Consider the following 70,508-nt stretch of genomic DNA (forward strand, 5'->3'; position numbering starts at 1 on the left):
TTTATAGGGTGTACATATTACATCTTTGAATCCAATTAATAATTGATACAGCTTNGAATTCAATTAAAATTATTTAGGAGTTATTTTTTGTTTGAACGTGTGCAATTGAAAAAAAAAAAGAAAGAAATGCTATCCATACACTATATATAAGTGTTATACATGGCCTTACTGTGGTCTATATTAATCCACTTGTCTTATCAATTTTATTTAACTAAAACAATCTGACGATAAAAGTTCTATTTATATACTCCTTATTTATAGGGTGTACATATTACATCTTTGAATCCAATTAATAATTGATACAGCTTCTTTGGAGTTTTAGTTAAATAAAATTGATAAGACAAGTGGATTAATATAGACCACAGTAAGGCCATGTATAACACTTATATATAGTGTATGGATAGCATTTCTTTCTTTTTTTTTTTCAATTGCACACGTTCAAACAAAAAATAACTCCTAAATAATTTTAATTGAATTCTATTAAAATTTGTTGTCAAGCAAAGTGTTAACGAAAAGTTCAAGTACAAAGCTATCAGATAGGCGTATAGTACGCTTATGCTCAAACTTAACCCCGTCAAGAGTGCATTTGTTTCACCAAAAATGAAGAGGGATGAAGTAGTTTTTAGGAAAAACTTCAAAAACTCCCCCTGTGGTTTCATGCATTCTCACTTTCATACCCTGTGGTTTAAAACGTATCAATTTGCCCCCATGTGGTTTCATTTTTCTCTTTTTGTTATCAATTTTATTATTATTTTTTTCTTAAATCAGTGACAAAATTAAAATTAAATGATACTAAAGTGAATATTCAATAAACATAGATGGTTATCTGAAGTTTTTTGTATATAATTTAACGAAATATTAACGAAAAAGCTTCTGAAAAGATAAAAACGAAACCACAGGGGGGCAAATTGATACGTTTTAAACCACAGGGTACTAAAGTGAGAATGTATGAAACCACAGGGGGGGTTTTTGAAGTTTTTCCTAGTTTTTAACTATAAATACTTATTTTGGTTCATTATAACTTTATCTTCGATCGAGACTCAAAATTTTCAAAATACCATAATTGATTTTGACTTACCTCAGAGTAAAGTCAATTATGAAGAAAAAGTGTAAAATAATAATAAATATCAATTTATCTCTCAGCTTTACGCTATTCACTTTCTTCCAAACAGATAACATATTTAAAAAATTTTAGCACACGTTTGGTTCAAAATTGAAGCAAAATTGGAATAGAAATAAGAAAAAACCGAAATAGAAAACGGAATAATAAAAGCTTCTAGTTATTTGGTTCATAAGAGGAACCGGAATCAAAATCAAAATCATATTTAAATTAAAATTCAAAAAATAAATTTTAATTAAAATACAGATTTACTATTCAAATTCATAATTAAAATTTGGACCAAAAGTATGAACTTAAAGTTTAAATTTATAATTCAAATTCAAATTTGAAGTCAAATTTTAAATTTACAACAAAATTTAACTTATACTAGATTTTAAATTTAAACTATTAAATCCATAATTCAAATTCAAATAATAGTTAGTGAAAAAAAAATTCTTTTCTCAATTTCTTCGAAAATGAGAATTGATTCTGACCTCCCTAGTAGGAATCATTTGGAGGGATTCAATTCCCTCGGAATGGAAATTGGAATTTCAATTTAACAAACCAAAGGTCAACAATAAAAATAAATTATTTTTATTTTTATTTCAAATCTCAAATCCTTCAAATCAAATATACTATTGGTTCCCCAACTATATAATAAATAAAAAAATAATTTTTATTTAAATTTTAGTTTATGGGAAAGTCTATTTCAATTTTAATTTCACCTCCCATTAAAGATTGTCCGAAAACGACATTGAAGCGGGTCTCGTACTTGTTTTGGATTAGACCGTTAATGGGCTCAACCCGGCCCAATATTTCCATCCTTCAACTCGCACGTTTGTGTCCCGAACCGCGTTCAAACTCCGTCTAATGCGATCCCACCTCTATATAAACGCCTTAACCCTGCGCCTACGGCGACTCGTTTCTTTCGCTCTAGGGTTTCTCTCGCGACCAACGAAAGGTAACGGTTCCAACACTCCTCGCCCTCTCTCTCTCTCTCCTTGGGTTAGGGTTTAGATAGTTTATCGTTGTTCTTTCTCTTTCCCTATTTCGGTTCTATGTGATCGTCTTCGATCGCGTCGTGTTGATAATATCCATCTCCTTATCTTGTTTTCCGATAATTAGGGTTCCAGGAGAGGTTCTTTGCCCTGATTCGGAAAGATGAGGCCGGTATTTTGTGGGAATTTGGACTATGATACTCGTCAGTCGGAGCTGGATCGGCTTTTCTCCAGATACGGGAGGATCGATCGCATTGACATGAAATCTGGTATTAAACTTTTGCCTTTTTCTTTCGCCTGCCTTCAAAAGGAGTTGATTTGGTTATGTAGTTGCTACTCTTATAAATTTGTTTAATTCGAGGGTTTGCCAAGAAGGGCTTTGTAAGTAAAATGTATGATCTGGGTTTATGTCTATTGAAAACCCAGTAATGGGCATACTATATATGGTGTGTTGTCGGAGTAGTCACGTCTAATTTAGAAGTCTTTATATACGTGTTGAAGAATGGAAAAGTGCTCATCTTGTTGCTGGAAAGAACCAATTTTTTGCATTGTAAGATGCTCTTGATGGGTTTGTATTGCTTGTAGCAATGTTAACTGGAGTTCTGAGTCCTCCTTGAACAATGTTCTATACAAATTACGAGTTAATTTTTCTAGTTCCAGCAGAAGGTAGAGCTTTTCCCTGAAATATCTCTGGGTGCATCTTGAAGAAGTTGTTTTAATTATTTTATGTTATATCAGGAAGTTTTGTTCTTTCAGAAGTTTTGCTCCTCGATGTAGTTTGATGTATTTTATTGTCCATGATAAAATACATTCACTTTCTCTCGTAAGAGCTGAAAGTTTGTACATTTATCTCCGGATGGTTGGATTCAATTATGGATTAGTTTAAGAGACGTGGGCTCTGAAATCGCCTGGTTGCATTTGATGAATACGTTTTATTTTTTTGGGTTGTAACTGTGACTTTTCTGTGGATTGATGGTGTCTAGCTTTAAGTGGTGGGAAGAAAATTGGCAATGCTTCTATGCTGCCACTGATATATGTTGCAGTCATCAGACGTTTGTGGATCTGTGAAAGCCGGTGCTTACATGTTGATTCCTTATTTTCTCCTATCAATTACAGTATATGATTTGGTAGTTGTCTGGTGCACCACTAGAATACTAGTGCTGTTTTCTTGTAAAACATGAGTGTGAAACATATACTAGACTTACTAGTGAACTCTTAGTACTCTCGCAGTCATATAAGTATGTCTCATCTTCGTATTATTTGAAGGCTTTCTTAGTTTTAGAGATGGACCTATAATTTATTTGCGAAAGTGTCCATATTTAAATATTTACTATGACGCAGGAACTACAACTTCACACCTTCTGCCTAGAAGGAAACTTTCCTGCCAGCACGTCAGCTCCTTCCAATTAATGCTGTGCATTCTTCATTTCCTTCACATGATCATCAATTTCTCATCCCTGCACTGTTCACAGTTGCCATTGCCTCAGCATGATTAATGAGGATTTGAGTCAACATGCCATGCCCACCGGTCTCATCATGCCATGACCTTCTCAACCATGCCTTGCCCACCGGTATCACCATGCCATGGCCATCGCTATCACACTGTCATGCCCATGAATATCACCATGCCATGCCATGCCAACCGATATTACCATGCCATGCCATGCCAACTGATATCACCATGCCATGCCACCGTGCTCTTGCTCTATTTATGGTGAAGCATGCTAAGCAAATATCATCTTGTATGGATTTAACTTCTATACCACCATGCTTAGTTACCATCATGAGGACTACCTTATGAATTATGTTCATCACTTCTACTGATGCATGCAGGTGTAGTACTTTTCTACTGATACATTCTTATCAGGAATAATGCAAACCCTGTATGGCGACATATTAATGGAAATGAAAAATATATGGATCATTTGTGTTGTGCGTTCTTCCAAGTCTTGTTATCATTCTTTGCAGGGTTTGCTTTTGTTTACTTTGAAGATGAACGTGATGCCGAGGATGCCATACGGCATCTTGATGATACACCTTTTGGTCCGGGTAGGAGGAGGCTTTCCGTGGAGTGGTCTAAGGTAATTTCTGCCTTTGTTTTTAGTCTTATCAGAATGACACACATTTATTAACAATTTTTTTATGTGTTTTTTCAACTTCTACTGAGTGTTTGATGCTATCAACTAATTTTGTAGATATTTTGCTTTCCAATTTGTACCTCCACCACTACTTTGTTCCCTTTTAATTGGTTCTATTGTTTTCTTTTCTATAGCAAGGAGAAAGAGGATCGCGTAGGGATGGCTCAAGATCAGTGGGAAACATGAGGCCGACCAAAACTCTGTTTGTCATTAATTTTGACCCAATCCGTACAAGAGTTCGGGATATTGAAAAACATTTTGAACCTTATGGGAAGATTTCAAATGTCCGAATAAGGAGGAACTTTGCGTTTGTGCAGTTTGAGACCCAAGAGGAAGCCACAAAAGCTCTTGAATGCACTAATATGAGGTTTCCTTGTTTCCATACTCTTCCGAAGTAGCTTTTCTGCATATAACTTTACACCTAAAAATTGACTGACCTGCTTCCATATTTTTGGAAACAACTTTCTGCTGATTATATTGCACATAAAATCTGAATTTTGTACTGTTTCCTTTTGTTTTCTTTTAATAGATTTTATGCAGTATGTTTATCTTGCTGAATACATTTATGGTGAATTGGGTTGCAGATGTCATTTTACATTTTAGTTGACCTATCTCTTTTGTTGAGGATGTTTAGGCTTAAGTTACTTTATTTAGCTTTGTGACTCTTAGTCCTAGGAAATTCAACTGAATTTAAGAATATTTATACACTAATTGCTACTCTGTGGATTCAGGTATCACTCATTATTATTTTTCTGTCCTATAGGTCTTTCTCTTTCGTTTCCATGTATTGTTGTGGTTGCTCCAATATTCACTAGAATAAATTTATGGAAGCTGTTTATCTTCTTTAGGCCTCTGACTTCTGTGTTCAATTCCCTCTCTCATCCTTATGGTGCAAGCATGTTTCCTTAATCCTCTTTGCAGCAAGATATTAGATCGGGTGGTGTCAGTCGAATACGCCTTTAGGGACGACGATGAAAGAGGCGACAGGTTTGACAGCCCAAGAAGAGGCGGCTATGGCAGGCGCGGTGATAGTCCTTATCGCCGGTCTCTTAGTCCAGTGTACCGCAGGGACCGCCCAAGCCCTGATTATGGTCGCCCAAGGAGCCCTGCATACGATCGGTACACTGGGCCCTCCTACGATCGGAGCAGAAGTCCTGACTATGGTCACTATCGAAGGTCAGTTTATAGCTAACAGTGCACTTTGTTCAATGATTATTTAATCATTATATCTGTTGGAGCCTATGCAATCGCTTTGTTCGATTAGTTGTTTCAACTAATTGCCTGCAGGAATGTAGCATAGAAAGCCAATAAAATATCAAGCCTGAAGGAATACTTTGTACTTTTTCAGAACTTGGTTAAATTCTGCTTGTCTGATTGCTTCTTGTGGGATGATACTAGTTTAATTCACCCTTGTTTTTTTTCTTTGGCTACAGCCGGTCTCCGGTCCGAAGATCCAGGACTTAGAAGCTCTTCAGGAGGATGTCCAATGACTATGATGAGCGGACTCTATTATCTCAGTTTGTAACCTATAACTAGCCTTAGATTTAAGTATGCTACGAAAAGGCTTTAGCGATAGTTAAGTAGCCTTGTTACTGTGAGCGTAGTTTATTTCAATCTTGGACATGTCATATCTCGACTAGTTTTTCACTGTTTGACTTCTAGACCTTCTGTTTGACATTGTTGAATGGTTTAAGATTAGCGGATTATGCCCTGTAGGGGGAATGCACATATGATGAATCACACTTGATTTAATTTCCTACGTCTCGACCCCGCTTTGTGAGACACAAAATGAAACTATTGTTATCTATGTATTCAATCGGGTAGCTTTTATTTTGTCAGCTGGGAGGATTCTGCAAGTGGGACAGACTCTGTAGTTGGTTGAGAACCTTGAACAGCTGCTTGGTTGATCGGTTCGTACATTGGACACTTCTTTTCGAGCTTTGCGGAGGTTGAATATTGAGGAATTTGCAGGGGTACGTACGAGTACGACATACCTTGCTAGTTCATAAATTCCTGCTAATTAGAATGGAAGGGAAGAGTCTAATAAATTCGTAGGGAGACAGGATGAAAGCGAGCTGCTATGCGCGCTGCTGCTCTGATGCAAGCCTCAGACAAGCTCTACTATTTTGGTCTGGTGGGTTTTTCTTTGGTTGAGTTTTATAAATTTTAATGAGTAATTGTAGAATGCTTTTAGAAGTAGACGGGGAAGCGGATATTCGTGTTGTTTCTGGTGATAGGGTATTTGAATTAACATTCAGTACTATTAAACACGATTTAGGCTTTTTGTGTTTTCTAGAACTCAAATTTTATAATGTTTTGATGTTATTCACCTACTATATGATTTGTTTTAAATTATAAAGAAGCATAAAAATTATGAGAATTCGAGACCAGCTAATATTTGGTAGATGATAGTTTAGTGAAATTGAGCTTTTATCAAGTTAAAATGTAACGTAGATCGTGTGTTTAATGTGGTTGACCGCCAATTTTGATGCCCGTTACTGAGAGATTGTGTTTAATGTGGTTGACCGTCGATTCTAAGGCTCATTACTGAAAATATACGGAAAAACAAACGTTTCATGTTTTTTTTTTTTTTTTTACTTTGACTTAATTTTTTAAGTTAAAAGGTATGTTATTTTGAATTATAAAATTATTTGATTTTACTTTTTTTTAATTTTAAAAGATTTGAGTAGCCGGATCAAAATGGTTTATAATTTGAATAAATTTTGTACCTTTTTACTTAATTCTTGTACTAAAAACTTTACTTGTGAGATAAGATAGATAAAGTGGTAAAGCGAAGCCAGAATAAAAATGCAAAGGAGATAAGTCAGAATAGGAATGCAAAGGAGATGGATCTGGGAGGGGCTTCCCCCACCACCAGCTTCATTTCTTGTTGGGGCAGAGCGATTTGTCTCCTTCGGGACGGATCGGGACGGGGATAGATTTTTGACGAATTTTTAACGGATCCAAATATATTCATTTCTTGTCGGGGCGGGTCGCGCCCCATTCGGGACGGATCGAGACGGGGCAGATTTTTGGTGGGGCCGGCCCCGTTCGCAACGGATCGGGGGTGGGGGCAGATTTTTGAAAATTTTTTACGAATCAAGAAGGATTGAAGGAAGAATAAGAATTCCCGCCTCCCGCTCCATTTACTTTGGCAGATCCGGATGAATCCATTTGCATCCCTAAGCCAGAACAGGTGCTCCAGCTTTCTTCTGAAAGAGCTTACAAAGGCATGGGAGGCAACTCCGTATGCAGGCGCCCAAAAAATAGCCAACAAAACAAATTTGATCCAAAGTAAATGCATTCCGGATTCCGGATGGTCTATGATGATCATAGTCACAATTATAGTCAGAATTGTGTGAAAGCATATTATTATTATTACAATATTATTACTGTTGTAAAATAGCAACACGCATGGGAGATCGCCTCACGATCGACGACGGAACATACGTAGAGGACGCGGCCGAATAATCAGTTTGTGGCGATGGCCTTGGCGAGGCAGTCGTGGGCGTCGGCCATGATGGCGGGGCTGAGGCGCAGCATGAGCACGCAGAACTCGGCCTCCCCGAGGGCGCCGTCGCCGTCCAAGTCGCCTTCCCGCACCATGGCCTCCGCCTCCTCCGCCGTCATCCCCTCCAATCCCAGCACCTCCCGGGCCCTCCGCCGCAGGCTCTCCGCCGTTATCACCCCCCGCCCCTCCTCCGCCAGCACCCGGAACCCCGCCCGCAGCTCCTGCATGAACTCCTCCGCGTCCAGCCGCTCCGCCATCACCGCCATCAGGTCCTCGTACTCTCCCTCTCCCTCTCCCTCCCCCTCCCTCGTCTCCGTCTCCGTCCCCGCCGCTGCCTCAATTCTCTCCTCCTCCATATCTACTACCGAATTTTTTTTTGGTTGGGGTGGGGGGGGAGAAAGTTGTGCGTCAATACAATAGTACGTACTGCTTGCGCTTCTTCTTTCTACTAATAGAGCTCGCTAGAAAGGTAGGTCAATGTCAAAACTTAATTTGGAATAATAATAACAAATATATATACAAATGAATTTAGGTAAAATGCCCCCTGTACCATTCCAATATGAACATGCAATAGATGAGCAGCGTGATGAATTTTATTAGAGCCGCATCCTAGCCAAAAAATAATAAATTTTTTTTTAAAAAAAGAATAATACACCAGTTATATAACATCTTAATTATTATATATCGCGCGTCATCAACCACAACACTCCTACATCATTATTTTGATCAACTGAGTACATGTACGATTTGATTACAGTAATATATATAAAATTAATGAGTGCAGTTAAGCCTCTCGTGCATAATTTTGAGATATTAGTACAGGGACCACCAATGGTTTGTACCGAACGCGGGGTCCCTCTCACCAGGCGTGGACGTGCGGACCGCGTCCACGGGGACGGAGTTGGGAATAGACTATTAATTATATAAAATTACAATTAATTAATCTATTTTATAAAATTTAAATCTTAATATTGAAAATAAAGAGAACAAGATTAGATCGATAGGTTTGTGATAAATAAAATAAGTATTTTTATTGAGTTAAAAGTAGGTTTGCATTTTAATTTAATTAAAAATAAATATAGAATTAAATATAGACCTTATTTAGCAAAAATAAAATATACCCTTAGTTTACGTCGGAATCTTCAGAGTTAGTGTAAAAGAATCTATGGAGGACGGGTTGAGGGGTCACGGCAGGAGATGTCCGTTGTTAATTAATAATGGCTTGTTTTGTTTTGTTCGTTCGTTCGTAATACGAATACGAAAAAATAGCTAGATTACGTCGCGTCCTTTGAAGGAGCTTTCGGGCGATTCTCTTCATCCNAAAATATATTAATTAATTAATTATAAAAAAATAATTTAACTTTTTAATCAGTTAGTAAATTATTTTAATTAGATAGCTAGTAAAAATATTAATTAGATTATTAATAAAAATATTAACGGTTGGTCACTATAAATATTAGTTTATGGATAAACATACTAAACTATTAATAATTAATTAGCTAATTAATTATAAATAATAAATTAATTAATTACTTTATTATTTAAGTAATGAATAATAATTTAATATATTAATTACATTTGTTCCTCCTTGGATACAAGCTTGATCTAAAAAAAAGGTAGAATAGCAGTTTCATGCATATATTGAATTATACTAGTTTATTTATTTTTAAAGACTCGAAAACTACTATTCTTAAATACAAAAATTTTTATTTGAAAATAAAAGGGATACAAGAACTTATTCTCACTCTTGTTACCGAACCAAACGCGCCTCCTCTCCTGATTTTTGAGAGCCTACTATCAACTTAGGACCAGAGAGAGAGATGCGTTGAGAGAGAGAGAGAGAGAGAGAGATGCGTTAGGCACCTGTCAATGGACCGAAATCAGAATGAGTTTCAAAAATCAAAGGTTCTAGTCCGAGACATCTGACATGGTATAAATTTTTTTTTATACTGTGAGAAATTAAATGAGCTAAAATCACGAATTTTTTTAAAAAAATTTACAGAGTGATAAAATAAAAATAAGCTATAGCACGGTGGACGATTTATTTATTAAAGTTTACTCTAAACAAAAAATTACATAATTGCTTATTTCCACTTATGGAAGCTTGTGGGTTATTTTGTCCAGCTTCAGTTATTATTATGAGATTAATTATAAGGTTTGAGTTTTGGAAAAGAGTGAGTGGTCCCGCTCATGCAATAATTTGTCACCCTCACGGCCTCACCTCTCCTCCGCAAGATTCACGAGCTTAACTCTTCATAGTCCCACGTGGAAAATAAAGTTTACGAGTTAATTCATTCCTATGCACATTGCAAAAGAAAATTTCTATACGAGTACCGACTGTTCCTAGAGTAAGTGATAAAAGATTGGTGGTTGATACCTGAGATCTAAGTTCGAATTCTCGTTGATTTGTATTTTCAGCTAAATTTATTTTTAAATAAAATAAACGAAGCGGGTAGTGTATTATTTATCATCGATTCAAAAAAAAAAAAAATTTCTACACGAGTTTACGGCTACATCAATCGTGCCTACTGTACAGTGCTGTATTAATAAGATATCGCTGTCTATGCCGATAACATGACTCAGCATAATTTTTTTAAAAAAAAATTAGTGTGTATTTATTTCACAAAATTGTAAATTGTAAAAAAATCAGATACAAAAATAAAATAAGTAATTAAAATAAATTAATGCTACGAAAGTAAATATTTTATAGTATGACGATATTTTTTGTGATCCTTACATATTGACGAGATTTCTCCGAAAATCTGGATGTATATAAAATTGTACAAAATATGCGCTCGTAGCATGTCCGGCCCAGTAAGTTCGGTAACCTTCGTCACCAAATAAATTATATTTTTTTAAAATTAAATTATTAATTAAATTTAAGATTATAATGAGAATAAAGTCGTAATTTTTTTTTCTCCAAGTGTTCTTAATAGCTCAATCTCACAGAGTAGTTAAAAAAAAAAAAAAAAAAAAAAAAAAAAAAAGTTTTGCTTCTTCCTTTTGGTAAGATAGAAAGAAACCCTAAAAAGTAAATTTTTTAGGAGGAAGAAGAGATACAGGGAAAAAAATGGAGTTCTGCCCGAGTTGCACGATGATGCTGCAGATCGAGTCGGCGCGGAGCGGGCGCAGACTGCGGACTTTCTGCCCTGCCTGCCCTTACGTCTGCACCTTCGAAAACAAGGTCGCCTCTTGTCTGCCCCTTCTTATCATCATCATTTTTATTTTTTATTTTTTATTTTTTATTTTTTATTTTTTTGCAAAATCTGTTTTTTTTTTTTTTTTCCGAATTTTGGATTAGTGTTTTATTTTTAGTTTGTGCAAATTTTGTGTGTGTGTTTTTTTGGGTGGCTTCAGTTGATCAAGAAACAGCGGTTGGTGAGGAAGGAGATGGAGCCGATTTTCAGCGGCGATTCCGCCATGAAATATGCTCCCAAAACTTCAGGTAAAATCTATTATTAGGGTTTGGTTTGTTGGCTTCGATTTGGACTATCACATTTATCAAATTTCGGTATAAATTGCGCGTGATCTTATTTGCACAATGGGGTTTGTCATTGTAAATGAATATTAGATAGTGTTTGTTAATGTAAATCTTACTAAATTGCATTGAGCAGATGCTGTCGAAGTTTTCGGAGATGTTATTGGTTAGAAAAAGCCATTATATATTCAATTTTCACATAGAGCAAAACAAATTTATTTGTTTCTACTCTTTGGAATTGAAGATGGAGTAATTCCAGAGTAGATAACAGTGCTTTTAGGGGCGTGGTTCTTGTTGTTTGTTTCTGTAATGCAACAATGCTTAAAAGAAAGAATTGTAAACTATGATGCGTGTTATTAAGCTACCGCGATACAACAATGATCGTTAACAAACAGGGGACTGCCATGCATCAGCGCCATTTCTTCGTGCTTTTTCTCCTTTTTCTCGATGATTAATGTCCGCATTTAGATTGCACTTGATGTGATGTTTAAGGTACATGCTTATTCGTTACTTGTTTTTGGCCGTTCTTGCGAACTCAAATATTCCACTGTTGCTGGTCAGAGGAGTAGATGTGCTTATTTAGACACATTTCAAGATCATTACGAGTTCAATTGTTATAATCTTCGAAACCAACTTTAACGTGGCCAATGGATTATCTTAAACTGTTATTTAGTTCCCGATGTTGAATTATTTGAATCATATCAAATTGTGTCAGAACACTGTTCCATGTAATAGTTCTCGGCTGCGAAGGTATATTCCCTGATTGATTTCTCGTCTTCTTCTCTCGTGCAGCAACGTGTCCGAGATGCCATCATGGAGAAGCGTATTTCAGACAGATGCAAATCCGATCTGCCGATGAGCCGATGACGACTTTTTACCAGTGCTGCAACGAAAATTGCCATTTCGAATGGCGAGACGATTGAACTCTTTTGACTCCACCGCCTTTCTCAAGTTGCTTGATGAAATTCTTGACAGTGAATCTGTACGGCGAGAACTGTGTTAACCTTTTAGCATTGAGAAATTATGACTGGAAACCTAACATTTTAGTGTTTCTGAAATATTAGCTGGTGGTGTGATGAGGTTTTTTGTATTGCTTTTTAGTTATTTCTGTCGGAAAAGAACAACTTTTATATAAGATCTCTTGTGCTCTTACTGTTTTGCGCATAACAGTATCCAGAAAAATCAATATGGAAAGATATTCCTTGTTTTCACGGAAATGGCACAGTTAATGGGAGGGCTTGGTGGGTTTGAATTAGTTTTATTTGCGAATTTTCAAACCTAATTTAAGAAGAGTTTCCATCTATATGAAATGATGCTTTAGTCTTGCCTAATCATGTCGCTTGCACAAATATGGCAAAGTTGTGTATGTTTCTTGCCAAAGCAGAATCTCTTGTACTTATCTTGTTAAGCCGCCTGTTATTCCTTTTGCACAGTAAATATTTGAAGTTCACTTGCTGGGTGAGATGCTCTCTTGCTGCTTATTAACTAACTTGAGGTGATAAATTGATTCAAAGTTATTCACCAATATTGAGAACTCTTTAAAAGGTATCCTTTTGAGAAAGTTTAGAAATTTTGATCTATTTATGCAAATATGTTATGGTACATTCCGAGAATATCCTAAGCACTATACCCTTTGTTTTAAAGCCCAATCAATTGTGCATTAACACTCCACCTAGTGTATTCAATTCTCGTAAAAAGATTTTTTTCTTTTTTTTCTTTTTTTTTTTTGTAAACCTTATTAGCAGTAAACTGACACACAATTACAACTAAAAAAATAATCATTTTACAAAACACATATTTAAGAGCATACAGGTAAATAACAGATTCACAGCTGTTTTGAACTCTAGAATCTTGTTCAAAGTACAAATGGAGAAGCAGATCAAAATGGAGAGACCTGGAACACAACACCTCACATAACAGCAGTTTTATGATAATAACACTATACAAGGGTAACGAGAAATTATACACACGTAGCCATTCAACACGACCTCAGGAAAACAAAAGCAGAAGCACGGAGAAGAGCAATTGAGAAAATGTTCATGGTTGAGAAAATGTTCATGGTGGTGGTTCCGCGGAACCACAAAACAACCTATTTAACAAAAGAAAATCTCGCATAATAGAGAGCTCTATCACATAATTTAATTAATCACAATGAACCATTATAAACTCACCTAGAAAACAGGTGCAAGACAATATGGAATCCACCAAGAGCCTATAAAATACAAATTGCTGCCGACATCGGAATATATTTCACCAACACGTTAGCAATAGTTACAGAGTGCAGTCCTTCCATTAAAAACCATTTAAAGAACAAATGACAACAACAACAACAACAACAAAAGATTAAAAAAATCTAAATAAAATATTTAGATTAGAGGATGATAATTATAAATTAGACATCACCCCTTCTAAGTAGCCATCTCGTTCGAGCACTCTCCAACGCCTCCTCCCGCATCCTATTTAGCTCGTTAAACAAATGCTTATACTGAGCTTCAATCGAGTCAATCTCCACCCTTAACTCGTCTTGATCCTCGTCAATTTTGGATGGCGCTGAAGAACCATTTAGCAACATTGAGCCGCTAAAATTCTCGCCCGTATGGAAAACAGGCATCCTCGTAATCTTTGAATCACCACTCAAAAAAATATTCTCCCCCGTTTTGTTCATCCCTTCTTTATCACCAGCATAATCCAAAATAGACGAGTCGACGTCGGTACCATATCCACTTACGCTTTTACAACTTCCTGCCAATTGTATCGATATATCAGATCCCTGAGAACCCTTCCGTTCTCCTTTGGTGCCAGTATAATTCGAATCATAATATATATCAGAGGTTGTTTCGCTTGGTTTCTCGTACATTATACTTTTACCAACTAAATCCACCATTGGTCTCGACAACTTTGCTCGGAGCTGAATATCTTGGTCCGATACTGTCTCATCACATTTTTCAACCAGTTCAGTCTCTTTATTTATGCTCATTGCCCCGCTTGATGAATAATCAGTTGAGGGTTTCCATTCAGGTACGAGATTCCTTATTAAATAATCTATGAAATCAGCTACAAAAACAACATCAATATCTGACAAATTAAGTACTGTCATCATTTCACGAGTTACAGATAGTGCCGTATCAGAATCCAGGTAAAAGAAAAAATGGATGTTCTTTGCTCGCCCTGAAAACAGAAAGCAGATGTAAGTAACGAGCAATCTTATAAAATTTTAAGAGGTTAACATTAATATTTGCATGCTGTCATGATATAGCAACTTGGTCCCTGAACTTTTCACTTGTAAACTTTAGTCCGCAAACTTCTTGAAACAAGGAAGTCCTTTTACAGGGGAATAAGCAAAAGAGTAATTTTTTGACAAATATGAATAGAATTGCAAATATGTAAGAAGCTAAAGGTCTAAAATGTTAAAGTGAAAAATTCAGAGACCATTAGACCAAGTAGCGACATCAGGGCAGCACAGGAAGTATACATGTAATTTATCCTTAAAATTTCAAGTACTACGCACCGCGTGACTCAAAAATACGCAAGACTAATGAGATCGAATTATCATCTTTTTTCTCCCCTTTCAAACTGAGCTCATTATTGTTGTAGACTCGTTTCAACTCCAATCCCGGCATGTATGAACTAATATTACTATTCTCTGTGCCTGTGCTAATTGGAAGAGACTTGTAATCAGAGTCTATATCCATATATAAGAAATCTGAAGGGCCATCGACCGTTTTTGGTGGAACAATAGGGTGTTCAATTGTAGCACTAGTAAATTCCTTGGTACTATTACACTGAAGAAATGGATCTTTCAGAAGATCCTTAGCAGGCAATCTCTCAGAGGCAGAAACCAAACATTGTTCAATAAAGTGCTTTACTTGAGGATCTGATACTTTAGCAAGTCCAGCAGGTTTTGTTCCCTACAAGGAACCAAGGAAGAAATTATCGATGGGGAAAAGAAAAAGAAAAGAAAAGTATACTAAATTATTATTAAATTTGGCCAAAATATAATAGACTTACAGAAGTGACTTTCTTATAAATTTGAGCTGCATTTGTACATTCACTATATGGATATTCGCGAGTAACCATCTCCAACATGCACATTCCAAAAGAATATATATCAACTAGTTCATTATAGTTCTCCTCATATAGTTCAGGAGCCATAAATTCAGGGGTACCTACATGTATTTTGAAGTGAAAAAACAAAGTATAAAACATCTTGACCTACTTTTTAAGACAGGGACATGAGGGAAAAAATTGAAACAAACAGAAATTGAATCAAAGTAAAGATTTCAACTTCATCAGGTTATAATTCTTCACAAGATTTTCTTTTACCACCTGCTGAATATAAATATTAGAAATTCGTTACAAAAGCTTATGAGACAATAAGGAAAAACAAGGAGTATACCCTGTATATTGAGATACACATTTTTAACCTTCAAAACAAAAGTATAACAGCACCGAAGAAAAATAAAAGAAGAAAAAAAAAAATACCAATAACACTTCGGGCAGTAGGTTGCTGCATCACTGTAGCCAGCCCAAGATCTCCAATTTTAACTTCTCCATGATTTCCATTAATAAAAATATTGTCGCATTTCAAATCTCTATGAAGTATAGGAGGATTATGGCCATGAAGGTACTCCAAACCTTGAAGGATCTGCCTTGCCCAGTTTTTTATTGCCTTCAAGTCGACATGTTTATGTTTTTTACGATATCTACAGAACTCATAACATTGAAGTAAAAACCTTATGTACATCAAACAAGCTCGGAATAAATGAAATGCAATAATTTAACTTACTGTCTTAGACTTCCCGAAGTGAATAGTTCTGTGATGATGTTAATCGTTTTCTTCTGATCATCAACCCATGAATTATAAAATTTGATTATATTCTCATGCTTGAGAGATTTCAACAGATGGACTTCAGAATATAATCTCTCAAGGTTTTCCGGTGACTGCAGCACCTCATTTATTTTGACTTGGTTCCATGCAACTTCAATACCATCAACCTCATCAAATCCCCTATACCTACATAAGAAAATAAAAAGATTAAACAGCATAGATGATCAGTAAATATTTGTAAACGAACGGAAGTAATCTTATGGATTGTTTTAAAATAAAGGCAAGACAAGGGTCTTCCGAAGATACACTGTCTTGAATGCTCCCCTTCCAATCACCTCGTTGTACTGCAAGCACCATAATTTATGTATATCAATAAAGGAAAAGGAATGTAATGGAAACTGCTATCTTTGTTTTGCATGTTTATAACTGAATTGATCCCTTTCTTATTTTGAATCTAAATATCTAAATGCTGAGAAAAATTCCCTCTTGACAGTAATATATGTAAAGAAGATGATTGCTACATCAAGAAAGAAAGCAAAAAGAGACTTCTGAGCAGAACATTAATGGCAATTCATCATATGATAATATAATGACAAAAACATAATAATAATACGCAGAAAAAAGTCGTTAAGTAAAAAAAATTTAGTCCCTGAAATTTCATCCTAGAGTTTCAGTTGTAGCAATTTAGCTCTTGATCTGTGATTGGATTCTACTTTCATTCTCAGAGTTTCAAATTTGTAATCAAGCCAACAGCGTAAAGAGAATGTCATTGATTTGCTAATTCATTCACTAATTCCTCCCCCCTTCTTTTTCCTCCTTTTTGAGGAGTAGAAGCCCATAGTTGGTTCATCAATCGAAAATCTAAGGATAGATCAAACGAAAACCTACACGGATGTATCGCCCCGTCGGATCGGTTTCCACCGTATCTGCAGCACCGCCGAAGACATCGGAATCGCTGAAGAGTCGGCTTCTGTTTGACTCCATTTACAGCAGAACACACACACAACACAGTAGAAGGTGAAATTCTCTGGCGAAAAGAAGGAGACCAAAACCAGAATCAGGAGGAGGGGCGGGAAACGCTATCTCCTAAATGTCGCGGAGCGGAGCCCGATCTCGATGCGGCGAGAATCTTCGGAGAACCCTTCGGAGGCGACGGAGAACGGATCGAGCGCGGCCGATCGCAGGAGGAATCGGCACGATCCGAGGGCCTCCGAGGAGCTCCGATCCATAACCCCGCTCCCGACCGCGCGGCGCCGGCCCCTCATTCTCCCCCGGCGCCGGTCCGTCGCAGATCGCACGATGCCGCCGCGGCCATTGTCTCTTCCTGGGGAGGCGCCAAACCCTTACCCTAGGAAGATCGAGGGGGCGTAGCCATTGGTGTGCTGAGGAGGAGGAGGAGGAGGAGGAGGAGGAGGAGGAGATGGATTCGATCGGGATAGGCAAGAAAACCCTAGAACTACCTACGGGGAGGGGAATGAAACCCTAATCGGGGCAGAAGAGAGGAGGGGATGAGGTGAGAGAGAGAGAGAGAGAGAGAGAGAGAAAATGGTGGGGAGTAAAAGAAGGAAATGTAGAACAAGTGTTCGGCGGGTGGCGCCAGGGTCCGCCTATTTTTGGTGAACTTTTCTTTTATAGTTTTTATTTACAAGGAAAATTTCCAAAAAAAGAAAAAAAAAAACCGGTTACACTATATATGCATTTAACAAATTTTTTTAAAAAATATTTTAGGCCAAACTTGTCGTGTTTTTTTTTATTTTTTATTTAGCTTAAGATGAAATTCAAACGTCTAAATAACAGTATGAGAGGATAATATCAAGAGTTCTTATTTTTTTCACAATTAACGATAGGTGTTTCATTATACTATCTTATGATTCGGAAAAACTATTACTTTATTATTCTAATTAATAACAAATTTTTATAATGTGAAAAAAAAAATATGTATATATATATATATATAGCTTCGATTCGCATAGCATAGGAATAATTAAAGTTTATCTTTAATTATGAAAAAAATAAGAAAATAATATTCTTTTGATTACTAACAATCACCAGCAAAGCTTAATTATTATTATTATTATTATTATTATTATTATTATTATATAGTTGACGTAGCTAGCAAAATTATCAAAAACTTGATAATTAGAATTAGAAATTCTAAATATAAAATTTATTTATTTTATGTTTTTAATTATTATTATATTAAGATGTCTATAATTTGTATTTATAGAAAAATGTATAGAATGCACTAGTTATATTACTGGCCTGGTGTCCCAATCAATGGATTATCTTTTTTGGATTCGCCTCGATTAATTAATAAAAATTATTATTATTATACTTTAGAAAAATATAATTAATTTATTAATGATAATATACTGTGTAAATATAATACTGTAAACTTTTTCACGCTCACAGATGTTGTTGTTATATTCCAAAAAAGAAGTCACGGTCCAAAATAGCAGCTTTTGAGAGAAAATGGCAGGAAACATGCCAGAGCAGGGCGTGTCGGTGAGTACTTGATGCTGTTGATGATGTTCACAGAATACACGTCACACTGAAACTTCTCTTCTTTTCCATCTCCTTGTTGTACGGCTAATTATGAGATTTTTATGAATTTTTTTTATAAAATAACCATCCAAAAATTTTAAATTAATAAACTAATCCTATCAAAATTTTATTTGAAAAACTAATTCTTTTTTCGCCACGTTAGATTTTTACGATAAAAACGGTGAATGATTCACCGCCTTTATATATATATAATGAAGGCGGTGATTCACCGCCTTCATTATATATATATATAAAAGCGGTGAATGATTCACTGTCTTATCTGTATTTAACTTCAGAACTTAGACAAATTTCGATAAATTTGAAATATTTTACACTAAGACGGTGAATCATTCACCGCCTACACATATATATTATGAAGGCGGTAAACCATTCACTGCCTTCATTATATATATGTGAAGGCGGTGAATGATTCACCGTTTTCATAGCAAAAATCTGACGTGGCATCTACGTGGCAAAAGGAGGGTTATTTTTTTAAATAAAATTTTGACGGAGTTATTTCTCCAATTTTAAAATTTTGGAGGGTTATTTTATAAAAAAAAAACCCAATTTTTATAGTGTTTTTTAATAATAATTTTATATTACATCTATTATCTATTATCTTACTTCTATTACTAATCCATTAAAGAAGAGTAGGGTCACCTCAAGGCCCTTAGGAGGTGACAAGTGTCCTCCTAAAACTCTTCGCTCTCTCTTTTAAAAAATTGCATGCACCCGGTCTACACAAATATAATATACATCAAATCTATTTTTTTAATTTAATAAATATAATTTACATTTTATAATAAGTTTATGTACACAATATTATAGGCCTTAAGTTCCAGCAATATGGATTTATTAGTATGATGTTAAATACAAATATAGACCCGACGTATCGAATGATTTATTCCCTACCCACTCCTCATTTATAGAAAAATTTTGCCCACACTCGGTCTATAAATATTACATATATTAATCTTAACTTTTTATAGTTCAGTCAATAAATATTACATAGATTAATTCTAACTTTTTATAATTAGGTTTATAAATATTACATATATTAATCCTAACTTTTTATAATTAGTATTATTAAATTAAAATATAATTTTATAAATGCGACCTATTTATATAAAATGTCTCTATATCAAAAATTACTAGAGTTTAAATTTTTATATCAGATTTAAAAAATAAAGTGCACAAAATTTATTTATACGCTTGGTGCATCAAATAGTATCATTTCCTTTAATGTAAATAAATATATATAGATAACCCCAACTATAATTTTTTTTAATTGAGACCCAATCAAGTTTTACTTTTTACTATAATTTTTATACTTAGTTACATTCAAATGACCAAAAGAAATTAAAAATTCTAAATCTAACGAAATTACTAATGAATTTAACAAAATTTATAAATTTTTTGATAAAATTATCTTACTTTAAAAATTAAAAGTTTAGGAAGTTTCTATACATTTTCCAAAAAATATTTTGGCAAAAAAAATGTGAGGACTCTCTCAACTATTAAGACCCTTTGCAATAGACTGTTCAAATTTAATTTTTTAATTGATTTTTATAGTTTTTTAACTTTTTATGATTAATTTTGGTTAATTAAATAAGATATTTATTAAAATTTATACAAAATTTGATCAAATATTTTTTACATATGTATTTTTACATGATATAGATTATATTTATTAAATTATATTTTAGTTTAAATGATGAAACCTTATAGAACCTTGAATGGTGAAACTCCTAACAACATTTTTTTTATGAATTTTTTAATAATATTTTCCTTATATATTTTTTTATAAAATTATTTAGTTACTTGCAAGTTCTTACAAAAAATTTTGTAGTATATAAACTAATTTACATTCTTTTTATTCCAATTATTTTTAAACTTATATAATTAAAAATTAAAAATTAAAATAATATAAATATTTTAATTTAAATTTATTATTAAAATATTTTATATCCGTAGCATCACATGAGTAATTCGCTAGTTACATTATGAACCCTCAGTTGAGGAGATGGCAACGTGGCATCATGGGAGAAAAGAGAGAGTAGGGATGCAAATGGGGCGGATCCGAGGGCAGGAGAGTTCCCCCACCTTCCGCTCCATTTCTTATCGGGGCGGGACGGATTCGGGGCAGGTTACTTTTCATTTTATTTTTGGCTCCCACTTATCGCTCCATTCGGGGCGGATCGGGGCGAGAGCCGGATTTTTGACGGATCGGGACGGATTGAAGGAAGAAAAGAGTCTCCCACCTCCCGCTCCATTTACTTGGCGGATCGGGGCGGATTCGGGGCGGGTTATATTTTTTTATATTTTTTGTTCCCACTTACCACCCCATTCGGAGCGGATCGGGGCGGAGCTCCACCAACCCGGATCCATTTGCATCCCTAAGAGGGAGACGGGGTGTGGACACAATTTTTTTTTTTTACTTTATTATTTTCATCTTATTTTTTCTTTCTTTTTCTTTATTGATTTGATAGAAAAAATTAAAATCAGTCATTTTTTTAATCCAATCTAATTCTCCTCCTTTTTATTATAAAAATTTAGAATATATATAATTTTTATAGATAATTTCCTAAATTAATAAAAATTTAGAATATATAATTTTTATATATAATTTTTTAAATAATTTAGGTTGCATGCCTGAAATATAAATTTTAAGTTTATAATATTAATCAAAAGAAAGATTTATGGAGTTTAAATTATTATTTTTTTAATAAATTTAGTGGCGAGAGTTGTATGAAGTATAATAACTAAATTTGTAAAGTTAAATGCTACATTCAAAATTTAAAATCAAAGTACTATTGAATTACTCAAATCTACATATTAAAAGATTGGGTAGAGAGAACAGAATTTTGAAAGGTTAGATAGCTAATTCAAAATGATTCATACTTCAAAAAAGTTCGATACGTTTTTGCTTTGATTTTAATATCAAATTTTAATGCCTTATTTATAATATGATAAGCGATCAACTTCACATTTAAATCTTCTAGAATATCCAAACCAATGATTAGTTGGCTTTTAATTTCAACAATTAGGCATTCTAAAATTTATTAGATAGTTTAACAGATTATTTTGTCGAATAAAATTACTAATTGAATAAAACCGATAAATGTTGAACCTTGTCTTCGTTCGGAAAAAAATAAAATATAAAAAAAATAAATTACACTTTCTGTTCTCAAAGTATAAGACATATGACACTTCAATTCTCAAACTTTAATGCGTTATAATTTTTGGGTCAAAACAAGTTTAATAATTATACATTTTAATTGATTGAAATATGATCTCCCCGCTGCGAAGCGCGGGCCCTACACTAGTAATACATTTTTACAAGAATATTATACTAAAAGCATACTGATTCACTATTTTGATCATATTTTTATATTTTTCAAAAAGATATCTAAATTATTATTATTTAATTTAAATTGAATAGCGGTAAAAGATGCGAGTAAAGTAGCGCAATCATTGTGGATTCTTAGGTGGGCAGAATACTAAATTATTATGAATTATAAGATATTCGTATTTTTACATTCGAAGATAGTCATTTGTAGTCCGTTAAAACAATATGCTAGTTCTCAGCAATCTCTCAGCCAAAGTAACTTGAACAGTTAATAACAAATTTGTCATTCTAAATATTTAATATATAATATTTTTAAAATATTACAAAAATTGTAATTTTGTTTTTTTTTCTGTTTTCTTTTTGTAAAAAGAGCAAAACAAGCTTTCCTTGAGATATTCGAATAAAAATTCACGTTTTATTCTGCTTGTAATTCCAGCCAAAAATATTTTGAATAGATTTCAACTAAAGCATGGAAATGAGTACTCATATAGGAGTCTAACAATATTGTCCTTAATTAGTTACTATTTACGCAGCCTAATAATTATATGGGTCCAAAATTTTGTGATTTTGTGATTGTTGCATGCCGAATGTCCCGACCCTTGATCCGGTCAATAATTCTCCTCGGGAAGATCGTCGGGATGCGAGACGGCTGCAGATTATGATCCTTGAAGTATGCGCCCACAGAGGATCAAGCGATTAGGCCGATGAGGGATCGAATCAGCTGGGTTCGAAAACCTCCACAGTAAATTCGCTTCGGCAGGATGAGCCGAATGGAGAGGGGAAGCCCAGAATTCGACTAAGAAACGAGCCGAATGGCCAAACAACTTGTGATCTGATCGGCAGAAAGAACCGAAGATGACTTTCTATTGAATAGCAAAAGAAAAAAGTATACAAACAGGGGAGTGATGCCCGTAGGGCAGACAGACTTCAAGTATGGGAACAGGGGAGTGATGCCCGTAGGGCAGACAGACTCCGAATATGCTAAATTATAGGAACTACTCCTAAGGAAAGCAGTAAATGCGAGAATAGAAAGATGCAGAAAAATAAAGATGGTCTTTTGTGCGCAGGGGCGAAGACCTTTTTTTCAGGGTATCGTATGCCTATTTATAGAACCGTCCTTGCGTTAGTTATTGCTTTTGCACGATCAACCACTATCTCCTGATTCGCAGGACTACCTTCGGCCGATCGGAACCACTCGTAACTGCTTGCGGTTGTTATAACTCCTCGGTCCAGTGCGGCTCGTGTGCGTCCGATGTATTCTAGATCTTCGTTTTAGCCGTGGACATGGACCCAGCGTGCCAGCTGTTCGCGCCTGACTGGCTCAACAGTGATGTAAATCAGAATTTTTCAACTTTTACAAACCATCAGAAGAAGTGGAGGAATTTTGAGGACTATAAAGCGTCGGTGGTCACGATAGATAAGAAATGGAATTAATTTTATTGTGCTCTAATTCCTCTCACGCTCCGAACAACTCCATTTCTTTATTGAAACAAATATCATAGGCCAGGGAATCGAATCTGTGTCGCGACATAATTTTAGCGAATAGGCAATTAGAGAGGGCTTGGACTCGATCGGCTCAGAATCGGGCCGAACCATTCCCTGTCGACATAATTGTTTGCGAACCGGGGCCGAACCGGAAAATTCAAACCTCCTATTCTCTCCTCGCGTGGACGCGCACGTGCGTCCTCGACCACCTTATCTGCGTCTCCCTCGTTCTCCCCCTCCTCACCCTTCGTTGCTCCCGCGACCCCGCGCTCTCCGCCATTAATGGAGCTCCGCTTAATCGATCCCCCAAACCCTCGTTTACTCTCATCGTCGTCGTCGTCGTCCCCCTCCTCCTCCCTCTTAACCTTATGGAGACGCAGAGGGCGTTCACTTCTCCTCCTTGTTAGGGCTCGGAAGCGGCGGAGCCCCCGCTCCAATGGCCTCGGGGGGGAGCCGAAGAGGGAGCTATCGCACATTCTGAGGACGGAGGCCGCCGTGTTGGGCGTGGAGAAGAGGGCCGGATCCGCCTCTTCCACGCGCCTCTGGCCCCGAGCGGTTCTCGAGGCACTCGAGAGCTCCATCTCCGATAACCGATGGGAATCCGCACTCGAGGTTAACCCTAATTCTCCTGTTTCTTTTTCTTCGTTCCCCGTTGGTAAAATTGGTTCCTTTCTGAATTTGGGGCGAGTTTTATCTCCTTGTGCGAGTATTACTTAGTATTTGAGTTGGGGATTCAATTATCCCTTCACAAATTTCTTGCAACTTACTGTATGAGACAACAGTTTAATACCATTTTAAGAGCACAGAGTGTTATAGTTGCGTTCAATGTATTAGTTCGTAATCTCTCTATCATATTACGGCCCTCTTTGAATGTCAGATACATTATTTGATATGAGAATTTTCTAGTATAATTGTAATTAAGGAGTTTGATTTTTGTTTCTTCAGAGGTCTTGCTATTCATTATTTGATAGTATAGCATATTCACGTATGAGGTGATTTATTTTATTATGAAAAGAAAACTTACAGGCCGAATATGATATTCCATTCAACATATTTGATCATACTCCTTATTTACCATATATATAAATTTTTGGAGTAAATTAAGAAAATATATTGAACAAGATATTCATGCATCCTAACAGGGCCTAAATTTGTTGACTTTGGTTTCTTTGAATTATCCAAGCATGCTTTAGCATGCCTCTAATTTTTAACACATTAACATTTGTCTATATGTGGGACTAGTTGGTCACTAGTTAATGCTTGAGTTTTGCTTCTCTTACTTATCGTAGATCTTTGGGCTGCTCCGGAAGCAGCGCTGGTATCAACCAAAATCTCGAACTTATGCGAGACTGTTGACGATGCTTGGGAAGTGCAGGCAGCCTGAGCATGCCACCTCGCTTTTCCGAGCTATGCTTTCGGAAGGTGTTAAACCAACTTTGGATGTTTACACTTCACTTGTAGGTGCGTATGGTTTCAGTGGCCTCTTGGAGGAGGCGTTTCTTACCGTTGATGAAATGAAAACCATTTCTGATTGCAAGCCCGATGAGTTCACTTTCTCGATCCTGATAAACTGCTGTTGCAAATTGCGTCGCTTTGATTACATACCCACACTACTTACTGAAATGTCTTACTTGGGTCTTGAATGCAATGTTGTTACTTACAATATTATGATAGATGGATATGGTAAAGCTGGAATGCTTGAAGATATGGAGAATTCTTTGTTTGATATGCTCGAGAATGGACGATGCTTGCCCGATATATTCACGATGAACTCTATTCTCTGGGCTTATGGAAATTATGGAACAACAGCTGAGATGGAAAAGTGGTACAATGAGTTTCAGCTAATGGGTATTGAACCCGACATCCAAACATTCAATATCATGATTAAGTCCTATGGAAAAGCCGGCATGCATGAAAAATTGAGGTTGGTTTTGCAGTACATGAAAAAACGCTTCTTTTCTCCGACTGTTATAACCTTCAATATAATTATAGAATGTTTTGGAAGAGCAGGGAATATCAAGGAGATGGAATACTATTTTAGGTTGATGAAGATTCAAGGGGTTAAGCCTAATTCAATCACTTACTGCTCGCTGGTCAGTGGATACAGTAAAGCTGGGCTTCTTGATAGAGTTCCTGCAATTATAAGGCAAACGGAGAACACTGATGTTGTTCTGGACACAGCTTTTTTCAACTGTGTAATCAATGCGTATGGTCAGGCCGGAGAGGTGAAGATAATGGGAGAAATGTTTGAGCTTATGAAGGAGAAGAAATGTAAACCTGATGATGTTACATTTGCAACAATGGTTCATGCATATAATGCTCAAGGCATGTATGAAGCCGTTAAATTGTTGGGGGAGAAGATATGCAGGACAGAAAAGGAAGCTTTGGTAAAAATTTTCTAATTCTAACTGACTCAAATAAAGGAGCTTGATCGTGCCAAACTAATCTGTTGACGTTCACATTATTACCATTTTTAATAGGTTGGTTTTTTTTATTATCCTTTGTATATATTGATTTTGCTACTAAGGACACATGGATTCTTAAAACTAAAGGATTTTTCTGATGGAGAAGTACTTGTTATATAGGCACCAGGTTGACAAGAATCCCATCACAAACTGGTCTTATGAATAAAACTCGTCTTTGCAAGTATCAACGCTGGCACTAGCACAGATATACGGCAATTTCCTCTGGTACACTCTGTAGAGGTAAGCTCTGCTTCTTCTAGCATTCTTTTGACCTCTCTCTCTCTCTCTCTCTCTCTCTCTCTTCATTGCTTGGGGCCTGTTGGCATATGCTGCTCATTTCTGATATTTTTGTTTCCTTCTTTTATTTGTGAAAATTCTTAACAATGATTACATTTGAATTGGCTCCCAGATTTCCAGGTGGGAGTGTTAGCATATCTGTGAATTTTTTTTCGCTTTAAGTAATGTTTGGGCATCTGAAATATATCATGCATGGATTATTTCCGTGCGAGATATTACAATAAAGGAAGATTGAAAAGAGGATATCGAGGAAGACGTGCTCATCCAACATCTATTCTTTTGGTAGGACTTTGTAATGATATTCTTCTCTTACACTCTTTATTTCATGCAGAGATCTTCTTGCAAACATTTTTCAGTTTCCTCCTGCTTATATCTGTTGTTTTCTCCTTTTGGATGCAGTTGTACGTTTATTAAAAATGAAGATATTAACCAAGAAGCAGGTGTTGAAAAAAGTGAATGTTGGAAATTCTCTCTGAACTTGTTGAAGGCTAGTAAGTCAATGAAGGAAAAAAAATTGATTGCGAGGGAGAACAAGCAGCAGAAACTTAATTCAGCAGTTCGATATATGTTTTCTCACTCATTGGCATTGATAAGATTCTTTGTTTTAACAGTACCTTAGGATGGTAGAGTCTCACGCCCTAATTGATGGTTCCAATCCTCCAGCTCGGCCACCATGTAAACTTTGCTCTCTCTTATAATGTGCAGGTCTTACACCTGTTTGCATTAAAAGAAAAATGATGGTTCCAATCCGGCAGTCCAATCAACTTTGAAGTCAAATGACAATACGATCAACAATTCGTTTGGTGGTCGTCCCTGCACATTCCTAAGAAACCAAATGCACTCTTGGATTCAGAATAACAGTTCTGTCCGCAGATTCTAGTTCGACAAGAATCATAATTTGAATGATTTACCTTTTTGTATGTTTTGATTGCAATTAGGGGGTGATGATGATGTGTTAAGGGAGAATGTGGTCAATGTGTGGCAACTGGCTGCTTTCTTTCTTTCTACAATTAATCCTTCTAGGGTTATTTTCTCCTTGAACTAGAGCATCATAATTTGCACATATTCGAGTAGTGTAATACCCAGCTATTAAATTGTTCAAATCGATCATGCTAGAGTTCAACGTGTTCCGTCTATTGATGTTTTTTCCTCAAATTTCGCTCATACGCATCGTCTGTGCATTCGATTAACAAATGCGAGTTGAATCATTAGCCGGTGCTGAGAAGCATGATAGATCTATATCTGCTTTGTAAGTATCCTTTGAGTAGCTGTACTTTCAAAGTGTTTCTTTTCTCCTTACTCCTTTATTCGTCTTAGAAATGTATTTGACTTGTCTGTAAACTTTTCATTTACCTGACTTGTTTAACTTTCTTATATGTTTCAATTATATTCCTACCAAACTATTGAAAAACAGACTTGATTGATGGGCTGCATTTGGTTGCCTTTTTGTAATACAAGGTTGGATTTGGCGAGAATTTATTGCTATTAGCTATACTTTATCAGTAATTCTAACACATTCCTCCTTAAATTAGTTGTAATATTATTATTATTTTTTTTTACAACGTAACTGAGGATAGAATGAAAAAAGTATTTATATTGAAATGGTTTTCTATTTTTTTGCTAAATAACACAAAAGAATTTAGTTGAACTCCAATTTAATCGAAAGAAAGAATTTTATTTTAAATTATATTCAAAAAGAATTATCTCGACTGAATTTTGTTGAATTATATTTAAATTTGGTGCTGAACGGAGTGTTCGTTAGGATGCAATTGCAAAATATGAAAAAGTTTAAAGAGTCTTGAATTTCTTGAACAAGTTCTTTTTTGCAAAAAAAAAAGTTCGCCAAAATTATTACAAAGTAAATAACAATATTGTTGTGAGTATCCGATATCTATCCATTCACACACACATTAAAAAAAAAAAAGTAAGATCAGCATATAGCTTTTCCCAACATTTTAAAATTTGGGTCTACTCTACAGTTCAATTCTTTGAACCGGATAAGTTAAAAATTTATTTTGATGTGTTCGAATCAGTGGTTCAATCAGTAAATCAGTGAACCGGTTTTGTTCTGTTCAATTAGTAAATCAGTGAACCGGTTTTGTTCTAGACAAATCAGCTGAATTTATTTATTTATTTAGGATTGATTTTTTTGTACATATTTTAGTTTCTACTATGAAAAATAAAACGTGAAAAATTGTACTTACTTAATCTGATCTAAATATTAATATTTATAATTAAATATGATAATAAATAAATAAATAAACAAATAAATAAATTAAGTATTTACGACGTCACGTCTATGTTATTGGTCCAACCTTGTTGGACCCATTTTTAAAACATTGCTTTTCCTCTCCACCGCTTTGAGCTCCTCTCAAATTTTCATGTCCTAAAGCGTGATATTTATGTACCAAGTGCTACCCCCAAGATCCATTGAATTTTATTTTCACAGTTCTCTCTCCAGATTGATAGAAGCTTAAAAGAAAAGAAGAGAAAATTGGGAAGAAGTCTTCCCCCATAAAAGAAGTTAAAAGAAAAGAAGAGAAAATTGGGAAGGAGGAAAAGGGAGAGTAGCGGAAGCGAATGGAGCGCGGGACGCGGACGCGGACGCGGGGGCAGACGGCCGACGAGGTGGCGGCGATCCTGCGCAAGTCGTGGTACCGGCTCCGGCTGTCTGCGCGGCACCCGGCGCGCGCGCCGGCGTGGGACGCCATCGTCCTCACGGCGGCCAGCCCGGAGCAGGCCGCTCTCTTCGACTGGCACCTCGCCCGCGCCCGCCGCTCCGGCCGAATCCCCCCCTCCACCGCCGCCCTCGCCGTCCCCGACCCCGACGCCGCCCGCATCGGCTCCGGCGCCGCCACCCTCCACGCCCTCTCCGCCCTCGCCCGCCACCTCCTCTCCCCCTCCCAGGTCCCCCCCTCTTCTCCCAACAATTAGGGCTCCTCCTGTCGCTACTCTCCCACGATTCTCGATTCTTCCTGTAGAAATGCAACGAATCCGCTCTGGTTAGGGTTTAGGGCTTTTTTAAGGCATGAATCTCCCTCAGGGAGAGATGCTTTAGATTTCAAGATCTTTTCTAGGGTTTGGAATGTACCGGACTCTTTCGCCTCGCTAGGTTCGGCGCGAATCTTGATTGAAAGGTGAAGGCTAGATGTAAATTCAAAAAGTTTTCTTGCATTTGGCTGATAGTAACTTCTTCTTGGCTCAATCTAGGTATGACATGTAATGCTTGCTAACTTTGATCATGTGTGTGTAGTTGTTCCCTTAAAGAAGTGGCCTTGGCGCCTTCCGCCTTTTTGTCATTATGAGAATGACAACAAAGAAATGCTTTGGGGAACTTTTACTTCTCTGGTTTCGTCCATATTGTTTATGTGAAACCCATTGTTTTGTAATTTCTTCTTTGAGTAAATATCTTTTACCTATAGCAGGTGCCAGACGATGAGAAGGGCACTTTGATAACTTCGGAAAATGGCAATTCTGATGATAACATCCTTCTCACCTCGATGTTAAGCGTAATGGCGAAGAAGCATATATTATTACTTCATGCTGGAGGAGACTCTAAGAGGGTCCCGTGGGCCAACCCGATGGGGAAAGTGTTCCTACCACTGCCGTACTTGGCGTCGGATAATCCGGATGGGCCTATTCCGTTGCTTTTCGATCATATTCTTGCAATTTCCTCTAGCGCAAGGCAAGCTTTTAAGAATGAAGGTTAATAGAGATTGATCTTTCCCTGACATCTGTAATATTAAAAATTGGTTTTTGCCTTTTAAGAACATCAATTGCTAGTGAAATTATGTGAGTTCCCTTCTCTGCATATCTAAGCTTTTAGAGGGCCGTATATGGTTTGAGTTTATCAAATCAGCGCATGCGTATAGTTTAACCATTTGATTTTAGATTATAAGCCATCTTTTCATACATCTTGCATGCTAAGTGAATCATCTAAGCGGAGTCTAATCTGTTGCTAAAATATTTATTATAACTAGCTATGAAATCTAGTTTAATTGCTTCTTTTCTTTTTTTTTTCCCTCTCAGTTTAAATTTATCTGCACTGTCAGCTGCTTTTCTGTTGATATGCTGCTTTAGTGTGAGGTTCACTAACAAGACACATTTAGTAAAGATTTAAGTTTAGTCTTTTGATATAATATTTCTGCTTTTGTTCTTTACATGTTATAGTGATTCCTTTATTTAATTTGCTGGGGCTTTTTTTGCATTTGGCCTCAAAATTTTTTTTTTTACAAATAACCCCACCAAATTTGCTGTCATAAATATCACAAAGTGTTGCATCATTAAGCAGTTAATCTTATTACAAGGTGATTTCCTTGTTCAGGTGGGATATTCATAATGACAGGAGATGTGCTGCCCTGTTTTGATGCGTCCAACATGATTCTTCCTGATGATGCTTCTTGCATTATCACAGCCCCAATCACAATGGATGTAGCGTGTAATCATGGTGTTATCATAGCAGCAGAAGATGGAATCAAGGGTGAAAATTATTCACTTTGCTTAGTTGAGAATCTTCTGCAAAAGCCAACAATGAATGAGATGCTGGAGAGCCATGCTGTTCTGCCTGATGGGAGAGCACTGCTTGATACAGGGATAATAGCAGTGAGAGGCAAAGCATGGGAAGAACTTCTTCGCCTAGCCTGTTTGTCAAGTCCGATGATAAAGGATCTTATCACTTGCAAAAAAGAGGCAAGCCACCATTATTCGGCATTGATATGCGAGCTGTAACAGTAGCAAGTATATATATTCATTATCTGTTGGCCTTTTGGCATTAGTGTCTCTAAACATTCTAAATCGTCGGTTTAGGATGCATTTTGAGTGAATAATTAGTTGATAGCTGATACCATTCTTTTGAGGAATAGGGACCTTGCTCGTATACCTAGAAATCAGGCTACTGTGCATTCTTATTTAGTTCGAGTAACTGAATCTCCTGTTCTTAAACTACGCTGCATCATGATATTCTTATTAGTTGAATTCTTTGGCATCATATGAACATTTAATCCTTTGTCAGGGAACTTATTTTTTTTTTTAAATGACTGCAGATGAGTTTATATGAAGATATGGTAGCAGCATGGGTACCTGTAAAACATGAATGGTTGAAATCTCGCCCCTTAGGAAAGCACCTTATAGATGCACTGGGAGCTCAGAAATTGTTCAGCTTCTGTTCTTGTATGTCCTATCTATATATTACCAGCTTCATATGTGTCTATGTTTGATTATTAGTTTCCAATGATTTATCCTGGAATATGAGATTAGACTCTACGTAAAATTTTAAAAAATAAAAATAAAAAATAAACTACAAAAACACTGACTTATACAACACTTTTACCTTTTTTAACTCTGCAATGGATCTATAGTAACTAGTTTTCATTAGTGTTAGTAGAGCTATGGAGCATGATTCTGACAGGTTGCAGCAGGCATAGACTGAAAAAAACAGGCATCTGCCATTGTTTATTGTTCGAGTACTCTTATGTTTTAGTGAGCATTTTTGTGTGTCTATTACCTTTGAGGGAAGTGTCTGACACTTTTGAGGTCTGTTAAATTCTCAGGTGTGTCCATTTTTATTCTCTTTGGGTTTTGGTGCAGTCCAAGCATGATTGATATCAAGTTTGAGTTGTCAATTCTTTCATTGTGCAAGTTTCATTTGTTATGAATTAATTGGAATGACTTGGGTTTGTTTTTTGTTACATCTGCATTAGGCATCCATATTTTGTATTTGGTCTTATTTTGGTAGGTCAAATTTTTGTATTTCTGATCCATATTTTTGTATTTGGTCTACATACTCCTTCTATCTACTATATCATTCTTTCTTCTACTACTTTGACCTACATCAGTTTTTGGTGACATGAGAATTTTGGTCTTATCACTTTTCATTTTATAGGGTTAGCAAGTTCATATATGATTGGACATTTAGTACTACTTTTTTACTTTGCAGATGACTTGTCATTCTTGCATTTTGGCACTTCTATCGAAGTTCTTGATCACTTAGGCGGGCCCAATTCAGGACTAGTTGGTAGGAGGCATTTGTGTTCTTTACCAGAAACCACTGTCTGCGACATTGCTGCGACAGCTGTTATTCTTTCCAGCAAAATTTCACCTGGGGTTTCGATTGGAGAGGATTCTTTGGTTTATGATTCATCACTTTCAGGGAGAATACAGATAGGTTCACAATCAATCGTTGTTGGAGTTAATATACAAGGATTGAGCCAATGTGAGCAATCTGGAAAGTTGGTTTGCTTTATCTTACCTGACCGTCATTGTCTTTGGGAAGTGCCTCTGGTAAAATCAGTGGGGAGAATTCTGATCTATTGTGGACTCCATGATAACCCAAAAGTTTCACTCGAAGAGAATGGGACATTTTGTGGCAAGCCATGGAGAAAGGTCTTATCTGATCTTAAAATTGACGAAGCCGACTTATGGGGCTCTTCGACTACTCAACAAAAGTGCCTCTGGAATGCGAAGCTATTCCCTGTTGTATCTCCTGTTGAAATGCTTAATATAGGAATGTGGCTCATGGGATCGACCTACAATAACCATAAAGAAATGCTTTCAATATGGAGAAAAGCTCACCGCGTCAGCTTGGAGGAGCTGCATCGTTCAATTAATTATCCTCAGCTTTGCATTGATTCAAGTAACCATCAAGCTGAACTTGCTGCTGGTATAGCTAAAGCTTGCATGACTTATGGTTTGCTTGGGCGTAACCTGTCGGAATTGTGTGAGGAGATCTTGCAAAATGATGCCTTTGGACTAGAAATTTGTAAGGAACTCCTTGGACTTTGTCCCAATCTTGAGAAACAGAGTGTTGGTATTCTTCCTCCAAGCCGACAATACCAGGTGCAGGTTGATCTTCTTAGAGCTTGTGGAGATGAATCGGCTGCTGTCCTGATGGAGCAGACTGTGTGGGCTGCAGTTGCTAGTGAGACTGCATCAGCAGTGAAATATGGATTTGAAGGTACACAAAATTATTAATTTCTACAATTGCTTATGAAATGTGATATAAATCTTATCGAAGATCGGATAAAATGATGCAGGGACTAAAGCCTTAAGTAATCCAGATTTGTAGCTATTGTAGTTAAGTTTGTCTGGAGTTATACCCCTCCTTTTTACGTTTTTTGAGTTGCCCTCCTTTTGTTTTCTCAAGACTTTTGTATGGGTTATTGCTAATTATTTTTTGATAAATTTTAAAATTTTATGAAGATAATGTGTTCGACTCAACTGATGGGACAAACAGTTCATCGAGTCTCCTAAGGGATCCTAATGGAAGCATTTTTCAACTGAAAAAAGCTATTGTTGAGTTGCCAGTTCGGGTTGATTTTGTCGGTGGTTGGAGTGATACCCCTCCTTGGAGCTTGGAACGTCTAGGATGCGTTCTAAATATGGCAATAACTTTGGAAGGATCCCTTCCAATTGGCACTCTGGTAGAAACAACCCAGAACTTTGGTGTTTCAATTGTGGATGATGCTTCAAACCATGTTTATATTGAAGATCCTGCATCAATTTCAGCTCCGTTGGATAAAGATGATCCATTTCGACTCGTAAAATCTGCTCTTCTTGTGACTGGTGTACTGCATCACACAATATTGTTGGAATCAGGTTTACACATTAGGACGTGGGCAAAGGTTCCCCGTGGCAGTGGTCTTGGAACTTCTAGTATACTGGCTGCTGCAGTGGTGAAGGGGCTTTTGCGTCTCATGGAAGAGGATGAGAGTAATGATAATGTTGCTAGAGTTGTTCTGGTTTTGGAGCAAATAATGGGGACAGGTGGAGGATGGCAGGATCAAATTGGAGGTCTATATCCTGGCATTAAATGTGCACAAAGTTTTCCAGGACAACCGCTGCGACTGCAAGTCATTCCTCTAGCAGCGTCGCTTCATTTGGTGCAGGAATTAGAGCAGCGCCTGCTCGTGGTTTTCACTGGCCAAGTATGTCAGCAAATTTGTCTGATTAGACAAAACAGTTGTCTTTTATTTTTGCTTATATGAATCATATAACTTCACAAAATTAAGTTCATTAATAGGACTAGCTGAAGCTCTTTTTTGTTGGCGCTGAAATTTATTGTTAGCATCTATTGTGTATTTAACTCATTTTAACATACCTGTTCTTCTTAGGTCTACAAACTTGTACTCCGTTGTGCACAATAAATTATTAACAAGGAAAACATGTCAACTTTACAAAGAGGATTTACGTTCCCTTTATATGTGTACATTCGTAACTTTTTCAAAGCAACTATAGATGCAGGCCTTGAAGTGTAAGGTTTTGGATTTTAAGTTAGTAATGCTGATCTTAGAAAATTCCTTGAGAATGAGAACTTAAATGATATTCGTGATTTCTGACAGCATATACTGTAGTTATTCGGAATAAGCTGTTATTTGATGGAACTTGGGGGAGTCTGAACTCATTTTTCCCTTTTTAAAATGATTTGTTAGGAGAAAAATATTTAAGATGCTTTTGATGTCCTGTCTTATGCAGTGGCAATTTACGCTTCAAAATGCCTTGTAATATCTAAATTCACAGCTCCAAACATAAAGCAAAATTCCGTCAGTTTAATTGTGGAATTTCCTTGACCATTGTGTTTGTACACAGGTAAGGCTTGCCAATCAAGTTTTGCAGAAGGTAGTCACACGATATCTCCGACGCGATAACCTCCTCATATCCAGCATCAAGCGTCTCGCAGCTCTTGCAAAAATAGGAAGGGAAGCCTTGATGAACAATGACCTAGATGAGCTCGGTCATATAATGTTGGAGGCATGGCGGCTACACCAGGAGCTGGATCCATACTGCAGCAACCAATTTGTGGACAAGCTATTCACTTTCGCCGACCCTTACTGCTGTGGCTACAAGCTGGTCGGTGCAGGGGGAGGCGGTTTCGCATTACTACTTGCTAAGGGCCGTCGTCATGCACGAGAACTAAAGCAAGCGCTCGAAGAGTCTGAAGATATCAATGTGAAGGTGTACAAGTGGAGCATATATTCACCCTGATGTGAATTTTGTGGGATATATTTGGTGTTGCTACTCTAGCTGTGTAATTTATAATCTTGAAATGATTTTTCGGAACTACCGTATTTATCAGAGAATGGTGGCAGCAGGTGGCAGAGGCTTTGCTAGAATTGCAGTTGAGTATTCTTCAGGCCTCTCTTTCATTCACCTATGTTTACGGCGTCAAACTGCGGTGTTCATGTTTTGTATAGACTATACCAATATGATGGCTAGTTACTATGTACGGTTAATGATATACTAAAAGCATTTCATATGATTTTTGAATTGGAGATGATTTACCGATATTGTAACATAGGAGGTTATTGTTGTATTGTACACCAAGATGCTGATTGAGAAGGATGTTAAAAAGTTTATTGTATATTCATGTCATTTTCTCAAGTGATCTCTCCACCAACAAAAACTCAGTTTGAATCTGAAGAGGTGAATTCGACTATGGCATCCACAATTCTTGGTACAACTACAAAGACCACAATGTGCCAGTCAACAAGATTTCTTCTTTTAATTCCCATTTGCGACCCTCTTCTGGGAATGTTCAGGGCCTAAATGATGAGGTAATCCACTTCCTCATTTTCTGAAAATTATTCTTTTGTAGAATGCTTTCCCATTTTGTACTGCGATTACTGTCAGAAAGCACTCAGCCTGGATAGTTTTGCGCACAAAGTTCTTATTAAAATAATATATCAAGAAACACATGCAATCAGACCAACTCACGACCTGGGTACGAGATATCGTGCAATTCTGTAGTGCATGAAATTCTTGTGCATAGGTGATCTTGTCGTTCTCGAAGGAATGATTGATTGTCAATGGTTAACTGAAGAGAGAGATTCAGCAAGTAAGATCAACCCTACTTTTCGTGGCTGTCAGATTGACCAGTGTTTAAGAATTTCTTGCGCACTTTATTGCAGTTTATAGAAATGCCATGTATCTTTTTGACGAAAACCATCAAGTTTTAACGGAATCTGTTTCAGAAATAATGTATACTGTATGCAGGATAGTCTTATGTCAAACAAAACAACATGTAAATTGAGGGATTCATATAAGAGTATAAACAAAAAATGCATAATCTGTTTTCAAATAACATATAGTTAGAGGGGCGTTCATACACGTTTCTCCTAATTTCACATGTACAAAGCGAAACACCATATCTGGTTTCAGCAAGGAGCCTCTAAATTTCATTTGTACGACATTATTTCCTGTAGATAAGATATGGGATTTTCCTGAATATCCAACAAATTAGACCTCTTGAAGGACTTTCTCTGAGTTGCTTATGTTGTTCATTTTTTCAGACTTTTCATCGTCAGTAGGATCGTCAAACTTTGCCAGTCTAGCTAAAGTTTCCACAGCATTTACGGCCCCTTCAATCCTTGATGATATTTCAATCAAAAGTGATGCTACTGTGATGAGTGGAAGAGCTTCCATTAGCGGCAATGTAGCAGTAACTGAGATGGAGTGCTTCTCATCTGATGCTGCTTCTCTTTGTGGAGAAGCTGTTCCTTGTATTAATTGACTGGGAAGTGCTTTTAAAGCACTCTGGAGATCCTGAACTGCTTCATTCATATCTGCCACTAGGAGATCTATCCCCTGAGACCTTCTCATTGCCTTGATTGAGCTTGACATATCTTTCAAGACCATTGAGCACTGTGAGCTGAGTCTCATGCACACATCACTTAGATGCTTCTTTATGGATTCAGGTGCCTGGCAAAAAATTATCAGTGTTAGAAACACTTGTGAAGCTGTGATCTTCTATGATCTTTGAGATTGAGGTGAAAGTTTTATGAGGGGCTTCTCTTAAAGGATCACTTTTTTTTATTTATTTTTTGAAAAGACAAATAGTTAAATGGTTGGATTTAATTAGTACTTGACATGAGGGACACCCAAGTGCTCCTTATGGAACAAAAAGCGGTACCGCAGGCCTAGAAACTCGTTTTAAAAGCTTTATTTTTCAAAATAGAGAAGCTATTTCAGAAGTTATGCCAAACAGGTTAGTAAACTTCCACGCTACCTGAATCTCTGAATTGATGCAGCCACTGAGGGCTTCTATGCAGTAAGCACAGTATCTCATCGCGGCTCCAACCTTCTGATACTGACTCCAGGGATGCCGAAAGCCGAAGCGGCCATGCGCCGGCTCCCATCTTGCTAAATTGGCCTGTGAATCCTCAGACGCCTTCGAGTTAAGAACGCACTTGTAGCCCTGCGACTTTTGTGAGGGCGAAGTGCTCTTTGGATCGGCAATCCGGTCCTCGGTGAAGTAATCTTCAACAGAGCCTGTTTAGTTGGATTTGAACAGAGTTGGTGAGTTAAGAATTCGGCCTTTGTTGAATCTAACACTACAAAATGTGCGTAATTTCACGATGTTGCTATTCAATTCCTGAACTCCTCATCGGAACAATTTAGTTTCTGAATTTTGTGTAAGAGGAATGAATGAACATACCCTCCAAGGAATCGGCGAGCTTTTCCATATTGCGAACGATGAGAAGGTGCAATTCTTGGCCGGCCCAAACCGGGCAAATCAAAACACAAACAAGGAGGCAGATGCAGATTCCGATGGCGATGGTCGACAAGCGCTGCTGCGCCAACGTGAGCAGCTGCTCCACACGGTACCCCGACACTGCAACCAAGCTGTAGGTGAGGATGAATATCGTCACGCCGTAGTCGAATCGCGCTTTTACCGTCGGTATGAACCGCGAAAAGGTGGCGGTGGAGGCTGAGCACATACATGTCAAACAAGGTCAGTGATTTTAATCTCAGTTGTTATACAGTAACTACTGTAGTTTAGATATCCATGTAATTAGAGTTTTGTTTAATACCTAGTAGAAAAACTGAGGCACCGAGGATAACAGGCTCCACTTTATGTCCCGATTTCGCCGCGATCCAGTGAACGCCGATGGCGAGGGCGCCGGCGCTCAATGTAGCAGTGGCTCTGTTGAATCCTTTGTACAAGCACCCACCTGCAATATAGAAAACGCTTGTTACAATGTTTTTGCTTTCTCTAACCATTTATTTAAGTGCGCGCACTCTTTCGTTCTACTATATTTTGTGAAATAAAGTAAAATGAGCATCTCTTCGTACGCATTATCTATGGATAGAATTATTGACTAGGCCCGTAATGGCTATGTACTGAATTAGTGCATGCTCCACTTTATATACACAAATATAATATATGTGGTGCAAATAGATATATATATATNATATATATATATATATATATATATATATATATATATATATATATATATATATATATATAATATGTAGTTTGTTTTGTTTTTTTAACCCCCTAAAAAGAAAAATTGTTACTTACCAACAGTGTATTCAAAGACAACAACCACAGTCATAATAGCCCACATAGCAGCTCTTCCCACACCATCATACAAAGGCCTGGTGTAGTAAAAGAGTGAAACTAGGGTTAGGGCAAGCCCTACTTTGAGCCCATGCATAACTTTCCTTGGATCATCAGCTCCTATCCTCCACACTCTCGTTGCAGTGCCCACCACCTTCATCCTCACCATCACCATGCACCCGACCAGCCACGCCGCCGCCCTCTCGAACGCTGCCGCCTCCGACTCCATCTTCGCCGTCGATCCTTCGGGGACTTTCACCCGCCATTCCAAACCACCCTGCACTTCTTTGCTCTCGGCCGCGGCCATCCCCCCACTCTCTCCGATACCGGTCGGAGGTAACGAACAGGTCGAACGGGCGTAGAGGAGTCGGACCCTATTGTATTGTTCTGGAGTAACCGGTTCGCGCTCCGCAGCGGCGGCGGCTTTCGCTAAACTGAGCTTGTTGTCTTTGCAATGGTTGGAGACTAAGTTGCGACCTTATATATATACACACATATATCTACATAGGAAGGAGAGTGGAAGTTGTAAAAAGGCGGTAATGGGCTGAGAAGGACACGTTGAATTGAGTGGAAAAAGAACCCACAACATTACTCAGCATGTTGTACCCTTTTTCGAAAAAGTAACATATATACATGCATGTTGCATATAATATGAAGGGGATTAAGTGGGTAAAGAGGAGGATATGGGATTAAACTTTTCCATGGGCATGCATGATGCATGGTGATCACCAGTTTTAGCCTCTATACAAGCAGCCTTTTTTTCAAAGCTGATGTGTCATGTGGTGATACCCCGGATTAAACAAACTATTTAGTGGGATTCAACTACATTCCTTTGGTGTGCATGCATGGGTGGCTAACACTTGTGCTTACAAAAGAGTCATCGTGTCAACCCAAAATCGAACCCAATTTGGATTTAATCCACTCTGGATTTCTTACCATTTTTGTGGTGGGGAATTGATCGATTGATGGATATGACAGAAACAATGTAAGCTGACAAAAGTACCATAGCATGGGTGCCCAAGGACATGATCTTAGCAAAAATTTGGTGCCGACAATCTTTATAGTGAGATAGATTTTTTTCATTCATCTTTTATTAGAGAATTTAAAAATTATATAAATGGCAGATAGAAAGATCTCGCGTGCGAGAATTGTTCCTATCGATTTTTTTTGAATTAATTAGGAGGGACATCATTCTTCTCTTATCTGAAATAGTTGAACATATCTTGTACCATTAGGTCTCTTCTGTGTTTTACTAATATCGTAACAGATTGTTTGATTCTTAGAAAAAGCATGAAAAATTTTTATGAAAAATTTTATTTTAGTTCTTTGCATTTTTCATATTTTTTTTAAAATAAAAATGCTAATTTTTCATTAAATCTAAAAAAAATCAAAAATTATTTTTTTTCTAGGAACCAAAGAGCGCCATAAATGATAGTTTATTTGCTATAAATTTAGTTTTCTTTTTATGATTTCTATCTAGAAAATTTTTTTTTTCCTACTCTCATACAAGGTGTGACTATATAGTCAATATCTATAATTAGAACAAAAAGATTTTTTTCTTTTTTGAGAGAGAGCTAGCAAATTAACTACTTTGTTCATTTTTTTATAATAAACCTGGCTAGAAATTCATAACCTACGAAAAGATTAATAACTACAAAGAGAGCAAAAAGAAATTAATAACCTACAAAATAATTTCTCTTATTCCAAAATAATATACAGTACACTATTATAAACACCCAACAAATACCCCAAAGCTACCAGTTTTTTTGCAACACCTTGAATGAATAAAATTAAAGGAGTGCCAAATAAGGTACTTCTGCATCCAAACATATGCTTTAATTAGGCATGACTCTTACTGCTAACAAGTACTTTGTAGTTAATGTGTTGACACTCATAATAAAGAATTAAATGAAAATATTAGGTAAGATATGTACTTAATTCCGCGACCAAACATGCACTTTAGGCATGCATGAGTGTACATCCTCTTGTTTCTGAAGAAGAGTACAATATAGTTGGTGTGTTAGTACTCATAAGGAGGAATTAAATAACATTAGGAGTTGATTAGATTCGAACTCAGAACTTTTTGATCTAGTTCCATGTTAAAGTTTAGTGAAACAACAACCATTTATCTCTTGACGTTTAAACTATTAAAAAGATAATTATTTTATAATTATATTCATATTTAATAACAGCATTAAAGGAGATGTAAAGCACTTGGATCCTCCCCCTAAGGTTCTTGAAATGAAAACTAAGTAATGGAGGGCACATGCAACATCAACAGTTGGCAATCCACCATCAGTTTAAGTTTTGAAAAAGTCTTCTTTATCATAGTTGTATCGCATAAGATAAGTTCTAAACTATTTTTATTGTGCAAAAAAAAAAAGAAGTTATATATATGATGTTTAAGGGGAAAAAAAATCCTTCTATTGTTGTACGTACTTTTCAGCAACACAGAGACCTCTGATTGATTCTCGCTATTTCTATATAAAATAACTGAAGATGAAAACGGACTTAAACAGATATTCTGAATTCAAAGCCAGCTGCTATGTTCTTGCGCACGAAATAAAGTTTTAGGTCAATTTAGGGTTTGACTCCGATCGAATTAGGTAAGGTAAGAAACTTTGAATAAACTATTAATTAGCTAGACCAATCCATTAGTGGTGTTATTATAATTAGGATCCGAATATCCGATAGTATAGAGCGTGCGCATCTGACCCGGATCTATGAGTCCAAATGGAGCCAAATTTAAGTCACGCATGTTGAAAAAGAATGTGTAGAAAGAGCTCGACCAACCCTTCCCACAAGATGATCGAGCCACTTTTTCCAAAAGCAGTACGCACCTTTTTTTATATATGTACGGATCAGGTGAACGAATAAAGAGGACGTGGATTTCGTTTTCCTTTCTCTTATTATTATTATTATTATTATTATTATATTTTTTTAAGGATCCAGATCATTGATCTAACTTGGTCACCATTACATTCGTGGTAACCAGCTAGCTCTTGCGTACGTCACATTCCACAACACGGAAAAATTATCTAAAAATTATTTACTATGTTATATTCCGCACTAGTTAAAATACAACACATATTATTGAATAAAAAATTTGAATAATAAATCATCAACAATGATAAAAAAAAAAATTACAAGGTGCTTACTTCTGTTTACATATATGGATCTTTAATGCAATATTAATGCAAAAAAGAAGGATAGAAATGTATAAAATTTATGTGAATTATCGTCTACTTTTATCTGATTGTATAACCTCAAAATTTTTTTTTTGACATCTAATTTATTCAATTTGAGCTAGTACGTATAAACTCTTTAACATTGAAATTTAGTTGTGTTATTTATCTATACAGATTTGATTAACATATTTTATGTAATTTATATAGCTATAAATTTATAAAAATAAACAACTAGCTTAAACTTCATAATAACTTAAAATATAAAAAGTGGTGCACACTTCTATGAATGGGGGACATAGAACAAAGACTCCACACAAAAGAACTAATCAATGTTTTTGACCTAATAAAGTTTTAAGTAATTGAGTTTTAGAATAATTAATTTGTCTAATCAGGTTAGGTCAGGTGCATGGAATTGACCAGTGTCCGCTAGGCTTCGTTTGGTTCGGGAATTAGTAGGAACTAGTTATATCAGGGATAGGTATAAGTATGAGTTTTTATAAGAACAAAAATATTTTTTTGTTTAGATAAAAATATGAGTATAAGCTAGAACTAGAAAAATTGCGTTTGGATTGTTATTTGGAATCAGAGAAATAGTTGATGGTTATAAATAAAAAATAATGATATTACCCTATAATTGAATTTAAATGTTTAAATTTTAAACTTATAATTTTAAATTGAAAATTTTAACTTTTAAAATTTTAAATTTTAAATTAAAATTTTAAATTTTAATTTTCAAAATGTTAATTTTAAATATCAAATTTTAAATTTAAGACCAAATTTAAATTTGAAAGTTATAAAATATCAAATTTAAAATTAAAAAACTAAAAATATCAAATTAAAAATTTTAAATTTAAAAATATCAAATTTAAAATTTAAACTTTAAAATTTAATTATAAATTATAAATTTAAATTTTGAGATTATAAATTTTAAAAATTTAAAATAAAAATATCTCTCTCTATATACCGGGGCGGGGGCAGGGGGGGGGGACAAACTGTTCCCACCCATATCCGTACCGGATATGGGTACGGATATGGGTGGGAGCAGCTTGTTCCCACCCACCCATTTGGTGTTCGGGTACAAGAGGGGCGATAAGGTTATCCCCCTCTTGTACTCAATCCAAACACACACTTAAAGCGCCCCAATACATTGGGCTCGGTTGTGGGGCCCATACTCCGGACCAATAAGAATATGGCACGTCGGATTATTTTATTTATTTTTGGGGGAGACTCAACCAGGATAAGGCCGTTGGAAATGGGCCTGGTCCAATGAGCTCGCACGTTTGTGCGGGAGGAGTCCGCACGCGGACGTTTTTGAATATGGGGTCGTCGTGTCGGGTGAATTGCGGGCGCCGGTTCCGCATAATTCAAGAATATGCTAATGTTGTTTATGTTTATATTTAGGATAAGCTTCATATATCATCCTCGTGATTTCGCGCTTTCTTACTATGGTATCATATAGTTTAAAGTGTATCAAGTTAGTGTTCTGTGATTTTATTTTTATCTTTTTGTCAGCTTTTTCGTTAATATTTCGTTAAGTTATATACAAAAAACTTCAGATACACTATCTAGATTTATCGAATATTCACTTTTGTACACTTTAGTTTTAACTTTGTCACTGCTTTAAAGAAAAAAATTAGTAGAATCAATAATAATGAGGTAAAAATAAAATTAACCATAAGGCACTAAATTGATACACTTTAAATCACAGAGTACTAAAGTGAGAAAATGTGAAACCACACGGATGGTATTTGAAGTTTTTTCTTATATTTATATTTATATTTTTGGAATTGTTGACAAGTCTATGCATATTGGAGGATCAAATTAGATTTGCTTTTGCCTTTCGCTTTAAATCCATGGATTTGTAAGTAGAGCACTGAGCGATTGTTATCTTAAAAGGCTATTGATGTGATGATAAATAAATAAATAAATAAATAAATAAATAAATATATATATATATATATATAATGCACCAGGCTTAAATGCGTGGCTCATATATGCAATTTGCGGGTAGATTAACTTAAGATTATTTTGCAAATCAAATGGATAATTAGCAGCCTTGATCGGATCTTAATTTTTATTTTTTAAGCAAAGATGAATACGCCATTTTTGCCATCATTTTTTTTAGAGAAAGATAGCATGCTATGCGTTTTATTTAATTTTTTAATATAAATTTACCTAAAAATGTAAAATAATTAAACTTTGAAATTGTAATCTTGGATTGATACTAATCATTAAATCCTTTGACACATGCAGTAGAGATAGTGGGTAATCACATGTATTATTAGATTATTAGATAAATAATATTTGTACTAACATATGCACTAGGCTCGTCACTTTATAAATTATTTAGCTAGTGGGGGTGTTACCCTCACACAATCACCTAGTGATAAATGATCTTATTACTATTCGGATTGGATTTTCAAAGACCAAAATGTTATAGCAATTAAAAGTCTTTTATGTAGCTAGCATTTTGCGCACTTTCGTATGAATCGTAATAATCAATCAAACATTCTCGTCAACTCATCGTGCATAAAAGTACATATTAGAATAAAATTTTCCTTAACATCATTTTAATTTATAATTACCATATTATTCTTACCTAAATCTTTAATCACTGTCCTATATAACTCAATAAAGATTAATCAGATATAAATTTTGTACAAAACAGGAAAAAAAAATCTTAGTATGTCATGACCTTAAAGTACCATCTTAACCTCAGGGCACATGCCATAAAGAATCTTTTAATCACTGAGTTTTTTTTTTTTTTTTTTTTTCCCCAAAAAAAAAAAAAAAAAAACCTCAGGCCACACGCCATATATAAAGAATGTTCCTCTTTTTTGTTTCCTTGAAATTTCACCTCCCACTAAGATGTCTCTCTCAACGATAAGCAAAGGTCGGTAACAGTTGTTTAATTAATTAATTACTTAATTAATCACTCTCTAATCTCTATGCTGTGGAAAGTATCTAAAGAGATCTAAAATATATAAGTTAATGTGTTAAATACATCAAAAGTAGAACCACCAACGTAGACTACTAATAAAAGGCTTATGTGACAAGGACCCAACACTATAAATGAGAAAGAATTTAGGAGTAGAATGTATGTAGTGCTCCTTCTTTATAAGAGGTGGGACTAATCAAGGATACATTTAATATATAATCTTTGGCACCATAAAAAGTCATATATTGATGTAAATGGATAATATATGCATGTTGTGGTTTGAAGCTCAAAACATATAGAATTAGAATTAATTGCCACATAGGAGGCTACGTACCTCAAAGGACCTGTTTCTTGTGCTGATGTATCTTAAATCCATTGGGACCAAAATGAGGATCACATGCCCATGTCAGCTGAGTCAGCTTAAGCTTAATTATGTGGTTGGTTTTAAAGAAACTGAAATTCCAGTGAAAATTAATCAAAGTGTATGTAATCGCAACTTGAGTTTCTACAAAATGATTTGTCAACGCTTTTGTCGTCTGTTTAAATGCAAGTAGTGACTATGTTTCAATTAATACTCCACGAAAGTGAGAGCAGTTCATGTTGGTTGTTTTATCGAGTTTTGAACTCAAAATCTACGATTCTGATTTCATATTAAATAGTGTGAAATAACCATTTGTCTCAAATGGCTTAAATTATTGGAGAATTAATAGGATTTCAACTCATTAAGTTTATATTTATTTTCATCAATTTTCGTTATGTAACAGAAAAGGTCGTGTATGTTAGATCTCACTTCATAGTTGCGTATTAAAACAGTGGTTATTTCTTTGTTTAAGTAATTATAAAACAAAGGATATTACGTCTTAATTAAGGGCATTGGGCACAAAGTAGCTTTAAGAATCATTCTCTTCGCACATTGAATGGGGAAAGAGTATGAGCCAATTTTATAAAACTGAATTTAATACAAAACTATAATATCTGTGCAAGAGACTATAAACCTACGTAAAGTAGACCTCTTGTGTGTGTGTATATATATATAGAATTATGCTACTATACTATCAATAGTACCAAGCCCTTGGTACTATTGAGTTTCAGTCGTTGGATGAAAAGATGTGCGGTTAGGATGATAGTGGTCATCGGTTAAATTGATAGTAGTCCTCTAGGGTTGAGTGAGTGGTTGGTTTAATTAATAGTATAATCTAACAGCTGGAAATGATCAAAGGATAGATCTAACGGTAGAAAACTTAATAGTACCAAGGGTTTGGTACTATCGATAGTATAGTAGCCGGACTATATATATATATATATATATATAGAACTAGATTGGTATACTATCGGTAGTACGGAGACCTCTGTGCTACCAAGTTGTTTTTAATGACGCGGCTTTCAAATCGACGATCGGCTCTATTAGACTTGATTTACACTATTGAAAGTATTTGAAAATTAAATTTTATAACTTTTTGACATCATTTGGTTAGTGATTAAAATGTCTCAAAATTGACAATTTTAATAGTCGATGTGATGTGTTTGTGAATTTAATAATGTAAAACAATTCAAATCTGACGAAATTTTTATAGAAAATTCTTTTCACTATTTAGAGTAAGATCCGTACCTCTGATTTTAAATTTAAATCTTTTATCATTATTTTTTATGAAATTTTTATTTTTAGTCCTTCATTTTTAGACTACGTACTCGTTTGATAGGATATCGAAAAATTATGAAATTTAGGTTTCAAATACTTTCAATAGTGTAGTTCAAGTCTAACTGAGTCGATCGTCGATTTGGAAGCTATATCATTGAAAACAACTTGATAGCATGAAGGCCTCTATGCTACCGATAGTATACCGGCCGGACTCTCTCTGTCTCTCTCTGTCTCTATCTCTGTCTCCGTCTCTCTCTCTCTCTCTCTCTCTCTCTCTATATATATACACACACTCGATCATCGATTACTATTTTTCCACGTGCATTTAATTGCGAATGTTCCATGCATGTAGTCGTATTATTCTTCAACATGCTTATTCTCTCCTACAACCATCACTTCCTTGACAATTAATGTGTAGCGTTTAATCTAATATTGGAGCATTCAATAATGGTAGGCTCCAATTGAAAACAAATGTTGTTCTCAAAACCAATTGGAGTCCAGTAGTTCAACCAGCCACACTATAAACCACCAATGTCCCTTGAAATCCGATGCCGTTTATAAGATCGCATGATTTAAAAATCATAATAAAAACATGTTGGGAAAGTTCGGTGCAGAAATACAAAGGTCCAAAATACACGTATCTAGATTCATTAGCAGAAATTAATTATTTGACGTGGGTATATTCACATGTGAATTTCTAACATAGCCGATAAACTTTGAATTAGTAAATTTTTTCCACCATATTATTGTAAACAAAGTTTTTTAAAAATATAGTTGAGCTAGAATACACCTAGAAGTACCAACTCTTTGGTATTTCTAAGTTTCTAATCTTTAGATCTATCCTTTGATTACTAATAGCATTTGGATTAAATATTACTTTATCTATCACCATATATCTCCATCATCTTATTCTTATATCACTCCATCCAAAAACTACAAACCTAAAAATTCTTTAGGTATTTTTGAAAATATTCTAGCTCAATTATATATATATATATATATATATATATATATATATCACTACAACAAAAACGGTCTATAGCGACACTTTTAAATGTAGGTACATGTCAAAAAAGTGCTGCTAGCTAAAATTACCGACACTTTTAAAAAGTGTTGCTATATGTGGGGTCGCTAGGTATATAGTGACAGTTAAAAAGTGTCGCTATAACCTAAAAGAGTGCTGCTAATTTACCAATACTTATTTAAGTATTTAGTAACCGCCGAAACTCTATCTCGTTGGCTGCGGTGGCGGAGGAGGACGACAGGAAATGCTCTTCGTCTAGAATTTCAGTGGAATGAGTGAAGAGAGAAGAAAAGATGATAATTGATTTTTCTTTTTTTTTTCTTTTCTGTTTGTAATCGGGTCAAATGGACTGGGTGTAGTGGGTTGAGTAGAGTAATCTTTTATTTTTGGTTGGATTGGGCTTTATATTTAGGCATAAGTAGATGTTTTTTTAAGTTTTAGTATAAATGAGACACTTATTCAAAAGTGTTCCAAATAAGTGTTTCTATAACTTAATTCTGTTGTAGTGATATATATAGAAAGAGAGGTTATATATAGAAAGAGAGGTGGAAACACGCGCATACTACTATTTGGCATGTGAAAATGACACCCACAAATAAAGGAGGAAACAAAGCAGGCACCAACAAACTTATCACATATATCATTCACCCTACTACTTCTCTCTCTCTCTCTCTCTCTCTCTCTCTCTCTCAAGTGGGAGAATTAGGTCATCACCATGTACCTAATAGCCTTTTAGGAACTCTTATTTTTTATTACGTAAAGTGGGCAACATAGGGTTATCATGCATGAGAGAAGCAGCACTTTTCTTTCCTTTGTCGTTTCCACCTTTTTTCTTTTTTCTTTTTTTTAGTTGAAAACCCAACTCACCTATCATACCAAAAAAAAAAAAAACAAAAAACAAAACAAAAAAGGACCGGTTAACATTTACTCACTCTAATATTATAATATATTGGAAAATTCTTAAAAAAAAAAAAGAAAAAAAAAGAGAATGTGACCGATAATTTCCAACAACCAACAAAGCTAAGGACAGCCGTACGTGGTTCATCTTTTCATCTGGAGTCGGTTTCGTTGGATATATATATATATATATATATATATATATATATATATAGTACGTCTTTCGTGTTTTCGAAAGTACGGATGTCTTCGTACTTGTAAGTTGTTTCCGATGATAGGACATCCGATTCGACGATCGGCTCCGTTAGGCATAATCTATGCTATTGGAACTATCTAGAAACCAAATTTTATAATTTTTTGACTTCATTTACCAAGCGATCAGAGGGTCTCAAAAATGACTATTTTAACGGTCGATGTGGCACGTTTTTAAGTTCAACGGTGTAGAAGTATCCAAATTACATGAAATTTTAATAGAACATTCTACTTAACATCAAGAGTAAAAACAATACTTTCGATTTGAAATTTGAGTCATTTATCACTATTTTTTATGAGATTTTTATTTTCAACCGTTCATTTTGAGACTACTCGTTTACTAGGCAAATGAAATTAAAAAATTATGAAATTTGGTTTCTAAATAGTTCTAATAGCGTAGATCATGTCTAATGGAACCGATCGCCGAATTGGACATCCCACCATCGAAAACAACTTACAAGCACGGAGGCCTCCGTACTTTCGAAAGCATAGGAGCCTAGCTCTGTTATAATATTGTGAGAATGCTGTATATTTTATATTTGAATGGCATGTTTGTTCTTAACTTAAGAAGTCATTTGGGTTTGAAGGTTGTGAAGAACTAGTATATTATTATTAATAAACTATTAATAATTCTCATCAAGTATGAAAAGAAAAGTATTTTCTAATTCATGATAACTTAGGTAGTATTTTTACAACCTAGAAATTTACAATAATTTTATTACTTTGTTAACACTTTTTATACCTGCCCAATTTGAGTTGAATTGCAATGATCATTAATATTTTTAATAAAAAATATGAAGAATTATTGTAATATTACAAATTGTGAATCAAACAGACTCTAAAAATATTACAGAGAGCGGGTTATAAGGCACTTTCCTTTTCTTTCTCTTTCTTTCTTTCTCGGTCAGATCTAGCCACTGTGACCGAGATCTATCCAAGATCAGGGGTACTTAATTTTCATCTTCTTTTGATTTTTGTTAGCTTTTTTTTTAATGTTTCCTTTCTTTTTCTTCTTTCTTTCTTTTTTTCTTTTTTTTTTTTCTCTTCAATGAGTTTGTGATCTCTCACGTTTCCGTTTAAATTCATTATACATGTGTAGTTTTTTATTCGTAGTCCCCATAATTTTGAGAGATAATTGCATTTTTACTTGCTGGTGTTGAGTAAAATAATTATAATTTTATCTGTAACATTTTTATTTTATATATATAACTCAAATTAGTGTATATTACATGCCATAATTAAATTTATTAAGACTAAACTACATTTTTGGCCCTCAAACTATGAGGTGATCGAGCTCTATTTAGTTCCTCATATTTTAATTTGTTATAATTTTTTGTTCGAACTTCTGAATTATTATAATTAAATCTAACAATCTAATTAAGTTTATTAAATATTATTGATGTGTTGCTAGAGTGTGGAAGTCACATAATAATATTATGATTAATGACACGATAATAATTAAGATACGATATCACTTCCACATTCACGATATATTAATATTTGGTCAACTAAATTAGATTATAATTTTTCTCATGTTAAACCATTTAAACCACAAAAACATGCGAAAGTTTTAAAAAGTCAATCTGACCATGGAGATCGTCAAACCTAACATTCATTACTGCACTTATGGACGATAAATTTGACGATCTAACAGTGACAATCACATAACGCATATCCACATATCTGAGCTCGACTAAAGGTATTAGGTCAAACTCGAGTAATAAACGAGCTATATTTTTGTTTGAAGCGTGTTCTAAATATGGCCTAGCTCGTTCCGTATTGTTGCCGTTTCCTGTAAAAAAATACTCCTTTTGCACCTATAATTAAGTACAAATCCAAAAACTACTTTAATTCTAATTCGCACATATAAATAAGTATAAATCCAAATACTACTTTTGCACCTATAAATAAGTATAAATCCTACACCTATAGTATTCTAGAGTTCACAAAAATTTAAATATATTTTAGTTTAAAATAATATTGAAAAGACTAAAGAGAGAATATGAAGCATTGAATGAGTGAGTCAGTGATGTGCATATTTTATGGCCTAGTCTAGAAATGTAAAGATATTTTTTTTTTGAATACTAATTTTATGTAATTTGATATGTTCGAGAAAAGACATTTCTTTTCTTGTTGTAATTGATTAGCTTATAATTATAGATGATAATTTGTTTAATGAAATTCTAGAAGCGAGAAAATATTTTGAAATATTTTTGTCGTCAAATAAATATTTTAGATAAAATAGTTGCACGCAATCCATATATTATTCACTCCTAAGTCCTAGCCTCCATTTATATATATAAATTTTATTCAAAAAAATAGAAAATAAGCACGAGAGATCCTAATTAACTCGAGAAATTAGGTGAAATGCATTGTCAGATAAACTGTTTTTTTTTGTTTTTTTTTTTGGGTGGGTTTTGTTTTTTTAAGGTTACATCGGGGGCAGCGTCATGTGATGTGGACTGAATCTGGCATGTCTCTGTGTGGTGCCCAGCACGTGGAAAAATTTTAGAATGCAACGAGTATACGGGTGACTTGGCATAACAAATCAATCAAATATTTTCTTTTAAAAATATATGTCCCATCATAATTATAAACAAATATTTTTTTTATACTTTTATTTGAAAAGAAGAAATATAATTGGTTTGTTACGGGTAACATGATGCAAGCGTGACAGTATAGAATTCCTCCCAGCACGTGAGAAATGATGAGATCGCTTATAATTAATTAAATTTATTAGATCCTTCTTAGATTTGATTAATTCTTTCCATCACATCTTTGTAAGATTTGGCTATGGTTTCGTTTGGAATTGCGGAGAGATTGAGTTACATGCTGTGAGAAACGACGATAAAAAAATATTCTATTTGTTTCCGTATGTAATATTGTGTTCTACATATTGCGGTTAGTAGGTTACGATATATTTTCTACGATTTTATAGAAAAACGCAGAAACATATGCTTTTTTTTAACTCTATTATATCTAATAGCGTTTGATAGACCTTAATACCAAACTAAGCCTACGTCGGGTGACGCGTCATAAACTAAACATCCGAGCTCGTAGAATCCGAACCCGAGAAAAAAGAAAAGACAAAAAGAAAATCCTTTTATTGAATGTCATGCGAGAAATGGCTCTTGAGTTATATATATTCTTATATATACTTTCCTCATTTTTTTTCCATCTATAATGAATTGTATAAAAAATTACCTTACATCTTTAGATTTCATACTCGCCAAACATTTTCGTCGATATATGCATGACTAAGTTTGATTTGACTTGAATAAGTCGGATCCGATTTGCCGCAAATAGGTCAACCTCAATCTCCCAAGCAATTGGTATCAGAGTCGATTATTTGAAGATCTTATAGATATTCTTCTTGCTAGTGTGGTGAGAAATTGTTCGATATTTTCATATAAAAGAACAGAGAATTTTGTCCAACAATAAGAATTTTAATAGAGTTTAAACATAACGTACAAATATTACAACATATTTTGCACAATTGAATTCATTTATTACCCCCTTAATTAGTTGCCATAGCTCTGCGAGGATATTCGTGCTTACGCAATCGAAGAACTCGAGCATCATGCATGCACAGTGAAAAAAATCACACTAGTTTTGGATTTGTAGCATGTACCGTGCGCGAAGCGATGGCATAATCATTTTTCAGTTTAACGTGAATAACCATAAAGAGAAATTACTGATGTCAAACAACATGAAATGCCATTAAAAGCCGGATTATCAACACTACTTATAAACAGGTTAATGAACAACAGGAACCGAATGGTCGCAACCTCAAGAGCCTACATAACTATAACTTAAATCTTAAGAGCTGCATCCCTCCAGGTCCACAAACAAGTTCTACCACATTCCTAAGCCCCCAACTCAGCAGCTTCTCCGTCCCGCGAATTTATGTTTCCCATGCATGAATACATTCGCTAACTCGACCGGTAACAGCTTATCTTTTTGCATCTTGTGATGATTGATCGATCATGTTTACGCGAATTCACCACTGCCAGGGCGTTTCGACGGCGTGTTATGTCCACCGAATTTGAATGCCGAAACAGTGGTATCTTATGCCACAATCCTTCCATTCTAAGTAGCTTCTAAACCAGCTCGATTACGGTGATCACTGCACTCTATCAGCCAAACCAACTGGAATCGATATGGGCGATTGCTGATAATTCTTGAATGTGGACGCTCCTCCACCTTCCATAACCTTCGTTAGCTGCTCGTTAGGTCGAATGCTATTAGTTTGTTGCAGTAGTTGAACAAGCGACAAAAATATATCCATCCTGGTTATGTCTCTGTTTGCCTGCGTTGAACCGAATGCATCTATTTCAGTAGGAGAGAGAAAATGGAAAGTGGGAGTTGCCAAAACTTTTTTTTTTTTTTTTTTACATATTTTACCTCAACTAGAAACCGTGACCATATCTTGCTTTCACGAATCTCCATCACTCCCTTCAAGATTGTCAAGCCATATCCACGAATAATGTCCGCTATTTCAAGAAAGAACCCTCGTTCTTCACAAAGCATCTGTTTGAGACACAAAAGAACAGAGCAAATATGTAAATAATACCGATTGAGTCATCCTGGAAAAAGAAGAAAAAGTCTTCGGTAGTATTTTACCTCAATGAGCATCTGGCCAGGTGGTGTGAGGTCCTCGACTATTATAGGGCACACCATGGTTTGACCAGCAACTTCATAGGCCCAGGTAGCACCGCCACCGCTGCTGCCGCTTGAATTGTCTTTCAAGACAACACCGCTCTCGTCACCGATCATCTTTACATCCATAAAGAGAAGTAAAAAAGAAAAGAGGGAAAACGAGAAAAAAAAAAAAAAAAACAGTTATTAGATAACACATTTAAGATTCCAAAAGCCAAAAGTAACCTATAGCCATCAACTTACTTTCGGCTCATCAGCTTGCTTAATTTTTTCTGCATACTTGGTCACACTTTGTAGAAATAGCATGTGCTTGATCGTGCGGTCCAACAAAGCATCAATGCTACACTGTTATATTATATAGATCAAGATAAGGCAGTTTGTAGTCATTAGAAATCATCAGAAATATTGAAATTTATTTGGTTACCTTTGCACCATTGGGGACAATCTCCCTTAACTCCTTCACGCGATCCTGTATCAGCTGTCGGTCTTTGGGTCTTGGTCGAGTACTCTCTCCAGGCCTAGCTCTTTTCTTAACAACTTTGACAGCTTCTTCGGTACTCTTCGGCTGATTAACCTTCAAATTTCCAGTATTCATGCTGCAACTGTCATCAATCTGTAAATTAAAATGTGACTTCGAAGACGCTTCCTTGGAGGGTGCAGTTATGACCTTATCCGACTGGTTCACAACGTGTATTTGAGTAGTACATAATGAGGGGCAACCTACAGTAACAGCTGTAGGTAGTTTGTGCTCTGAATTATTGCCAGATGCTGCCTTAACATTAATAGGAACAGAACCAGATGCCGGAGTCTTATTAATATTATTACTTCCGACTATAGCTTCTAATAATTGTTCAAAACTCAGCTCAGAAAACAAGTCTTTCTCTCCACCTGAAATGGATCCCTTCTCAAATTCTGGGATGACAATGTCATCTAAGCATTCCTGCATGAGGGCGTTGGAACTGAGTTCAAATACCATATCATTATACAAGTCATTGTCAGCAGCTTGTTGAGTAGGTGCTGTAGAAGTGTTCTCGTTACTTCCTCTGCCAAGTGAGTTGAACACACATGCAGTGGGATCCTCGGTCAGCTTACTACTAATCACTTCGATGCAACCATTGCCCTTAGTCTGGACCAAACCCGCTGAAACAGAAGCAACATCCAATAGAGTCTCATTCATTTGTGAAGCAAAGTTAGTGGCACTCTCATTGGCAGGAAACAATAGAGATTTTTCAGGTATAAGAACCTCGGATAAAGTGAGACAAGTATTTGGAATTTCTGGAGTAAAGGAAGGGATTTTGTCGAGAGATTCTGCACCAGATAGGTTGCCTATGGAATAAGAGCAGATCGACGAATTCTGAAAATCTAGTAACTTCTCTATACTAGGGAGGCATGCTTCGTTGATTTGAGATCTTGTGCTGGAAATTGTGTTGCATGATCCAAATGCGCTACAGGACGAAGATGAAACTCCAAGGCAAGGAAAGTCATTCAAAGAAGTAACACTAGCAAACCCTTGCATTCCCATCCCTGATGACAATCTCTCCCCCATCATAGGTGGATTAGTAAGCTCGCTGATACCAGGTGTGTTTAAGTAGGTAGAAGTTTTGTTATGAGAAAAAATAGAACTGGGTAGTGTTCTAGATGCCAATTGCGCATGAGTTTCGGCATTGACTGGATGTGATTGGTTATTTGCTTGATAAGAGAAGTTCCCAAAGTTCAAATATCCTTTAGATAAACCAATATAGCTTGACATATAAGAATTTATGCTGCTGCCACTGCCATAACATCCAAAAGCATTAAAAGACCCCTTGGAGAAATCAGCTGAAGACAAAAAGGGAGGTCTCAACAACTGTGTATGCGATATTTTATCAATGTCCGTCTTGCTTTGTAGAGAACTGGTGCTATTATAACACTTAAAGATATCTCCCAAAGAGCTTGCACAGCCAAGTGCCGCAGGCTGATTATATGTAATAATATCCTTATAAGAACCGTTGTTTAGAAAAACTGACATACTTCCTAGTTGCTTAAGTAAATCCTGAACTTTGTTGATGAACTCGGAACTTTCAGGAACCTGATGAAAGAGTGGAAATAGAAGTTAAACACAATGTACTTATAAGATATCTCATCTAAGAATTGTGAAATACTTAAAACAGCTTGTTAGTTTGATAAAACACTGAGTTTTCTCAACAATGTTATTTAGAATAGGCTTTTAATTTTGGACAGCATTCTTCATTTAGGTTCTGTTTCAGCAGAATTGCAAATACCCACGGAAGCTATTCCCATGGGAGTATTGGTAATGTACAACAGTGGCAGAGCAGCAACTAAATTCACTGCACCGCTGATACAGCCCCTCCAATTACATGCTTCGAAGTTGTAGACACTTTCTCATAAATGTCTTACCTATGCGGCAATAATGCCCCTTCAATTACATGCTTAGAAGTTATAGACACTTTACTTCCTATTCATCAATAGCTCTCAGTTCTCAAGTCATTCTATTTATGCTCCTGTTATCTTCAGATCCATGCATTACCCTGATTACCATCCGTTAACAATTGAAACATCTATCAATTTGAAAAATCTAGCACTTCACGCCAATTATATATTTGGCAAAAAGACATTACAACAATGGAAAATTTTCCATCGGCAAAGTCAAGGCATTGAATTAGTCCTGATGCTAACATGTGATTTCGTATCAGGCAGTTATGCACGTTACTAAGGCAGTGACACCTTTCTTCTCAATACTAAAACTGCTTAAGCCTAGAGCAAGCAACACTATTCAGAGAACTATTTTTGGATGTTAAATTATAGTCGACATTGTACAGTGGCTACCACATTATTTTAAATGAAGATGTCGCAACTTTTAGAAGATAATTAAATGCCAACCTTTCTGGTGGAACCAAATTGCACTACGCCAAACGATGGCAGAGGTATTACTGCAATAGTCTGAAAAAGAAGGTGCATTATCAGCAGTCAAAATAAGAGAAGTAAATTGAGAAAGATGCTTGTTTCAATAGCTCAAATTTATAAAACCACTAGTATGAAGAAAGCACACATTGGTTATACATGTTCTTGAGCAGATAACTAAGTAAACAGATGGGCACGAACCTTTATTCCTTCCAAGAACTGATGTTGCCACCAAGTATTGCCCTGAAACAAAAAAAAATTACTCATTTAACCATGGAAGAAAAGGTTAAGATTTCCACAATATCTACCAGGTGTCCAAATACTTAAATAATCAAATTGTCCATGTAATAACAAAAATATCAATGATCAAAACAAACATAGTATGCCCCAAAAGCGTAAAAGAGTTTTGATACTCCCATAATTTTCAACTATGTTCCATAAACCTTGTCAGATATGACGGTAATTTACAAAAAGAATACCACTCAGAATGTCCCTAATTTCAATAATCTTTAAACTTCGCCAGTCGTCAAACTGAGAGCACTGATAACTTACTACAAAGGAAATATTCACCTTAATGTAAAACCTCAAACATTTCCAAGAACTATAATGATTTTCTTTCTGCCTAGAGACAAGATAAAACGAGCCTGTACTTTCTGCTGGCTTGTTGGTCTTAATATTGCTTTGAAACCTTTACCTGGAAAATTTCTTGACTTGCAATGGGGTTGGTCTGACTCAAGCCGGTACCATCAGTATCAGCATACATCCACCGACATTTCCCACTTACTAGAGCTTCTCCGATGATTCTGCACAAAGATGAGAGGAATCATACAATTTAAGGTCATAATGACTGGTTGCGACTTTTATCCGCCAAAGAGGAATGAACTTCAGTGAAAAATAACAAACTGAATGAGTAAATTCCAGCAGGATTTCCAGTACTGAGCATGAGGTGAACGCTTATTAAACTTCTAAACAGTTAAAATAAAATGATGCAGGAATATGGCTATATTTTGGTTCAAGTACATGTTTGAAGAAGGAAACAGATGCACTCATTTCAGGAGAAAACAACCTAACATAGCAATGATTTTGAAGCCTGAACATTCCAAAAGGCAAAAGGAGAGTACATTCAACTTGACGAAAAAAAAACAACAGAAACTAAGAAAATTTGAATCTACTAATAAATCACTAAACTAGTTGAATCATACCCTTCCCCAATTATGTGGAAATGATTAATCATCTTCCCAACCATTCCTCCAACTTGATCTTCATAGTAGCTATCCTCCACTATAAGCAACCTGACCATTAGAGAGCAATTAATATCACTTAATACAACTAAGAAATTCAGCAAGAGAGAACCTTAGCTCAAAAGATGTGAAATTTAGCATCAAAATGTTGAATTCGCACAATGATTATGCAAAAAATCATTCACATTAGCATCCCTGGCCAGTTAAGTAACTCAAATTCATGAAACGAGAGAAACCATCCAATTAAAAAGGTCAAAAAAAAATTAAATTTTTGTTAAGCCTACGCGTAGCGTCCAAATAAGGCAAAACAAAATACATATTAAAAAAAGGGTAAAAAAGAATTGACCTCACCTGAACTATAAAGCATTTTAAAATGGATACTTGAACTTCAAAAATTTCAATTTTACTACCTAGTCTTTCATTCCGTTTGATTTCAGTAAATGCCTCCCAAATAAATTATCAAATTTGTCACAATTTGACGGTTTTCATAGAAATAATTGTAGAATATTCACCAAATAACATAATATTTAGTTCGGTTAAAATATATTTCATCAGAGAAGTTAAAAAATACTGTTAATTTCAGATGGGAACATGTTAAACCAAACATAATATAAGTTTAGATAGTAAATTTAAAATTCAAAAAGTTTTGTTTACTGATTTTCAAAATGCGGTACAGTACAGGTGAAGTTCATACTTTTTACCTTATAAAAAGAAAAGAAAAAATTGCTCAAAACAATAGTTAACAAAGAAGAACACAAAACTAAAATGCTAGTTAATACAAAGGGAAAAGAAAAAAGGGAAAAAAAAGAAGCAATTTTAAGCTTCAGGAAGAACAATTACTTGTTACTTGAAGAAATGGAACCCCACAAAGAAAAAGCAACGAAAAAACAGAGAAATTAAAAAAAAAAAAGGAAACTCGGAAACAAAACCCAGAAACGGAAACATCATAAAGGAGCACACGAACGCGAGAGATCCCACAAATTGCTCGCAAAAACCAAACAAATCCCTGCAAAATGGAAACTCACAAAGCACCAAAACCCAACCCCCACACAACAGGAACCGAAACCGTGAACCTACCCCGGATCGCGTCGATCCGCGCGCCAGAACACCGCGTAAGACCACTCCCCGCCGCCTCCGCCGCCGCCACAGAGCTCGCCGAGCGCCTCCCTCAGCTCCGGCGGCGCCATTACGAGCCCCCGCACGAATCTCGAAGCAGCGGAAACCCTAATCTCTCTCTCTCTCTCTCTCCCCGCTTCTCTCGAGCTCCTCTCGCGGAGTGGAGTTCGAGGAGGGAGAGAAGGGGAAAGTGGCGAGCAACAGAAGCGAACCGGGTTCGGAGCGCGACGGGCTTTGGACTTTGGACCGCTTGGGAGAAAAACCGGAATAGAGTGGGCGGGGTGGGGGTTTTTATAGAGCGGGAGATGTGGGGTAAAAGATCGGCGAGTTTTTGGCGAGGCGAGGCGAGGCGAGGCGCGGCGCGTGCTTCTGCCCTTTCCTCGGAGGGCATTTATGGGTTTTTAAGGAACAGGAGTTACTATAATTATTAATGTGGAGGGTAAGATGGTAAATAATCATTCTTGAGGGGTACTTCGTGAGGAGTTAGATCTAAAGCTTAGGGTGTGCTTGGTTCCACGTAAAACTGTGGAAAAAAAATTTTTGGTGGAAAAAAAAATTTCGGTGGAAAAAAATTTTACGTTGTTTATGTTTGATTTGTAGAAAAAGAAAAATAGTTTTTCATGATAATTGTTTTGTTGAAAGGAAAAGAAAAATAAATAAAAAACTATTTAATATATTTTTTAATATATATATTATTAATATATTATAATTATTATATATGTTTTCTCTAATTATATATATTATATATTATTAATATATAATAATTATCATAATATATTTAATTATTATAATTTATATTTATAATAAGTTATATTATATAATAAATATGTAATATAATATATAATAATATATATTTAATATTATAAAATAAATTATTATATATTTATAAATAAAATATTATATAATAAATATATTTATAAAAAATAAAATAAAATAAAATAATATATATATATTATATTATTATAATTAAAAAGGGAGAGAGAGCTAGGTTCACTGCTCTCTCTCTCTTGGTCCACGAGTTGAAACACACCTCGTGGACCGCGTGCAAAAGGCACATCAGCCGCGCCATGTGAGCCCCGTGTTTTTACTGTAGCTTTTCGTTTCCGCTTTGTCAGAGCGGAAAACGAAAATGCGAGTTTTCCGTGTTTTCGTAAAAAAAAAATTTTCGAGAAAAATTTTTTACAGAAAACCAAACAATGGAAAAAAATTTTCAACTGAAAAAAATTTTTCGGACTGCTTTTACATAGATCCAAACACGCCCTTACTTTTGGTTTCGGCTATAAGCAAAAATTGTTTATTTCAGGAATAGATATAAATTTAAAATAAACTAATTTTACGTTTGGATGGAAGTTGAATTATTTTCGAGAATAAAAAAAAATAGCGTTTGGATAGATAAGATGAAATAAGAAGAACAGTGGACAGTTATAAATAAAAAATAATGATATTTTTCTTTTTATTCTCGAAAATAATTCAACTTCCATCCAAACGTAAAATTAGTTTATTTTAAATTTANTTTAATTAAAAAAATTAAAAATAATAATTTAAAATTTAAAATGTTAATTTTTAAATTATAAAAATTAAATTAAATAGGGGTGGGAATAGCTGGGAAGCTATTCCCACCCCTATTCTGGGGGCGGGAATTGTTAACCCCACCCCAAATTAATCTCATTTGGGGATAAAGGGGTATAACTCCTTATTCTCCGCCTAATCCTATTTCTCCAACCAAACGGTGTGTAAGTGTTTATTTGTTTTGATCAACTTGGCGATCGTAATGGTTTAGTTTTGATCATCAGAGTTCACAAATATTTAGACCAGATTGTGGAGCTCGATATTTACGGAGGCTATGTGGTCTATGTGAATACATCTCACGGGGCAGCGAGTATGTGTACAGCGGGAAGTTAAACTTTGCCGTATGGGCAGAACTCAGCAGCTTTGATAGGGCGTGTTCTTTTTTATCAAATACGTTCAAAGATCTTGACTTGTAGACTACAATGACATTTTTCACTAGTATTATGACTTGAAATAATTCTAATGTTTAAGCTAGCTAAGACATTGGCCATCTCTCTAACTTTTGCTTTATGCTAAAATTTGTGAGTAAATCTCACTAGTCACTAAATAATAATGCTATGAAAAAATGTATGTCCTATCACAATTAAGCTTTTTTTTATAGTAAACATCAGAACTTCCTAAATTTATTTGTGAGTACCTAAATTTTTCGGAATTTTGACTGATGTCTTGTTTGGTAGTATGAAAAAAATTCCTCGAAATAAACTTTTCATGAGAAATCTCTTTTTCAGTTTTCAGCCTAATTGATTATAAGAAAAATTATTTTTTTGAATTTTTTTCATATTTTATGGAAAACTAGTTTTTTTTATTTCCGAGAAGTTGGAGAGAAAAATTCTCTCAACACGAAATAGTATTGAGTGGCTGAAAATATACTATTTGATGATTTAGAAGATGCAAAAATACAAGAAACCTTATTCAATGTATATATTAATTATATTGTAACTACTATTGTTGTGAATGACTTGGTAGAACAAGTATAAATATAACTCCTCAAACTCTTTCTCCACGCTAGGCTAAGGACATACTACCACAAACACAAAGGTTTAAATTGTTCATAACTTCTTAGATATAAAGTAATAATAAATTATACTTTGAATATTGAAAGAGATTCGAATTAATTATTCGAATTAATTAATCATAATGCAAATTAAACAATTAGTGTCTGATTCGTCTCAACGAGGACTCGACCAATTTTTATGCTAATAATGAGCACAAGTGCTAGTCAAAAAACACACTCAATGTAATGAATTGTAATTTGTAATTTCTTTCTCTTCAGCGATTTTTATTGCTGTATTATAAGTAATGAAGATGAATTTGTATAACTTTACAAAGCAAAACTTGCACAAAATACATGAAATTATTATATAGGAGGTCATACAAATTCTCGTAATATTTTTGCTTTAATTAAACAATGAAATAAGAATAATTCCAAGAACTCCAATTTGAAATATTCAAAAGTCTATAATTAAGGTGGTGAGTTCCTATCTGTATTAGCTGAGTAACAGCTACTTTTCAATATAAATTATGGGCTTTTTTTTTGAATTTGCAAGTATCATAGGGTGATTCCTCGAAATTAATTATTAAGTAGTTAATTATGAATTAAAAAAATGAAATTTAATTTTAAAAAATAAATGGGAATTAGATGAAAACCCCAACGTACACCACCATGTAAGAAATTGATACATGGACCGAAATTAGTTGAATATCGGCATAAAATTGATGTGGAATTGTGGACTTAATTAAGTAATGCTAGGAGTATAACAAAATTCTAATACTGAACTTCCTACTCCAAGTGTGCAATAACATGTTAAATTATATAAATAAATAAATAAAGTGTAAACTTTAAATATCACTCTTATGATTTCGTACTTTCTCACTTTAGTAGCATATGGTTTAAATTAAATATATCAATTTAATACTATGTGGTTTTATTTTTCTTTTCTTTTCGTCGGTCTTTTCGTTAACTTTTCGTTAAATCACATNTATATCAATTTAATACTATGTGGTTTTATTTTTCTTTTCTTTTCGTCGGTCTTTTCGTTAACTTTTCGTTAAATCACATATAAAAACTCCAGATACTTTATCTATAGTTTATTAAATATTCACTTTAATACTCTTTATCACTGATTTAATGAAAAAAAATTAGTGAAGATGATAACAAAAATAAAAAATAAAATCACAGAATACGAAAGTGATACATTTTAAACTAAGAGTATTAAAATAAAAAAGTGTGAAATTACATAGAAGATATTTGAAGTTTTTCCATAAATAAATATAATATATAAGCTTAAGCTATTAGTAACGGTGTTTTTACATTTATATTCAACATGGAGTGTACACAAAATCCGAATTAATTAATCCTCAGATGCACACACTCCAAGGTCCACAAATGGTGAAGCACAAAAAACCACCCATCATTTCACATAATGGGTGTCTTGAAAAATTGCACACAGCCACTTGCTCAAAACCTCATGAGATAAGGTTAATTTTTTCTCCCTGTTAAACAATTTAGCCCCACACAGTGTTGGAATCTTGACTAAGGACCATTGGTCAAATAATCAAAAACCCATGGCCCAATGTTTAGGATGTCCCTAAGCTATATATATGTGTGTGTATATATATATATATATATATATATATATATATATATGTATATATATATATATATATAGCTACAACCCTATGCCCACAAAAATTAAGTAGCCCTTCCTTTATTTAACACACTTGGGACCACTCAAAAGTGATTATTGTGTTCTTGCTAATCCAATCATATTTGCTTGCATATGATTGAGAGCCTATCAAAGGAATATTTCTAGGTTTTCCTTCTTGTTTGTATGCCTGCTAAACCCTAACCTGCCCATCATCATCTTGAAGCTTGGTAAAGCTACTTGGGAGAGAGAGAGAGAGAGAGAGAGAGGACATATTATTGTTCACATTCTTTGTATCTATACACCTTATACACCGCATCCAAATTCTGACTCCTGATGCTTTAAGATAAGATGAGGCGCGTGATTGATCTACCGCATATAAAAGGTCTTTATATATAAAAAAAAAAAGTCATGAGTTTTAAACTTCTTGGACATGATCAAATAATCTCACAAGTTAACTATATACAAAAGGGCATTTGCTCGATTCATAATAATTCAGTGTCCAAAATTTATGATTTTATGTATGTATGACATATTCGACCGTTAGATTCTAATTTTCGAGTCTCTAGGGAACAGTACATGAGATGTACTTATGCACCTGGTACAGGCAATACTGTGTGTGTATATATAGAGAGAAAGAGAGAGGGTCCACCACTATAGCTGCTACAAGCACAAGGAGTTCCCATTATTCTTGGCATCAAGGCCAATAATTTTGTCTCCTCAAGCTTTTCTAAGTGTTCCCCTTTCATCATGGCCGTTCACAGCAAGGTCAATGGCATCAAAAAGTGTTGCTTTTTTGTTTTTGTTGCTTTTTTGTTTTTCTTTATATATATGTATATATTCTATCTTGAGTTCTCATTTCATTTCTTTTCTGTAAAGAGAGCTGGTAAAAAGAAGGGCAGGATATACTCTATATATAATGTGGATGGTCATCAAGGGGGATCAAAAGGCAACATATATATATATATATATCATCTTTGTGTGAATCCACCAAAAATCTCCTTCCTTATATTAGCTGGATCTACATATAGATAATATTCTCTCTTTGACAAACAGGATAGGTATATTTTACATTTCATGGTTTTAATTTCTCAAATAAGTATAATATTGTAACATAAAATGAAACGTAGGTTATATAAGCTCCTTATATATGCTACGTACATTGGAAGTTATAAACTCAGGAGTACTTCTCTCTTCTTAATTTAACTAATGCCCTTTCTGAGAATGTGATGGATGTGAAAAAATGATTCGAACTAAGAACCTTGTACGTACTTTGGTGAACATTATTAAACAAGCATTTACTTTGTTTGCATTTAAAATGTTAGAGAATGATATTTTAATTAATATTTAATATTGCTTAATATAGGGACAACTGTGGAATGAAAAAATGGAATGTAAAACCCGTAATTTATACAATCTGACTCCTAACTTAATTTGTTTTTTCATCCTTCACCAATGGCCTTTATTGCAAATTATGATAATTAATGCATATAAAATAAGTTATAAGTAGAATGCTTATTTTTCTTTTGAGAATTATATATAATACAGTAGAACAATTAAAGCATCAATATTTTTATGTTGTGGTAGTAGTATTATCTCCTTTAATTACTACCAAAAGATATCGCACTGATCAGTGTCATTATACACAAAGATATCGCGGTCCACCGAACTCATAATATTTAGTTGCCCTAAATGGCAATAAGGAAAAATGTTAGAAAATAACATGTCTCCTTTGTTATGTGGATTTGCATGACCCACAGGATATAATTTATGCTATATAAGTTGTAGCCTACTTTCCTCATCAAAGATGATTACCTTTTAAAGTAGCTAAACATTACTAGTATTTAATAGTTAGTAGATACCCCACCATACTATTTGCGCGCAACAAGAATCTGGGTTCTAATGCAAAGCAATGAAGCATAAATATGTTTTAAATGGTCAAAATAAGATTGGATTAGCTAGTCCAAGTAAAAAGAAGCAACTGGATTATATAGTAAGGCACACTAGGTAGTGGAAAATTATCTCACATCATAACACTTGTGAAAAATGGCACAAACAAAAACTAATTAATCCATCTTTGGAACAAAGTTGGTGCACGCTTTTTGGTATCAGGGTACATATTCATATAGATGCTACATTAATTTATATGCACTAATAAGACACTACAACAAATTCATGATTTAGCGGCATTTACTCCGCAGTATTTATTTATATAAATAACGCTAATTAATTTATTTAATAGCATTACTTGATAAATACCGCTAGATTTAATAATTTAACCGCAATTTACTATTAATGTTGCAAAATAGAATAAATTAGCAGTATAAATTAGTTAATGCCGCTGAAGTTTTCAGCATTTTATAAAAAATAACACTAAATATAATAAAGTAGCAGCACTTATTGTTAAATGCTGTAATATTTGCTCCGCAATATTTATCTAAATCATGCCAATTAATATATGTAGCAGCATTACTTGATAATTGCCGCTAGATTTAATTATTTAGCAGCAATTTACTATTAATGTTGCAAAATAGGATAAATTAGCAGCATAAATTAGTAAATGCCGTTAAATATAATAAACTAGCAGCACTTGTTACTAAATATCATTACTAATTAATATATCCCTTTGTTTTAGAATTAAAAATTTTAAAATTAAAGTTTAAAATTCGAAACATATAATTTTAAAAATTAAACTTGTAATTTAAAATTTGAAATTTTAAAATTTATATTTTAAATTTTAAATTCTAAAATTTTTAATTTTTAATTTTTTATTTTTAAATTTTAAATTTTAAATTTTAAATTTTAAAATTTTAAATTTCAAATTTTAAATTTAAAACTATTAATTTTGAAACTTNCTAGCGCAAGTGGCAAAGGGCTTGGTGGTTAGTATTCGAGGTCTCAAGTTCGAATTTCTAAAAGAAATAAACAAAGCAGGTAGCATCTCAAAAAAATTAAAATTAAAATTTTAAAATTTTAATTTCTAAAATCAGATATTTGTATTAGCGGCATTATATTTATGTGCCACTGATAAACAATTTAAAATTAGTGACACTAATTGATTTACATTGAGGGTATTTATAATAAATGCTGCTAATACTTTTAGTAATTTTGGCATAGGCAGCATTTGGTGTCATATATATGCTGCTAAAACTTTTAGCAGCATTTATTGATCATTTAGCAGTATAAATAAATGTCACTAATGACTAATTTTCTAGCAGTGAGATAGCCAAATTGAATATATGCATGAGCTTATTTAACATTCTGATCAGAATATAAATAGTATATTTTCCAGTAAAAGGTAGTCTTTTCCTCTTTTTGCAATGAATTAGCATGAATATATGCAAATAGTTGAATATCATGTATAAATGTTAAAAATACCGTTCTCTGGTGGTTTAAGCGTTTTGCGATAAATGGTTGTTTTACAGAATTTTTATATGGTGTCAGAATAAAAGATCCTAAGTTCTCTAACGCCTATGTCCATCGAAATCTTAGTTTTTGATGCATATATGCTAAGAAAAGCCAATTTTGGTGGGCAATATATATTAGAAACTTTTTAAGAAACTAGATCGTACCTTCTGCCATGATTTCGATTTCTGTACCCGATTTGTAAGAGGCGATCTTTACTCGTGGTTCGTCCTCGTTCGTGATCTGTAAGAAGACGCGGCGTTTCGAGTCTAATTCCCTTATCCCTGGAGATGGAGCCGTCACAGACAATTGGATTAGGTTAGACCGGGACTCCCGTATGTTACATATTTATATATAACTTAATATAAGGATGTTAAATCACGTCCGTCCATCAAGGACGTGTCCAGATACATCCTAACCGTAAAATTTAAAATATCTTTATAGATCGACTTAAATAGATTGACCGTATCTTTATGAATCGCCTTGAATATATCACGTGGGCCACATCCAACATTATATGCTATATGTTAAAAACTGAGCTTACGTACAAAGGGTATAAATAAAAAGACTTATTTACAACTGTATAAAGATAAATAGAATTAATTAACCATTTTACGTGTGTGTTCATTTTCGTGCATGCATGTGTGTAATAGAGACAAAGTGAGCATTAATTTTTTCCTCGTGTCTTATGTACGTATCTTTGCATGCACAGATCTAGAGGTACAAGGAAAAGATCAGAAGAGCTGAGATATGAGTTATAATGAAGACAAAAGAATATATATTATCTCACAAGCTTCCACTGCAAAGTCAAAAAACTCCATTGTATGATTCTATTTGGAGGCTATATATATACCCCTACGTACTCTAAATAAGGGAGCTATCACTTGATATTTGATACCTTTTAAGAATTATATTTGATATGTTGAAGATTTGAATCTAGTTTGTACGAGCAAATACAAATCAAATTGACAAATTTAATATGGAATTATATGACAATAAATGCACTTTTTCATGTTCAAATCGTATAGTGTTCTAATTATGTGTTTCAAATGTGGTGATAAATTGAAATTAGCTAATTAATACCTATTGCTAGCTAGATTGCGGGAACCGGATGAAAAGTTTTATTATATTATTCAAAGATCAATCAGATAGAAAATAATATATAGTAGAAAACGGAGCTTAACAGGAAAGCGAAGCATATATATTTAGAAGTCGCTATCCTCATCTTGGGGGGAACAACGCATGTCTAAACGCCGTGGGCATTACGAAACGCACCCCCTACTTAGAAGATACTAAAAGAGAGGAAAACAGGTTGTGATAGTGGAGGTTAGCATTCGACGCACGTGATGGACCCAAAGATACACAGGAAAAATAAGTTATAAGCGGAGAAGCAACTGGATGCGACTCAATATCGGATAGTGTAGGGAGTGTTTATAGGATAGTGATGGTTTTGAGTGGCAAGGGACCACCCAATATGGGATAGGAGTGTTTATATATATATGAACACAAACAGTGTTTGTAGCACCTAACAATATCCATTTCACGTGGACCACCAATTTGGAATGTTTTTGGATCTAAGTTTATACACGTATATAAAAGTTTATATAATATGGCTAGAATATTTCCAAATGTCTTTGATTCAATAATTAAGATTGATGAAGTATTTTGAGTAAATTAAAGCTTGTCCCATACAGGGATCTAAGTAATATAACTTAGAATTTCATATTTTCGAGTTAATTAGGGTTTGTTTCTCCATATTTTTACTTCTCTTAATTAGTTGCAACAATATGTAGTGAATATTTTAGAGATAAAAAAAATTGCATATATTGGCATAATCAACTCCAAAATAATAATTTGTGCCTAGCTGATCGATTAAAAGAATGAACTCTAATCTAAATTTGTTTTTTTTTTTTTTTTGAGAGATAGGTAGCACGCTACCCGCTTCGTTTATTTCATTTAGAAATAAACTTAGCTAGAAAATGTGAATCAATTAGGATTTGAACTTGAGTCTGGGGTACCAACCATCAAACCCTTTACCACTTGCTCTAGGGACGGTCGGTTCTAATCTAAATTTGTTAGCTAACTAATTAAATATATATATTTACTATTTAGAGCCTTTAATTTACAATATTTCTTATAATATACGATACTATGCGAACAATTAATGTTTTTATCCAACATTACTAAGTTATTAAGTTTGCTAGAAAATGCATTAATTGCCATTTATAATTGGTTGCGCAAATGTTGTCTTGAGATGGATATATTCTTATAATAACTAATAAATTAATACACTGACCGACTGTCCCTAGCGCAAATGGCAAATGGCTTGATGGTTGTTATCCGAGGTCCTAGTTCGAATCCTAGTTCATTTCTAAATGAAATAAACGAATTGAGTAGNAAAAAAAAAAAAAAAAAAAGGCTAACTAAGGAATATGAACATGGGTGGGATAAGCATTCCTTGTTAAATAATGTGAAAGAACCATTGTGTTTCTTAAAGCTTAAATTATTAAAGAATAGTATATTAATACTTTATATTCAACATTCTTTCTCACATCTTGACTCGAGACATTTTAGTATGCCCAAGATGTGAGATAATTAAACTATAGAAAAATTATTTACCTCTAAAAGCTTCAACTATCGGAGAATGATATTTTACTACTAGAAGGATAATTTATTTCCAGAGCACTGCTACCAATGCACCAGTAACACTGTGGACCCTACGCTTTCTATGATTTTGATTTACCCACTGGTCTTATCATTTTTTTAATGATAAAAAATTTTAAAAAATTTAAAAGTTTTTGAATATTGCAAGGTATAAGATGTACACAAGTCTCTTTATAGAGCATAAAAATTAGCATTTTTCAAAACAAACAAATGATGCTGTCCCTGATATATATATTTGAAGAGCATTTTTTTTTCTTTTTGTTTATATGCCCAAATATTAGCTTTAATTGTTGTGCAATGGGGCTATCATTAAAATAGAGAACCAAACACTATAATGAGCTAGGTCAAGTTTCCCAAAGGTTGTCTAATTAGAGAAATATGGCTAGGTGCAATTACGAAGCTTGATGCATGTGGATTAACTTTACACACATGCTACTTATAAACTCATTGCATACAATGTCAAATGTCACTAATTTAAAATTGTTTAGACAAGCCAAAAAGAAAATTAGATCTAAGAACCTCCTCGGTTAGGGCAATATGTAGATGCTATTTTTTAAAAAAAATAAAATGCAGGACAATGATTGGTTTAAATTTCTTAGCCATTTATTTTTATATTCTCATCCCTTTCTTTCCACTAAAAACAATTATATATATATGTATATCTATAAACTAAGTGTAAAATTTACAAGTACTACTACTTTTATTTTACTAGTCATATTATTTTTTTTAATGAATTCGATAGATGAAGTATAAGATTTACACATATTTATTGATGATCTTATGAATATTATAAAACAATTTTATTTTTCTGTGGCCCCCACGCCCCAACAGTAGAATTCAAGTTCGAATTTGCTATTACTCCTTCAATCCAACAATACCTTTTTTGACTTCGTTCGAAAACGGAATTATATATGTTCAAATAAAGTATTAAAGTTGCGTAGAGAATCTTTATAATTAGCAAAAATTTGGCAGGGAACCTCAACACTGAAAATGCACAAAAGTTTAATTGCCCAAATTAAATATTTGGTGTCACTTCATTGATTAATTGGTATGTATGAAAAAATGGATAAACTAGATGCATGCAATAACTTTAATTTTAAGACAACATATAAATTAAAATTTTATTCCCACAAGGAATATCAAAATAATTAAAAATTTAAGAATTAAAAAAAAACTGGACTCAATTTTTATAAGATAAACTTTAAATACCACCCCATAGTTTTGCATCTTAAATACCATCCCTATGATTTAAAGTGTATCAATTTAATACCTTCTGATTTCATTTTTCTTTTTCGTTAGCCACTTTATTAACTTATCGTTAAATCATACATTAAAAACGTGAGATGTCTTATCTATAGTTTATCGAATATTTATTTTAGTGAAGAGGATAATAAAAAAAATTAAAATAAAATTATAGAGTACAAAAATAATATACCTTAAATCATGAGATAGTAAAGTAAGAAAGTGTAAAACCACAAAAAAGTGGTATTAAAAGGTTTTTTATTTTTATAAGCTAATTAGCGCAATGTTTTACCAGTCATTAATTTGTACACTAATTAGCCAATCATACTTTTTCTATTCAAGGTCCCCACGTGGGGCCCACGAACCAACCAAATTGCAACAAAAGCCGATCCATCACAATCATGATCACCTTCACTTTCCCGAAACAGTACCAACTACTAAATCCGCACATTACACTCCGACCAATAACAACTTGTGCTCTCCCAAAAATACACCCCAACGTCACCTTTTCCAGCTGTATAGCATAATATATATATATATATATATATATATATATAAAAGCTTCCGAATCGACGATCCACTTCGTTAAATATGATCTA

At 34.7% G+C, this 70,508-nt stretch overlaps 7 protein-coding genes across 13 annotated transcripts; 4 read left to right on the forward strand and 3 right to left on the reverse strand.

Annotated features, from left to right (window-relative positions):
• On the forward strand, nt 1,969–6,073 carry LOC109707686 (serine/arginine-rich splicing factor RS31-like). 3 transcript variants are annotated; one of them, XM_020229154.1, is made up of 7 exons: nt 1,969–2,060; nt 2,225–2,366; nt 4,066–4,178; nt 4,370–4,602; nt 5,157–5,411; nt 5,523–5,571; nt 5,669–6,073. In XM_020229154.1, exons 2-6 carry the CDS (start codon nt 2,261–2,263, stop codon nt 5,533–5,535), a joined length of 720 nt encoding a protein of 239 aa, XP_020084743.1. In that variant the 5' UTR covers nt 1,969–2,060; nt 2,225–2,260; the 3' UTR covers nt 5,536–5,571; nt 5,669–6,073. The 3 variants fall into 3 exon arrangements, with proteins under 3 accessions (XP_020084743.1, XP_020084742.1, XP_020084744.1); XM_020229153.1 differs by lacking the exon at nt 5,523–5,571; XM_020229155.1 differs by lacking the exons at nt 1,969–2,060; nt 2,225–2,366; nt 5,523–5,571 and adding an exon at nt 3,599–3,930.
• LOC109708120 lies at nt 7,386–12,441 on the forward strand. The gene is made up of 4 exons (XM_020229724.1): nt 7,386–8,015; nt 10,791–10,930; nt 11,104–11,191; nt 12,017–12,441. Exons 1-4 carry the CDS (start codon nt 7,720–7,722, stop codon nt 12,081–12,083), a joined length of 591 nt encoding a protein of 196 aa, XP_020085313.1. The 5' UTR covers nt 7,386–7,719; the 3' UTR covers nt 12,084–12,441.
• On the reverse strand, nt 13,362–17,647 carry LOC109707735 (probable serine/threonine-protein kinase WNK4). Of its 2 annotated transcripts, none has more exons than XM_020229247.1 (7): nt 16,941–17,647; nt 16,388–16,396; nt 16,011–16,238; nt 15,707–15,927; nt 15,233–15,390; nt 14,733–15,132; nt 13,362–14,392 (listed from the first exon to the last, which is right to left on the reverse strand). In XM_020229247.1, exons 1-7 carry the CDS (start codon nt 16,997–16,999, stop codon nt 13,617–13,619), a joined length of 1,851 nt encoding a protein of 616 aa, XP_020084836.1. In that variant the 5' UTR covers nt 17,000–17,647; the 3' UTR covers nt 13,362–13,616. The 2 variants fall into 2 exon arrangements, with proteins under 2 accessions (XP_020084836.1, XP_020084835.1); XM_020229246.1 differs by having other exon boundaries at nt 16,359–16,396.
• On the forward strand, nt 23,620–27,326 carry LOC109708052 (pentatricopeptide repeat-containing protein At3g53170). Of its 3 annotated transcripts, XM_020229633.1 has the most exons (6): nt 23,620–24,042; nt 24,720–25,910; nt 26,016–26,135; nt 26,305–26,474; nt 26,592–26,815; nt 26,898–27,326. In XM_020229633.1, exons 1-2 carry the CDS (start codon nt 23,713–23,715, stop codon nt 25,830–25,832), a joined length of 1,443 nt encoding a protein of 480 aa, XP_020085222.1. In that variant the 5' UTR covers nt 23,620–23,712; the 3' UTR covers nt 25,833–25,910; nt 26,016–26,135; nt 26,305–26,474; nt 26,592–26,815; nt 26,898–27,326. The 3 variants fall into 3 exon arrangements, with proteins under 3 accessions (XP_020085222.1, XP_020085221.1, XP_020085223.1); XM_020229632.1 differs by having other exon boundaries at nt 26,592–27,326; XM_020229634.1 differs by lacking the exons at nt 26,305–26,474; nt 26,592–26,815.
• Nucleotides 28,534–35,567, forward strand: LOC109708050 (bifunctional fucokinase/fucose pyrophosphorylase). Of its 2 annotated transcripts, none has more exons than XM_020229629.1 (7): nt 28,534–29,099; nt 29,618–29,897; nt 30,517–30,881; nt 31,235–31,361; nt 32,128–33,144; nt 33,390–34,114; nt 34,776–35,567. In XM_020229629.1, exons 1-7 carry the CDS (start codon nt 28,773–28,775, stop codon nt 35,169–35,171), a joined length of 3,237 nt encoding a protein of 1,078 aa, XP_020085218.1. In that variant the 5' UTR covers nt 28,534–28,772; the 3' UTR covers nt 35,172–35,567. The 2 variants fall into 2 exon arrangements, with proteins under 2 accessions (XP_020085218.1, XP_020085219.1); XM_020229630.1 differs by lacking the exon at nt 28,534–29,099 and adding an exon at nt 29,113–29,402.
• On the reverse strand, nt 36,227–39,030 carry LOC109708051 (aluminum-activated malate transporter 10-like). Its single transcript, XM_020229631.1, has 5 exons — nt 38,491–39,030; nt 37,997–38,137; nt 37,621–37,893; nt 37,192–37,454; nt 36,227–36,884 (listed from the first exon to the last, which is right to left on the reverse strand). Exons 1-5 carry the CDS (start codon nt 38,834–38,836, stop codon nt 36,423–36,425), a joined length of 1,485 nt encoding a protein of 494 aa, XP_020085220.1. The 5' UTR covers nt 38,837–39,030; the 3' UTR covers nt 36,227–36,422.
• Nucleotides 52,060–58,657, reverse strand: LOC109707993 (transcription factor LHW-like). Its single transcript, XM_020229548.1, has 10 exons — nt 58,346–58,657; nt 57,230–57,319; nt 56,722–56,830; nt 56,229–56,270; nt 56,007–56,066; nt 53,551–55,194; nt 53,370–53,471; nt 53,091–53,243; nt 52,872–52,997; nt 52,060–52,776 (listed from the first exon to the last, which is right to left on the reverse strand). The coding sequence occupies exons 1-10, from the start codon at nt 58,453–58,455 to the stop codon at nt 52,591–52,593; spliced, it is 2,622 nt and encodes an 873-aa protein (XP_020085137.1). The 5' UTR covers nt 58,456–58,657; the 3' UTR covers nt 52,060–52,590.

This window comes from Ananas comosus, linkage group 3, assembly GCF_001540865.1.
Source record: "Ananas comosus cultivar F153 linkage group 3, ASM154086v1, whole genome shotgun sequence".
NCBI lineage: Eukaryota > Viridiplantae > Streptophyta > Magnoliopsida > Poales > Bromeliaceae > Ananas > Ananas comosus.

What these genes read in the sequence shown, in the direction of transcription:
- LOC109707686 (XM_020229153.1), top strand. Translation starts at nt 2,261, where the DNA reads ATGAGGCCGGTATTTTGTGGGAATTTGGACTATGATACTCGTCAGTCG. An exon ending in TCGCATTGACATGAAATCTG is followed by an intron (nt 2,367 to 4,065) that starts GTATTAAACTTT and finishes CATTCTTTGCAG; the next exon opens with GGTTTGCTTTTGTTTACTTT. An exon ending in TTTCCGTGGAGTGGTCTAAG is followed by an intron (nt 4,179 to 4,369) that starts GTAATTTCTGCC and finishes TCTTTTCTATAG; the next exon opens with CAAGGAGAAAGAGGATCGCG.
- LOC109708120 (XM_020229724.1), top strand. Translation starts at nt 7,720, where the DNA reads ATGGCCTTGGCGAGGCAGTCGTGGGCGTCGGCCATGATGGCGGGGCTG. An exon ending in TCTGCACCTTCGAAAACAAG is followed by an intron (nt 10,931 to 11,103) that starts GTCGCCTCTTGT and finishes GGGTGGCTTCAG; the next exon opens with TTGATCAAGAAACAGCGGTT. An exon ending in ATATGCTCCCAAAACTTCAG is followed by an intron (nt 11,192 to 12,016) that starts GTAAAATCTATT and finishes TCTCTCGTGCAG; the next exon opens with CAACGTGTCCGAGATGCCAT.
- LOC109707735 (XM_020229246.1), bottom strand. Translation starts at nt 17,036, where the DNA reads ATGGAGTCAAACAGAAGCCGACTCTTCAGCGATTCCGATGTCTTCGGC. An exon ending in AGGGGAGCATTCAAGACAGT is followed by an intron (nt 16,239 to 16,358) that starts GTATCTTCGGAA and finishes TTTCTTATGTAG; the next exon opens with GTATAGGGGATTTGATGAGG. An exon ending in TTTATAAGAAAGTCACTTCT is followed by an intron (nt 15,133 to 15,232) that starts GTAAGTCTATTA and finishes GGTTCCTTGTAG; the next exon opens with GGAACAAAACCTGCTGGACT.
- LOC109708052 (XM_020229632.1), top strand. Translation starts at nt 23,713, where the DNA reads ATGGAGCTCCGCTTAATCGATCCCCCAAACCCTCGTTTACTCTCATCG. An exon ending in GATGGGAATCCGCACTCGAG is followed by an intron (nt 24,043 to 24,719) that starts GTTAACCCTAAT and finishes TACTTATCGTAG; the next exon opens with ATCTTTGGGCTGCTCCGGAA.
- LOC109708050 (XM_020229629.1), top strand. Translation starts at nt 28,773, where the DNA reads ATGGAGCGCGGGACGCGGACGCGGACGCGGGGGCAGACGGCCGACGAG. An exon ending in ACCTCCTCTCCCCCTCCCAG is followed by an intron (nt 29,100 to 29,617) that starts GTCCCCCCCTCT and finishes TACCTATAGCAG; the next exon opens with GTGCCAGACGATGAGAAGGG. An exon ending in GCAAGCTTTTAAGAATGAAG is followed by an intron (nt 29,898 to 30,516) that starts GTTAATAGAGAT and finishes TTCCTTGTTCAG; the next exon opens with GTGGGATATTCATAATGACA.
- LOC109708051 (XM_020229631.1), bottom strand. Translation starts at nt 38,836, where the DNA reads ATGGCCGCGGCCGAGAGCAAAGAAGTGCAGGGTGGTTTGGAATGGCGG. An exon ending in GCTCGCCGATTCCTTGGAGG is followed by an intron (nt 37,455 to 37,620) that starts GTATGTTCATTC and finishes CCAACTAAACAG; the next exon opens with GCTCTGTTGAAGATTACTTC. An exon ending in GCATCAATTCAGAGATTCAG is followed by an intron (nt 36,885 to 37,191) that starts GTAGCGTGGAAG and finishes ATTTTTTGCCAG; the next exon opens with GCACCTGAATCCATAAAGAA.
- LOC109707993 (XM_020229548.1), bottom strand. Translation starts at nt 58,455, where the DNA reads ATGGCGCCGCCGGAGCTGAGGGAGGCGCTCGGCGAGCTCTGTGGCGGC. An exon ending in GCGGATCGACGCGATCCGGG is followed by an intron (nt 57,320 to 58,345) that starts GTAGGTTCACGG and finishes TCTAATGGTCAG; the next exon opens with GTTGCTTATAGTGGAGGATA. An exon ending in TTCCACATAATTGGGGAAGG is followed by an intron (nt 56,831 to 57,229) that starts GTATGATTCAAC and finishes ATCTTTGTGCAG; the next exon opens with AATCATCGGAGAAGCTCTAG.